This window comes from Eschscholzia californica, unplaced genomic scaffold, assembly GCF_041429995.1.
Source record: "Eschscholzia californica isolate CP2 unplaced genomic scaffold, dmEscCali1.0.p SCAF_6, whole genome shotgun sequence".
Taxonomy (NCBI): Eukaryota; Viridiplantae; Streptophyta; class Magnoliopsida; order Ranunculales; family Papaveraceae; genus Eschscholzia; species Eschscholzia californica.
The window spans coordinates 28,319,987-28,386,615 of record NW_028238483.1 but is presented as its reverse complement, the minus strand read 5'-3'; the positions used below and the strand labels follow the sequence as shown (position 1 = coordinate 28,386,615).

Sequence of the window (66,629 nt, the reverse complement as noted above, 5' to 3'; positions counted from 1 at the left end):
GGTATATTAAGAAATTTCTCACTACCCTATTTTAGTATATGTTGCAGTATTTTGGAAGGATCAGAGAGAGATAGAGAGAAGAAGACGACGTCAAGCTAAGAAAATCAGGAAGTGAATTCTAGGTTTATGATGTTTGGTTATCGTTTATTTCTGGTTTGAAATCTACTTCACAATTTGGGTTATTTTGCGAAAGGGTCGTACATAAGTACCAGGTTTTGTGAAAGGGGCATGACCATTTATTATTTTGCGAAAGGGTCGTGGACTATTATTGACCGTTAAATAAATGTTAGATTTAACTTCCGCATTGCATGAACAGTTAATTCATTAAGTAGATGTAACGACGTTAACCCAAGTGAATCTAAAAGTACCTATTCAGTTTTTGAACGAAGAAATATATTAAATTCATCTTCTTCCCTTTTTCTTTCTTCAACCTTCGATTTTCATCAGAGATTTTTAGGCGGATCATTTTGTTTGATCTAATAGTTTATAAGAAATTCAAAGTTACGTTAATAGAAGCAGCTAGCAAATTTTGAAAAATTAATATTTTCACGGTGAATGTTATAATTTTTCACTTTTGTGAATCTAGTGTAGTTATATTAATGGTGTTAAAACTTTTAAACAATATAGCTAGAATAAACGGTGTTAAAAACTTAACTGGTCAATACTAGTCCACGACCCCTTCGCAAAATAATAAACAGTCATGCCCCTTTCACAAAACCTGGTACTTATGTACGACCCTTTCGCAAAATAACCCTCACAATTTTTAGTTTAAAATCTATTTCTTCAACTGAGACTGTTTTTTGTTGATTTCATTAATGTCATTGACATGTTTGAGGATTCAAGGGGAGTTGTTTGTGAAGATGACCCCAATTGTTGGAGATGAAGGATTATATAATCACAATAACACGAGTAGTAAAACCAATACTCAAATCAACTCAATCTATTTCATTCAATAAGCTTCAATCAACACACATTCAAATAAATCAACAGAAACTTAGGGGGGGGTAGTGGTTGGGGATTTGGAGGGACATTGCCATGTCCCTCCAAATCCTATGTTATTGGTTGGGGACATTTTAAATGTCCCCAAATGTCTGTGTTATTGGTTGGGGACATTTAAAATGTCTCAAAATGTCTCTAAATGTCCGTGTTATTCGTTTGAGACATTTCAAATGTCCTGAAATGTCTGTGGTATTCGTTAGAGACACGAAATTACGGACATTTCAAGACAAATTGGTTTTGGAGACATGTGAGGACATTTTAGTGTAAATTTGGAGAGCTTTTGGAGAGAAAATGTCTTTCAAAATATGGAAGACACTTGCGGACATTTCATTAAGAAATATAAAAATAATAATTATTATCAAATTAGATTAAATAATTTATAATAAATAACATATAAAAATATTAATTATTATAATACTTTATTATAGTAATAATGATATTATTGCCATTACTATATTATACTATTATTATATTATTATAATATTATCTTATTATTATATTATTATACTATATTATTATTATCTTATTATATGTTACTATACTATTGTATTATTATTATATTATATTATTATTATATTATATTATTACTATATTATATTATTATTATTATTATATTATAGTAATAATGATATTATTATCATATTACTATATTATATTATTATTATCCTATTATTATTACATTATTTTCTTATATTACTATATTATTGTATTATTATTATTGTATTATTGTTATTATTATTATATTTTATAATATTATCTTATTATATTACTATGTTATATTATTATTATCTTATTATATGTTATTATATTATTATATTATTATATTATTATATTATATTATAGTAATAATGATATTATTATCATATTACTATATTATATTATTATTATATATATATATATATTAGTATACTATATAAAATAATACATATTTACCAATTGTCCATCAATGTTCACAGATATCTACGGATGGCTACCAAAGTCGAAAAATATATTTTCGAAATAATGGTACAATTATTTTTATTTCATATGATTAAACGATAATGATAAAATTAAATAAATAAATGTCCACTAATTGTCCATAAATGTCCTCAGATATCCACAGACGTCCACAAAACTCGAAAAATATATTTTTAAAATATGAGTACAAATATATTATTTTGTGGTTAGACAATAATGACAATACTAAAATAATAAATGCCTACCAATTGTCATCCATGATGAGATAATAATAATAATAATAATAATAATAATAATAATAATAATAATAATAATAATAATAATAATAATAATAATATCCACTACACATTTTGTCCATGGATTCAATATGTTGAAATGTCTCCAAAACATTTTGTCTATAAACCAAATGTCTTGAAATGTTCATAAAGACTTTTTGTCCATATATCAAATGTCTTAAAATGTCTATAAAGACCTTTTGTCTACAGACAAATGTCTCGAAATGTCTTAAAATGTCTCGAAATGTCTACGAGACATTTTGTCCACGAATGTCCTCCTAAATCCCTATCCACTACCCCCCCCTTAGTTCTTCAACAACAAACTATTTTAATATTGGTACTTACCTTGGATACAAGCATCTTCAAACCAATCTCTTCTCTATACCACAACACTTTAAACATTCACTTGTTTCTCCCACTAGAAACCCTTTTTTTTTCTTAAGAACCAAATGCCAAAAATCTAATAATACTCCTTGAACACTCTTTTTGTTTTCTACCTTCACTTGATTGAATAATGAGGCCAAACCCAATTTTGGTTTAAAGTCCAATTTGGGAATTTGGTTTAAAGTCCAATTTGGGAATTTGGTTTAAGCCCATTTTCAACATCTATCCTTAAACCAAATTTTCACAAATCTTCATATCTAAATATTCACTTCAACCCTTTAAAGATATTGTATTTCAAAAGTTTTTCATCAAATTTGTCTTCTTCGAGCACACCATTCAAAATTGTCGACTTGACATCAAATTGGTAACCTCTCCATGAATATTTACCTACTATATAGATCCATATTTTGATATGAACAAAATGAATAAATACCTTACTAAAAACAATGTCGACTCTTTTCTTGTAAATTTTATCTACAAGCCTTGCTTTGTACTTTTGGACTTCACCACTTGCATTCTTCTTTGCTTTGTATGTACAATTTACACCAATAGGCTTGTGTCTCTTTGTCAACTTTGTGAACTCATATGTATCATTATTTTCAATCGTATTAGTTTCTTCATCCATTGTTTTTTTCATTTTTCTCCTTGAATGACCTCTTCATGACTAATAGGATCACAATCCATGAGAAAGCAACATAAGTTCACTTCTTCTTCAATATCAATAACTTCATAAATCTCTCTCAAGCTTCTTGTTTTCATTGGTCTTTCACTAGAACTTCCTTTCGAGGATGAGGATGATGTAGATGAAGATGATGGTGATGATGATGCTCTACACATTGGTGTTTGTTGCTTTCTTTGAGGTGCCTCTTCTTCTTTTTCACCTTCAAGCTCAAGTTCAACTTGAATAGTTTCTTTTCCTTTCCACTCCCATGCTATTTCTTCTTCTTCAAATACAACATCTCTACTAAGGAGAACTTTATTGGTAGTTGGATTAAATAATTTGTAACACTTTGTCTGCCCACTATAAATAAGGAATATGCATTTTTCACCTTTGTCATCAAGTTTTGTTCTTCTTGTTTCCTGTATCTTTGCATAACCGATACACCCAAATACTTTTAGATGAGCTACACTGGGTTTGTAATAGTCCCATGCTTCTTCCGGTGTCTTCTTATAAACACTTTTAGTCGGGCATCTATTTAACAAATATAAAACACATGTCACGGCTTCTCCCAAAAATTCTCTAGGTAACATTTTTTTCTTTCAACATGCTTCGTGCCATATTTAATATGGTGCGATTTTTCTCTCGGCTACTCCATTTAGTTGTGGTGTGTATGATGGGGGTAAGTTCGTGATAAATTTCATGTTCTTTACAAAACATATCAAAGTCTCTTGAAGTAAATTCCCCACCTCTATCCGATCTTGGTTTCTTGATCACATACCCACTTTTCCTTTTTAACCATATTCTTGAATTCCTTAAACACTTCAAATACTTCGGATTTATTTTTCAAAAAGTATACCCATGTTTTTCTACTATAATCATCAATAAAAGTGAGAAAGTAATTGTTACCTCCATTTGTCATTGGTTTCAATGGACCACAAACATCGGTATGCACAAGCTCTAAAAGATTGTAAGCTCTCCATCTTCCTTCTTTAGTAAAAGTTGTTCTGTGATGCTTCCCAAAGGTACATCCTTCACACACTTTATTTGAGTGATCAATATATGGTAAACCCCTTACCATATTCTCGGTTGCCAAATCTTTCATTCCGTCAAAGTTTAAATGCCCAAGTATCAAATGGCACAACCAAGATTTACCTTTCACGATAGAGTTTAAGCATTTTGCATCAACATGTTGAATACTTAAAGAAAATAATATATTCTTCACCTTAACAATTAGAGTTCCACTTCTATCTCGTAATGTGAGATGAAGATCCTTCAATCTTATATCATAGTCTTTTTCTAAAAGTTATCTCAAACTCAAAATATTATTTTTCATTGCGGGAACGTAACAAACATCGGAAATATAGTTAGGTTTTTCCTTTTTTCGTTGAATGAGGATAGTACCTTTCCCTAGCACCGGTACCTTTGAGGAGTCACCGAACTTTACACACCCTTTCACACTTTCATTCACTTCAACAAACAATTCTTTTTTTTCCACAAATATGATTACTAGCATCGACATCGAGATGCCAAGTGTTTGTTTGTGATTCATCAAGACCATCACAAGAAAAAAGTAATGTAGGATCTACATTGATTTCTACATCATTCTCAACAAGATTTGCATCTTCACGTAACCTCATTTTTTTTGTTATACCAACATTCCTTACTACAATGTCTAAGTTTGTGACAATTAAGCATTCAATATCTCTTTTATCTCTACCTGTCTATTATAAGGTTTAGAAAAGTTTCGTCTTCCTCTTGGTTCATTTGTTCTTCCTCTATTAAAAAAATTCCTTCTTCTTTGGCTTCCAAAGCCACTTCTACTATTATCCTAACCTCGACCATAATCGTCATAATCTTTTTCTCTTCGGGGGTGGATATTGTTTTTCTTATAAAATGACTTTTGCTTGAAGTATTTGATCCATCGAATGATTTGAAGAGTTTGAAACATTTATATTCACCCGTTGTTCATGAATTTGCAATGTTCCCATCAATTCATTAACCGTCATAGATTCCAAGTCTTTTGACTCTCAACAACAATAACCACATTATCAAACTTAGGTGTCGAAGAGCGTAAAATCTTCTCCATCACCTAACATCATCACATTTTTCACCACACCTTTTCATTTCATTAACATTAGACAATACTCTTGAAACATAATCGGAGACAAGTTCTCCTTCATTCATACTCAACCTTTCAAATTCACCACGCAAAATTCGAAGACGAGCCTTCACCACTTTATCAACTCCTCTAAAAGAATTCTTGAGAATAGTCCAAGCCTCTTTCGATGATTTTGCTTCAGACACTTTTTCAAATGTTGAACTATCAATTGCTTGAAGAATACTAATAAAGAAACTCAGATTGGGCCATAGTGGAGAAACAAAAAACAGGAAGAGATAGAGAGTGATTTATTTAGAAAGTGAGAACAGATGTTGGAAATTGGAAGTTTATAATGACGTGGGTTAATGGTACGATAGTTTCATGCCCTACGTTTGACTGGCCCGTTTTCTTAAGCTTCATCGAACGTGCCTATAAATTTATGTAATGTTTGCGCTTTTGGTAGGTTTGGGGCCCAAATTTGGGTCTGGGCGCTCCTAAGTGTGTTTGTACAAAAAATATGATTTCTCGACACTATAAAAAAAATTTACCTTCTAAAAGTTTCTTGTTTCCCAAACCATCGGCCTAAATATATAGCGTTAAGGAAATCAACTACAATTTCATAAAAAAAAAAACTACAATTTCATATTGAATAAAAAGTCTATAACTAAAAAGGGTGACTATTTCACTAGTACAACAATATAAAAATCTACTAAAATTTTGAATTTTGACTAAATTATGAAATATTATTTTAGCACTTTAAGAAACAAATATATTTCGGCTGCAAACTTACCCAATCTAAATTATTTCCACTCAAAATTTCAAGGATAAAATTATTTGACAAGTAAGAATGTGCCAAGAAGAATGAGGTGCCAATCAATAATGCAGTAGAAATTTCATGACAGTTGACGGCTGTGATTAAATAGTAGTAGTATATATTTATTTCCCCAATAAAGAAACATAGTTATTTTTGCCTTGCTTGTCAAGAACAATTGAACAAATAAATCAAAGAGAGTGGGACAAATAACATGGCAGCAAATCAATAGTCAAACATCAACTTAGAGAGAGAAAGAAGAGAGAGAGAGAGCCACCCTGCCTCTTTTGATATTTATGGGTCTCACTGATTTGCCTTTCTCTTCTTGTTCTTTACAGGTAACTTTCTTATCATTTCCTTCTATTTGTCCCCATTATTGTAATAATCTGTTAAAATACTTTGTGGGAAGTTCTTCTTTTTTCTGCTTATTACCTGAATACCTTCTTCTTGTTCCTCACGTCTCTCTCTCTGTCTGTCTATATATACAGTTTGACCCTCTTTCTCTATCTATCTCTTTTGGATGGGGGTTTATAATCAATTCTCCAGCTTTTAGTTTATTCCCTTTTTTGTTCTTATTGTCATGCTGAATTCTATGGATTATTGTTTGAAGATTGTCTATGTAATCTTTGCTTTCTGCTCTGCTTTACTTCTTGGTGCTATCAAAGGTATGGTTACTCTCTTACATAAACCATTTTCTAGAGGAATTTGATTTGTGGGTACTTGAAATTTTTACTTAAATTACTGAGAAGAAAACAAAAACTCTAACGAAATTTTGTTGTAGGTGTGTTGGTTGGTCCAATTGCTAGTCTAATTCTGATACTTGGGAACATTGGGGTTATTCTTGGGCTCTTTCCTGCTCATGTTTATTGGACTATTTATACCCTTATTAGGTTCTTTTCCTACCCATCCTAAATTCACTTCAATTTCCAGCTATTATATATATAAGTGTATATGTAAATTGGGTTTCTAGTTAAAATTCATGAATTCGATTGTGCAGGACGAATCGATTAGATATACCACTGAAAGTCGGGTTCTTCTTTACGTTGCCGGGATTGTTTGGGATATGGTTGGGTCTTGGAATTGCTGGTAGTGTAATTGTAGGAGTGGGTTATGGATTTTTCACACCTTGGGTATCAACTTTTGAGGCATTTAGACAGGAAAGTGAATCAAGGAAGTTCATTCATTGCATTGTGGTATGCTAGTTTTGAAGTCCATCTAGTTTTTCGGTCATTATATTTCGTAACTTATTTATAACAAATGTGTTTGGAGCTCAGGATCAAACTTACTTTTTGCCGATAAATGACTAGGATGGAACTTGGGGTACCATAAGAGGAAGTTGCACTGTGGTCCGAGATTTTGCCGATCTTTGCTACCATTCGTACCCACTCTACTTAAAGGAATTGAGGGCAGGATCTGGTCCGAATGAACCTCAAACTATAAGGTCTGTTTGTCTAGTCATTTCTTAGTTGAAATTCAAGTTTACGATATGAGTAACTAGATTGGGGAAGATAGACCCTAAATTCCCTCTCCCATGATGTGGGTCTTTAAACAAGTTTTAAATGGAACTGACTTTTTCTATTGGACAGTCTGGATTCTGTCCTTTCTATCAGACAGTCTGGACAATATAGAAGAATCTTAATTTATCATTGTTTTATATAACTATATTTTTAAAGATGATATTTTATATGGTTAATTGTTTGATGAGGAATAAAAGTTAGGAGTTTTGTAAGATTCCGGGTAGTAAGAACATCCCTGTTGCTTTTAGTGTTTGATGGTCACTTGATGCGTGGAAAATTTAGCATATCCGTATGAGTGTTTGCACATTTACGGTTATTAATCCAAATCTTCCTGTCAAAATTGGTGGAGTTCTGAGTACTGGATAATTTAATATCAGCAAATATGGTGGAAAAGGATTACTCATATTACGATTTTTTGACTTTGGGGCAGGTCGGTGCACGTGCCTGCATGTATCATAGTCGCGTTGATGGGACTCATTGTAGAGATTCCTCTTTACACAATCATTGCAATAATTAAAAGTCCGTACCTGCTTTTCATGGGCTGGTACAGGTTACTACATGATCTAGTCAGCCGAGAAGGACCATTTCTTGAAACAGCTTGTATTCCTATTGCCGGTTTGGCAATCCTTCTATGGCCACTTGTCGTGGTTGGGAGCATTTTGTTGTCGGTTTTTTCAAGCATCTTCATCGGGATGTATGGAGCAGTCATCGTTTACCAGGTTCACTTCGGGTTCAATTCTCCTTTCTATGTTACTCTAGCTATTCGTAGTTATACTAACTTTTCAAACTCTGAATTTTTCAGGAAAGGTCTTTCCGGAGAGGTTTAGCTTATGTTGTGGCTATGGTTGCAGAGTTTGATGAGTACACAAATGATTTGCTGTACTTAAGAGAGGGATCTATATTTCCAAAGTAATTATTTCCAGATTAAACTTCTTTACCCATTCATGAAACTGGTTCAGTCTTAAATTCTCTTCGAGATTTCTAGTTGTAAGTTGTCCATTTTTAATGGTGGTCATAATTGATCAAACCAGGCCGAGGTATAAATCGAGAAGATCCGCACACTCGACAGAGTTTTCAGTTGGAGGTAGTCGTGCTAGCAAGTACAATGTTGGTTCCATGGAAGCACCTGCAATGCTTGTTCCAAATTTAGCCCCTTCAAGATCTGTTAGAGAGACAATCCATGAAGTGAAAATGGTGCAGGTATTCTTCAATCCACCAAACTTTTTACGGTTACCAAGCTAGACTAATACGCAATTTTAGGAAAATATTCAGTCTAAGTCCTTGTCCTAGATTTTGGGCTCACAACTTATAGTGTTGTAGGCTCATGGATTAGAGAGGACAGGGTAAATTTTCATGGACTTGGCCCATGGCTCCTCACACCTAGCCAGACCAGCCGCACCTTCAGTCAGGCATTCACGATAGTTGTAATGGGTATGAGTCTCAAGGAAAGGTCCGCTGACGATATCGAGTCAACTGATCCATGATATTTAGCTGTTGTATTGCAAACACTTAATGGTTATTATGCTTCAATTGTCGAGAGGGCCTCAGGGTGTGATGTTGGACATACCGATGCTCGCACTTCTTCGGCATGTTGGGCTTTAATCTAGTCCCTGTACGATGGTTGTGCATATTTAATCTCCATATTATATTGTGTATCATTCTCCAAATTCAGTTCTATACAACATGAATAAGCAACTCGAATCATAATTTCCTCTCGATTTTCCTTAAGTTAGGTCAATTAAAATTTAAAAGCATAATCCTGCACCCTACTTTTTTTTTTAAGAATTTAAAGGTTATGGTGTTTGCTTCCAAATAACAGATATGGGAACACATGATGAAGTCTTGTGTAATAAGAGGCAAAGAACTAGTAGACGCAAACGTCATAATACCAACCGATCTTTGCGATTGGTACAAAGCGAAGAACAACGAAGCAAACATTGTCAATATTGGCCTACCCACATATTCATTCTTACATACACTCATCGACTCTATAAGAGCTGGATCAGTAGGGTTAGTAATGCTTGATGGTGTTGAAGTGAACCATCTAAATCGCCCCCAAGACCGATTAATTGACTGGTTCTTTCAACCTGTTATGGTTTTAAAAGAGCAGATTAAAGCAATAAATCTGGCAGAAAGCGAATTAAGGTTCTTAGAAAAGGTTGTAATCTTTGGTATTGATACACTACGAATGGAAGCTTGGGACAATGGCTCTATTATTCCCCAAGATGCTCTAAGAAATGCTCAAATTCAAGGCATTAGCAGAAGGTATGTACTTTTCTCTTCGTCTTTGTCTGAGTGGATCACGAAAGTTAATTAGTATTTCTACACAAATAACTGAGAATGATGCACGCTCGTACAGGCTGATGGGAATGACAAGGAGTATATCGAAGTTTCCGACTTATAGAAGAAGATTCAGCCATGTTGTGAAGACTCTGATTGCATATTCTTCAGAGAAGAACAGCTCAATTGGATGCATTTCAAATAGATCAAATAATGCCATTGAACTTGTATAGGCTGATGACACACCAACTCATTTTTTGTATTATTTGTTCAAAATGAAAAAAAAAAAAGAGTAGATTTTTGTTCATATTTTGACCAATATTTGGTATTCTTTTGGGGTTTCCTATAAATATGATTGAAACTAGTGGAAGGATTTGGTCTTCCACTAGTAATTTGGTCTCTTTGATTTTTTATCGTTATTTTGTGACGAGGAAAATATTCTTTGAATTCATATTTTTGGTGTAAATTGTGGATAGGTTTTGATTATAAATATCTCGAAGATCATTTCCATACGCAGATATCATCTTTTGATACAACACAAGAAATAGTTCCATTAGAATATCTATCTACACGTTCCAATATTGTTGGCGCGAATATAAACACATAAAGTTCCATCACTATTTCTATTATTTTAAAGATTTGAAGGTACGTATCTCTACAAAATGTGGAGATTGAACGACAAATGATCTTATTTTCCTGAATAATGTCTTAACAAACATAATTATTAACCGAATCACTTCACTTCGAACGGCCGAGTGAAGCAATAACACAGTAGACCCAAGAAACACAAACCTAGTACCTCTAAATTATTTTCTGCAATTCCTAAACAAGAACAACAAAAAACATCAATTTCTCAAGACCTATCTTGATTGAAGAAAGAAACCAACTTTTCCATTAGACCCCCAACCTTTTCACCACTTTGGTTTCGAATATGAAATATATGGTCTTCTCCTTCTGTCTCAAAAATCTCTATAACTCCATTCCACCCACTCTTCCTCAATGTCTCACAATAAAACCTTCCTCTATCTCTAAATATGTCTTTCTCTGCAACACATACCAACACCTTGCTACAACCCAACTTCGAAAGACTCGGGTCAGTCGCCGGGTTAACAAGCGGATCATCGTTTCCTGTGGTTGTAGGACAAAGAATTGGCCAAATCTTATCTTCCATTTCCTTTTTTTCCATGTCATTTTCTTCTGAACCAATTGGTTTCACCCCCCAGAAGAAAGGATGGACTAAACCAATGCCCAAAAGCTTAAACCCAAATGATAATGGTTGCCCGGTCCCCGCCCTAATAGCCATATTATGAGCTATATTAGCACCTGCACTATCACCAGCCAAAAACACTTTATCGAAATCGCCATGGTCATTTAGCCATGTCTCGGTCCCTTGGCCGGTAGAATGAGAAGATACCCATTTTAAAGCGGCCCATGAATCTTCATATGCGACGGGGAGAAAATGTTCGGGTACTCGTCTATAATCCACCGAAACGGCAACAACATTGGCTTGGGAAACTAATGAGTTAAGATAGTTATGGTAAGTGGGTGAGAATGGAGTTTGAATACAAAATGCTCCACCATGATAGTAAACTAAAAGTGGGAATTTCTGATTTGGGTGAGTGATTTTGGGAAGATAAAGTCTTGCAGAAACACCACTTTGAGGATCTATTACTACATCTTTGGAGGAAACACCTGTGGTTGGATTAAGAGATGGAGGGATTTCTGGAGTGACAGTTATTCTCTCAACTCGACCATCTTTATAAACCCTTAAAAATGGTGGAAACTCAAAAACTACTTCATTGTTAAGGTTGGTGATAGTTGTTTCCATTAGAGAGATAAAATGAAGGAAGAAGAAAATGAGTACCTTCTCTGTGAAGGGTATTGTTGAATTTGGCAAGTAATGAATTTTTGTCATGAAAATAAATAGTAGAAGCTATACCATTAAAACCACAGGTATGGTGTTGGTGGAGGTCATTAACTTAAGGATGATGATGGTAGGTGTGGGTCTTAATGGATCATGGGGCCACATCTTTATAAAAATTGATCACTCCTATAAATTTTGTTAGCCCAAGTGCAGGAGTATGTATTTCATGTCTCACTCAAATAGACTCAAAATCAGCGCGAGTCAACCATTCAGACGAGTCAGACATTACGAATCATACAAACACATACATTATAGAATCTGATTCGAAGACTTACACAGTTATGACTGAGGAAGGTGAAAACCCTAATTCGAAGACTTGAACCGTTATGATGGATTATTTTGTTAGTTCTGGAAGATTGGAAAATGCACTTGGGGTGTTTGGTATATTGCCAAAATGTACTTAGAATTCTGCTTGAGGTATTATTAAAGGAAATGAAAGAGTGACGACGGAATTTTGCCCGGTCATGCTGTACGGGTTTTGTTTAATTGTAAACAAGAGGTTGTATATTTAGAGGAGAGATTTGTGAGAGACTTGTTGCCCGATGATGAGAGAGTTGTAAATTTAAGAGTTTCTGTTGACAGTAGCAACCATGAAGATGATCTTAAGAGCGAAAATGAAGGTGAAGTGATGGGCATAAAGTTAAGTTGAACTTGAAGCCATGGTTGACTCAAGTGCTTTGAGTCCCGATGAGGTTTCTGCACTTGAAGGTGCGAAATTCTTGGGGACTACTAGATTAGTTTGCGAAATGACAAATGATAGATAAACAATTAAAAGTCTGGAAATAGTGCCCGGATCTAAGTGGCAATCTTGAAAATGAGAATTGACGTTGTGGTGTTTAATGCTACTCCTTGTTTCCAAGACTGCCACATAAGATCTGGACACTATTTCCAGACTTTAATTGTAAATATAGCATTTCCCTTGAATTGTTAGATGAACTCGTTTCGAATGTTAAAAGAGGAAAAAAAATCAATTTTTATTTAGCCCTGTCAAATTGGCTATTGATTTCCATGGCCTATCGAACAAACCTGATGCTTCTTTGAAAGTATACAGGGAGGTTGAATCAATTACTGGCCCAATTTTGAAATCCAATATAATGTTGTTATATTCATTAGAGGCCTGATTTATTGAGCTCGAGTTGATCTTATCACGTCAAATCCAAATTGTTGGGGACCGTGAAAATCAAGACAACAAATAATCCATTCAATCCCTTAAAATTTACAAGATTGCCATACACTTTAAGTGCTTCCGGTCCACTGGAGAACTTCAAATTTAATCTATTGAAATGAACCATTCGAGACTCATCATTTACAAAATTGCCATGATTTTGATTGGTTAGTTGTGACTTGTGAGTGAGTATTTTCTCAATGGGAACTTTGGTTGTGTTTGATAGTAACACGGGAAAAAGAAAAAAAAAATAGAAAAATATTTACTCGGAGAAAAATTTTCTTCGAGAAACATTTAGTCTATAAACATTTTTTTCTTTTTTTCCACTGTTTTTTTCGCTAATGGAGAAAGAATTAGTTTTTCAAATATTATGTTTTCTATTATTTGGTATTTTAAGAAAACGAAATCGGGGGATAACGTGGGTTTCCTTCAAGTTATGTTCAACCTTTTACTCTATCTGACATCCTTGAGTGAAGTTATGTTCAACCTTCTCTTCAACAAAAAAAAAAAAAATTATGTTCAACCTGCTTTATGAGTTCCATCACCTGTTAAATTTTTGTCACATTTCAGCTTAGTTTTAATTGTAATCCAGTATCTTTGAACATCTTCATGATGTATCAATGCCTCGTAATGATGAACATATATCGTAGACGATTTCTTCGAGAAAAAAGAAAAAATGGAAGCTTGATTTTGATTGACCGTCTGCTTCACATCATTCACCCTGCTTGAAAGAAAGGTTACCCTCGTATTATCCTTCATATCGGCCTGCAGCCGCCAAACTGTGACTCGTTGGTTCCTTCACATTTGTAATGATTTCGGTCTGAACTTCCACGAACCAAGAAGTTCGAGTCCAAAATATGATTCTTTTGCATTGCCCGTAAAGATGGGGCGGAGCTGATGTTTGGTACATTTCTTTTTTTAGAAGTTCATTTGATTTGGAAGGGTTATATTTAATGGTCTAAATTGGACAACGTGCACGAGTTTATAAGTAAACAATCAAAATGATGACAATTTTGTAAATTAGGAGCCCTGAGCCATGTTAAATTTGAAGTTCTCCAATTTGGGCCCGAGCCACTTAAATCCATTGCAATCTTGTAAATTTAAAGGAGTTTGAATGGATTATTTATTGCATTGGTTTTCAGGGTCTCCAAAAGTTTTGGATTTAACGTGATGTTTCTAAGAGCAACGGCACAGTATGTGCTCGAGCTCAATAAATCAGCTCTCTATTCATTATTGTTTTGGACATTGATTAAGTGGAGAGGTTTGGATGTCATGGATTTACATTTTTTTTTGTTGAATGTCATGGATTTACTTGTCGGGATGATTTTATCTCGTATACTTCCACACACCCTGACTTATACATGCTTGATTCAGTATTTCGCTTTAAAACCAGATTTAAGAACGGTTTAAAAGTCGTGGGGATGGTAATGTAGAGTTACTTGGGAAATGATAGAGTTACTTAAAATTTGTTACTCAGAGGATGAAATGTTTTTCATTTGGAAACAAAAGCGGTCCCCACCGTATTCAAATTTTGAAAAAAATTTATCTTTTAGTCAACTCTACGTCATTATATCATCCTCTAAGTAATTGTAGCATCTACCGAGTTACTTAAAAACAAATTCTGGTATGTTTAGAACTCTTATCCATGCTCGTTGTAAGAGGGACAGAGAAGCTTTGGCATTGAGGGGTTTTGTGAGGATATAAGAAACTTGGATTTGACACTAGATGCTACCACTAAAGCATTGTTTATTATAAGCTCGTGGGAAATTTTACCCAAACCCCTCAGATTAATGATGCTTAACTAGGTATAAAATCGGTGTTTTGTCAAATACGGCCCACCCAAACTGCGTTAGTTTTAGGTTTATTTTTTAGATATTTGGCGAATTTTTCTAACAAATTTTAGGATATATTTTCAATTGAATTTCGAACTTTAGAAAAGCAAATTCATAAATATATCTAAACTAATCCTATAATCTTACGATTTCTTTATTCAACAATTTGTTCTATAAATCTACAACTTCTTACTAATAATTTCTAAAATCCTAAATGACTAATTTATTATTTACTTATTTGTATAGTTGTAATTTTCGGAGTGAATATAGTAATTTTTAGCGCCTCGTGCAAGTAACTTCTGGATACACCACTGAACGTGTAACCCATGTCTATCCTTTTTAGGTTCTAGTCCCATAATTTTTGTAACTACATAACAGAAAATGTGATACTATTCAATTAATAAGAGGCACGAATAGATAGAGAACATGTTATAGTTAACCGTATAACTAATACATTGGTGCCTCTCATTGTCAAATGCATAGAGAGAGAGGTAGAAAAGATGGGAATGAATTTGGATAACGTAGATGAACTCTTCTACTTAAGTTGGTGAAGGCACAATCATTCCAGCCTTTATTTTTCCCTTTTCGTCTTAATATTAAGAAATTGAATGACCTATAGGTGACGAATGAAATGGCCTAAAGCTTAGGAAAACTACTTTATTTATACCTAAGTCCAATATTCTTGGTTTTGCACTGGGATCGAACCTGAGACCTCTGCATTGCAAAGTAGATGCTAACCAACTAAACTACCACTGGCTATTTAACTTATATGTAGACACTAACACACAAGCACACACTAAATAGAGTGAAAGAGCCTTTAAAGATCTTAGATAAGTTTTCATCTTCTTTTTTAACATAAGTCATAGGCGACGCTTTTTAGTTTGGATTTGACTCGTTTGAATAGTTCAAAATGATCGACTCGGATTAATTTCAAATATTTTGTCTGATTCTTGATATTTGACTCGTCTATACAACTTATTTGGGTTTTAGTTCGAGTCACACATAAAACAAGTCCTATGTAAGAGTCTAGTTTCTTAAATAACTTAATCACTATTGTGCCCGGAGAGGCAGGTCAACTTCAGATGAGTCGAATTCAGGCACTAAAATGTAGACACCGCCTTAGTTTATGCATATCTCAATCGAGAATGGAGTAGAAAAGCTACTGGAACATGAAATTTGGGTGTTCTTTCCGAGCATTGACAATACTAGACTAGTTTCTTACGTTTACATGTTTGGCCAAAGAAATCATATTGACCACATAACTTTCTTCTTGTTCTTACTTACGTGCAAGAAAATTACCTCTTAACTCCGTCATTAGGAGGGATTTGAGCATAAAAAGTAAAATGAAATTACATTTAACGTAGTTATAACTAATACAAATTTGACATTTTTTTGTTGACAAATAAATGTAACACATATTTCTAACTTACACAACAATCAATTACATTATCAAAAGGCACAAAATATCTTATAGATAGGTTTGAGATAGCTTGAGAAAGAAACTTCTCATTTTCTTCTATGTTTCGGCCTACCGAAAAAATTACCAAACTACTTGAACTTGGGTATTTTAACATGTCTTAATTTTGTTATAAATAGAATTTATCTAGTTTTTCATAGTTGAATATAGCCCCACAAGTTTTAGTTGATTTTAAGGCCAAAGACATGGACAGAGGTTTATCTAGTACTATCCCCAAAAATATCCCTCTTATTCATGGGGAAAAAATTACTGTTCTAAGTATTGATGGAGGAGGAATCAGAGGCATCATTCCTGCAACTATTTTGGCTTTTCTTGAATCAAAGTTACAAGTACGTATATCTTGTCGCTTAATCGTTATAGTACTAGCTTATGCATAAGGAATTTCGATACCCAACTCTGGAGTTTTAATTTTTGGAACGGTACATTGGGAGATGGCCCATATCCTATTAAAAGTTACCCGTGAGTTAAAGGATCTAACTCACGGTTTTTCACTTCCAATGAAAACCGAGAGTGAGTGTCCAACCACTAGAATTGCTAAGGGTGCCCCCTTGTAGTGAAAATTCATAGGGAGTGTATGAGGAATGATGTCAAGTATAGCTAATGGTGCCCCCTTATATATAATATTCATATCTATGTTGCTAATATAGTTCTTCATTTGAACAGGAGTTAGATGGAGAGGGTGCAAGAATTGCAGACTATTTCGATGTGATCGCAGGAACTAGCACCGGAGGTCTGATTACAGCAATGCTCACGACACCCGACCAGCATAAGCGCCCTTTATTCATGGCAAAAGATATTACTCAATTCTACCTCAAGCATTGCCCGAAAGTATTCCCCCAATCAAAGTAAAACATTAAGTATATATACATACACATATATACATAGTCTTCATTTAAACATAAACACATATAATTGAAGATTGAGTTCCATAATGCATTAGGTTAACGTACTTATCTATATCTATTAATTATACGTTTACAATTGTAATATAGCGCGATAATTAGACCTATGGTAAAGATGAAGAAGGCTTTAATGGGTCCAAAATATGACGGGAGGTATCTCCGTAGACTACTTCGTAAGGTACTTGGACATCGAAAGCTTAATGAGACTCTAACTAATGTTATTATTCCGACTTTCGACATTAAACTACTTCAACCAACCATATTTTCATCCTTTGAGGTATATTGCTCCTCTCTCACGCCACATATTGTTGCTTATTTTGTACTCTCTATGTGCACCTTATCAATAATATGTTATCACTACCCTTGGCAGATTCAATTCAATGATTTAAAGAATGCATTGCTATCAGATATTTGTATAAGTTCTTCATCAGCTCCCATTTATCTTCCTGCTCATTATTTTAAAACGGAAGATTCAGAAGCTAATGTTAGAGAATTCAACCTAGTTGATGGAGGAGTTGCAGCTAATAACCCTGTAAGGATATCATCACTCTATACATATATATATTGATCAGTAAAAAGAGTTAAACTTTGACTTGTTAATTAAAAGTACGAAAAGTTTATAAATTAACATTGTCCAAGGGCATGGACCCACCTAATTAGAGTAGTTAAATTTTGTTGTGAAATTTCATGGTTTCACTCATCTTTTAGGTCTTTTTGGAATTAAATAGGTATTACTAGCAGTAAAACCAATGGGAGAAATGCCACCAGAGGAGCTGGACTTACCTCCTAGGGTTATGGACTACAGTAATTATTTTGTGCTCTCATTAGGAACTGGATGCTCAAAAACAGAAAATAAATACAACTCTAAAATGGCTGCAAAATGGGGACTATTTGGTTGGTTAAGTAGTGAAGGAGGTAGCCCTTTAGTTGATGCTATTATGACTGCTAGTGGAGACATGGTTGATCTTCATATGACTTATATTTATCGATCTAGTCGTTGTGAACGTAATTATCTCCGAATACAGGTATTCCAAATTTCTTCCTCAAAATGTTAAATTTTTATTTTAAAAAGAAATAGCCACTAGTTAAAATATCTTTAGAAGTTCGAATTCACGTAGAGTTGTTTATCTTATATTTGTCGTTAATTGAGCAGGATGATTCATTGAGTGGGGATGCATCTTCGACCGACAAAGCCACTAAGAAGAACTTGAATACACTAGTGAAAATAGGAGAGAGGTTGTTGAAGAAACCTGTATCTAGGGTAAACTTAGATACAGGACTCCTTGAACCTGTTAAAAGTGAAGGGACTAATGAACAAGCTCTCTCTAGGTACATCATCATACTGATAAGAATCTATCAATTGATTTTAGGGACATCAACTTCTAATCCATAATGAGTATAGAGACCTAATTTGGCCTTACCGGACGACAACCAACAAAATACACTTGTTTGGTTGTTTACAAGTGGGTCCAGATCTGATACCGTATAAATTTTGTGGATAGTAACAACTTCATGAATTTGATATGAGTTTTTTTTGTTGTTGTCCTTGTTGATTGACATGCAGGTTTGCCATATTACTATCGGAAGAAAGGAAAATGAGGAAGAAGAGACTACTGAAAGGTGTCATATCGTCTTGACAACTATTGTAAATTTGCTACGACCTGGCAAGTCCAGTGCCATATAACTATCAAAACTGTATGATTATTTTAGCTTGACTAAAATTGTAATAATTATTCCATATTTTCTCCATTGCCTTTCATTTTGTGTATTCTTTTGTGTCTCTTAATAAATGGTTTTATTACAAGTATCGATCCTGTTACTGGTTGAGAGTGGTACCTTCTATAATAGATTAGGTAATCATTTTCAGTGACAGCACTCTAAAGTAGTAAACATTTGAAGGCTAAAAACAAGCAATGAAAGAGTAGCCCTATAAGGCTAAGCTCGTAAGTCTCACATGTTAGTACTTAGTAATATTAGTCTCTGTTATAATGTGTATCAGTGCGGCACAAAAGGGTATGCAAGTGTCTCATCTGATCATATAGCAGAATATGTCTAACTCGTGGGGACAAACCGTTATAGCTCGTTAGCAGCAAATGATAGGTCGATCTTCCTCTAGCGACGAATCATTTTAGATGAGTTTTGAAAAAATAATGTTTAGAAAGGGAAGTTGTTTTTTTTAAGACGGACTACATGATCATTACAAAGGCATTGATACATCCACGAGATCAAACCTTAGACCTCCGCCTGCGGAGTAGGTTCACTGACCATAACCAACTGGGCTACCAGCTACCCGTTGTTGCCAGAGGGAAATTGTTTTAAAAGAGAGGGTAAAAGGATAAATAAAATCAAAAGTTAGAGTTAACATGTCAAAATTCAAATATTCATTAGGGGCCATTTTGAAAGTTGGCCATGGCTATTTTAGTAAGACTTGAAAGTTACCCCAAAAGCCCAAACCCAGACTAGAGGTGCCCACGGCTATCCGAATCCGGCCCGTTTCCCAACCCAACCGGTCGTAAACGTTCACGTCACCAACATTTCTATGGTCGGATACCTTAACCATCCAAACAAGGATCATCATTACTTTGATAGATTGGGTTAAACACCAATATCCAACCAAACACATTTTGGATTTCTTAAATTTCCTTTGTCTTAACCAATGATTACCATCCATACGATTTGAACTCGTTACCTCAATAATATCAAATCCAACGGACAAAATCCAACAATAATCATGAACTAAATTATACCATATGATGATGTCGGCCGAACCCCCAAAATTGTACTAGTACTAATCTAGAGAGAGAAAGTATTTTTACTCTCTATCTCTCTCTATCACTCGTCACTTTACTGTTTTGGTGATTGATCGATACGGGTTGTCTGTTTTCTTTTTCTCCTATCTCTTCCCCCATTATCCCTCAACTTTGAACCTCAATTTTATTTTGAATTTTCAATCAAAATTAGCGATTTGATCTAAGAAAAGGAAGAGTTTTAGAGAGAAGGGTGGATGAAATGATGATGGGATGAAGACGAAAACGAAGAAATCGAAGGGGAAATGGCGAAATTAGTTTTGGGATTTGGTGGGAGAGGGAAATTATTGTGTTGTTCTTATAAGAAAACTACCATTATTATTTGTTCTATTAATTTTGTTGCTGCTGTTTATATTCTTCATTCTCTTTATACATCTTTCTTCATCTTCTCCAACAATGCCCCTTCTGCTATTCATTGTAAGTCTCATCTCTCTCTCTCTCTCTCTCTCTCTCTCTGTCTCATCTACAAGATATGACATTTTTCATGTTTTTATGAGATGGGTTTTTCTTTGTTTTGTAGCTGGTAAATATACAGATGATCAGATTAGGAGAATGGAAGAATCAATTAGGATCAGGAAAGCAGCTGAACCTTTAGAACTAATCAAAATGGTAGGACCCTATTTCTGTTTTAACAAAAAAATCCATCTTTTTGTGATATTCTTGTAATTGTAGATCTAAACCATTTGAGTGTGTTCTTGTTCTTAAGTATATGGTTGATTTGATGATCCAAATTTTGTATTTGGTGAAGGTAAAGGAAATTAAGGAAGATGTTTCAGAAGGAAAAAGGGTAGTGAGATTATCAAGACCTTTGAAGCAAAATATAGCTGAACAAATTTTGGAGAGATTGAAAGGACTAAATTCAAGTGCCACTGTAAGTGAACAAAAAGGTGGGTTATCTTTGATTTCCTGCCACGAAACGGTTGAAAGTGTCGATATGTAACCTGAAGAGCGACTCGAGAAACCATTTAATAGGCAATGGTTGTCAATGTAAGGGGTGCATCATGTTTTTTTAGTTTTGAGAGAGAGTTCGTGGAGCCGGAGTTCTAGGGTTTTAGGGAGTTGCATATACTGAAATCCTTGAGAAATCTTTGTTTTTCTGTTTTACATTTATAGTGAAAATCATTGCGCCATTGTTCGGCGTGGGGTAGGTTCTACGACTAAACCACGTATATCCCTTCTTTTCCTTATGATTGTTTACTTTTCATTATTGTTTCCTGGTTCTCTAGATCTTCGTCGTAATGTAAATAGAGGTATCAAGCATTTAGTAGAAGGTCCAATTAGGTTACTCCATTTATTTCCCGTCACCATAGTTTTGTTGTTAAACTTGTACCTTATGTGAGCAGAAGCTTTGGAGAAGTGGCGAAACGAAAAACTAGAAGAAACCAAAAGTACGCTAATAGGAAATGAGACATCAAATTCGACGTCCTCAGCCCAAGATTCCAGTATTCTCTTCCACCCTTTAAATACTATTTTGCTTGGAAATATTTCTTGAACATGATTTCTTGAACGGTAGTAAGTTAAAGATGCTTGTCTTCAGATACGCTAAAAAAGGTGCTAGAGTCTGATTGGAACATACTCTTGGAGGAGCTTGGTGTTTGGTTTCCAGCAGAAATCTCAAATAAGGAACATAAGGACATAGCCGAGGGTGAAGAAGTGCCAGGTAACAAATAGTTTCTTCATATTGATCTTCTTTTTTCGTTGTTGTATTCTTGTGTTTCGTATTGTTTTTCGGTAGAAATGCTTGACTCCTTTTAATCGCCGCCCCAACCATAGTTTATCGACTATCGGTCCAAATTCGTTATTGAACTTTTACTTTAGTACAGGACTTCCCATTTCTGTATCATTCTACTCATGTTTATGTGTTTGGGTATATTACTGTTCAGACGATATAATAGCTGGACGTCCGCTTCCATCTGAATGTCATGCTGAGTTGCATACTGATTACGGTGGTGCTGCTGTGAGATGGGGACTAACCCATCATAAAGAAAGTGCTGCTGATTGTTGTCAGGCCTGTTTGGATCAGGCCAAAAATGCAAAGCCAGGTGAAATGAAATGCAATATATGGGTTTATTGCCCATCGGAAAAGGGTTGTCATTCACCGGATATTTATGCACATAAGCATCAGGAGTGCTGGCTGAAACAGGTGAGTTCCACTCTGATCAAGGACTCAATTTTTTACTTCAACTTAAATGCTGGAAAAATGCCTAAAAGTTATAATTAAGGATATACTATGACTTTCTTATTCGAAAATAGAAGTCTGAAGGAGAACATACCAAGAATTTGATATCCTTATCGAAATTGTAACCTTTAGATGGCGAACTTCATACACCCAGTTCGTATCAAGTTTGGGATTATTTCTGACCATATCATCGAAAAATTTGTTACTGCAACTAGTTGTGCCAGGAAATTTTCATGATTCATTGAAGTTAGTGTAGAAATAATTGAAAGAAGATTATCAGTCGGTAAAACTGAGAAGCTCAAAACCTAACTAGCTAGTAGCCAGAAGAATTGTGCTTCTAGTGGGTATATCTATAAATTTCTCTATGAAAGGTAGGATCACTTTATGATAAGAGCAGACTCTAGAGGCGTTTAAGATATGAGCTCGATGAGTGGTTTCCTTTCACGCGACAGATCACAGGAATAGCCTATCTTGTATCATCTATATGTATGTGGATGGCTGTGCTATAACCTTTCACTATTTCTACCGTTCTGCAGTTCTCCGACTCTGTTGAAAAATCATTATAACGTATTAACGTCGACCGTTACTCAACAGTTCTAACGTTATTTAAACATTTGTCACTGTGAGCATTAAAATGGGAGCTCGATAGTAGTAATTGTCATTCACTTCTGTTCAAAATTTAAAATGCTTTTACTCTAAATATAACCTTATATTAGTCATTGTACAAGTTAATAATTTTAAGTTTAACCAAACTTGACTTCATAATACGACTGGGCAATAATATATATTCTTGATTTGTCGAAATGCAGGCAGACGTTCCTCGAGTGACTTACAAATACAAGTACTCACAATCATATAGAAATTCTCACCCTTCAGCGCCCGTCTTTGTCCCATGGCTAGCCGGCGTTACCAGTCCATGAAACTGCAATCTTCAAACCAACAAGTTATGTAGGTTAACAAATTCTTCCACGAGCCTAAAGAAGTCTTGGGCTTTCGAGCATTTTGGAGAAATGATTTTTAAGCATGCAGAAGAATCGACAAAGTGTTTGTTTGTTAGTGTTTTCTGGTAACAATAGAGTGATTATGTCAATTCTTGTCAAGATTTTCGGTAAATGATTTACAGTTTGAAATGGATTCCAGATAACTATTTTTGGGGAATTTATTTCTTACTTAATCTTCAAGAGAATGACCAAAGAATTCAATTCTTGTTTGTAGTGATAGAATTTTCAAGATTACTTTGGAAATGTTTGAATTGAGGCAGTGACAGTTAGGTATTATGTCTTAATTTTAACTTAAAAGGCTTTAACTTGAAGTAAAAAAAAACTGAAATTTAAAGAAATAGTACCATTTTAAGTAGTGTGAAAAGAAACGGCCATAAATAAAAGAGAAGAAGCTTTCAAAGTAGTCTAATCTCAATTTAAATAAATGCTACCAAATACCATTATCTGAATTCATTCCATTTCTATCTACCGATCAACATGAGATGGTAGAAAGAGAGAGAGATAGAGATCTTCCACACCAGATTGATATGTATTATATGTATGTATTCTCATTTTTCACTCGAGTAATAGTCATCCTCTCTCTCTCGCTCTCTCTCTCTCTCACTCGTTCTCTCTCTCTCTCTCTCTCTTTCTCGCTCTCAAGATGAGTTTATTTGGTCATGAAGAAGAAGAGTCTAAACATCTTCCCAAACCGATTAGACTCTTTTATGCAGCTATGAAGAAAGCTTTTGGTCAGTGCTGCACTTTCAATCCAACTACGAACGTCGAAGAAGAGTTTTGGGTCAATGACACTCAATATAAAGAACAAGTAACCAATCTCTCAAGTCTCATCTAACAACCTCTCATTTAGCAATCTCTCATTTGGCAACCTTTTATAGTTTCCTTCTTTAACTAACTTTTTTCCTGTCTCTTAATTCAGATGATCATTCTTGCAATTAGAAATCGGGCCATGGAAGCAAAGATGCGAAGGGAAAAAGCGTTCTCTTTAACCAAACCAAACTTACGCTCCCCTTTTTCCCCCAACGGTGGTATGGGAGAACTAATTAAGGATGCTTCAAACAGAGAATTATCCAGAATCCTAGAAGAAGATGACCAAAACAGCTTTGATGATGAAAATGATGATAAAGAAACTTTCTACTCTGCTTGTAGCTGCTTTTCTCAATGTCGTTCCAACACCGAGAGTTCCATCTTGTCTTCTACGAATTGTTTTTGTGGTAGTACAAGGCGTTTGATATTAGAGGAATTTTGCCATTGTGAGGGTTGGCCTTTCGGGTTATGCAAGAAGGCTTTGTTGCTTCCGCCTCTACCGCCTTCTCCAACTCAATCTTGGTTGAGCCAGAGAGGCATTCTGAAGATGTAATAAAACCATGAAATATTTTGTTGCTCTTGATTAAAATGACTTAAATTCTATAAGAGACCGACTAATGGATTCGAGTTTGATCATCCACTTCTCTTGTTGCCTCTTTGATTGTTAACTTGATTTGCCGGACTGAATTCACAACCACCATCGGGAGAAATTAACGAGGAAAATAGATGATTTTCATTCTCGCAAACTGTAGGGACTGGCTTTTTCGGCTTGATGATTCTCATCTTCAGTACGCCTCTATGGACCACTAGGCCATGTTGAGACTTGAGAATTACTATTAATGAAATTGCTTCAACCAATTACACTATATGACACTCGGCTCGGGCGAGCGTCAAAAGACTTGAGTTATAAGTGCAAACTCAAGTTTACTAAGGTCTTTCGTATCGACTCAGTGGTGCCTTTTGCCAGAAACAAAACTCTGTACCCACCTAGCTCGCAAAAGTGGGATAATATCAGCATTTGTTGAGACAAAAGTACATCCGATAAGGACATCAAATAAAGTAACCGTAATTTTTTCTGTAAAAATTGTATTGCTACAAGTACATTTGATACCAGTGGCGGTGAGAAAAGTAAGACCTTACGTAATTAGAACGTAAATATCGAGCCAACTATCAATGTTTTTATTCTTTCAACCAAGGAAGTGTGTCTTATCTCATTTGTCGATGGCTATCACCCTGCCACAAAAATTTCAATAATTATAGTTTGAAACATTTGAAGTCCACTATCAAACATGAACTTTATCAATACAGGATTGATCACTAAAAGAATGGGTCTTCCCATTCACTCATTTCAGCAGAGAAAAAGTTTACCTGAAGCAACATTGGAGATAGTGGTGGTGGTTGTTGATTAGAATATTGGTGGAGAGCCTTAAAGAGCTTTTTTCACCTCAAAGAAATTTGGTCGTTCCTCATTTGCTGCAGAAACATCATCTGGAGATGCCACTGCAACCACGACTCCTTTGTCTTTGACTGCGTCAATTGCATCCGCGAATTCCTTGAAGTTATTCAAACTGCAAAACAAGGGTATTTACCACATTAATCTTCCAGACAAAACTCAGAAAGTTTATATTCCAACAAGGGTCGTCATAACTCATAACCAATATACACTCTACCTCGTTGAGAGGATCTCTTCACGTCTTTGCTGTCTTTCTTCCTCCGTGATTCCGAGTAAGTACCTTAGCAAACTGAAGCAATAAACAAGTATATCTTCAGTTACAAATGGAAGTTTGACATAGAATAACACTTATACAACTAAGAAATTTGAAGTACTAATCATTAGTTTTGATTCGTAATCGTTCTTACCTACTATAACCTTTAGCATCAGGCAGCTGGTACGAGTCAACATCTCCTATAGTCCCGATAATTGCTTTTGTAAGTGTGTCCTCGTCCATTTCCAACTCCCTCAAGAAATCCGCAGTTCCATCATATACATCAAGAGTTTTAAGCAAGTTTGGATCACGATATGAAAGGTAGGAGAATACTCCTGCAATAATATAAAATCAAACATCAAGATGCTTATTCTCAAAAAGCATTCTACTAGTGTAGATAATCAACCTAAATATAGCAACCTGGATATATACCTGAATGAGTATCGAAGTCGCAGAAACCTCCATATGCACCACCACTAACCCGTACACGATCCCACAACCATGTATTGCTAATGTGTTTAGAAATAACATATGCACTTCCGTTTAGCTTATAGCCAGTCTCATATACGTTAGCAGCTTTTCCGACATAGTTAACCTGCAAAAAGATAATTGTTATGAGTTTAAAGTGAAAGACAGAAAATAATTTGATATGAATTTCTTACCTGGGTAGGAATCACAATGGCTTCATTTCCAGGAGACAGTCGAGCATTCCAAGTAGTTTCAGCAGCTTGTGTGCTTGGAAGTAGATCAAGAAACTTGCTGACAAATTTCTCCGAGTCTTTCAGGTTTTTTCCCTCAGCAGTCATGTTCACCAAACAACCGTTCTTCGAAAGGAAAGATCTGCGAATCTCCTCTAGAGATGAAGATATTCCAGCCCAATCTTGGTCGACTTTTTCTTCAAGAGTCTTGAGGAACTCTAAGTAACTGTGGAGATAAAGAAGAAATATGAATTACCCAGCAATTGAGAAGTTAAATTTTAGGTTGAGAAGAAGTGGATTACTCCTCGTCTCATGAAGCATACGAAACAATCAGAATAACCAACCTAAGACCACCCATTTGTTCAGCCATCCATCCTGCAACATTTAACTTTGCATCCATCCTAGCAGCAGCAATTCCATGACCACTACCTCTTAAACGGCTCTGTATGTAGAACCAATTGTTAAAAACAATTAACTAGAAAGAGGAAGCTGACTAGATAGCCCTTTCATTTTGAGAAAAGGTTGGTACCTCCATTCTTGCTTTGCTTTGAGAGACAAATTGCTTGAATCGTTGTTGATCAGTGAACTGAACATCTTGAAGGATGCAGTTAACCTACAAAAAAGGAAACGACATTTTCTGAACGCCATACACAAACACAAGCTTGCTAACAACTTGAAAACAATAGACTACAATAAAATATTACAACAAGCTTTCACATTTTTCGTAATGTCACAGCCTAAAGTACAGTGAAGGCCTTTTAGTGAAAACTCGGCAGAACAAACACTAACCCATGTTATTCAATACTTCACAAATCACCAAAGCATTACAAATGCTAAGCTCGTTAATGCGTGACATGATTTAGAAAATGAAAATTTGTAAGCAGTAAATGGAGGAAAAAAGGGAAGAATACCAGGTGAAACAAGTCTTCGGCACGTCCCACCATGGATTTGCCTCGAACAATCATATGGCTGCAAGGATTTTCTTTGCCTCGCACAGATGATGTGAATGGATAAACTGATATTCCTCCAGTCTTCCTTCCAATTAACTGATTAAGTTGAACGAAATCCAAGTCTTTTGTACCCATCTCTTGCAACGATTGACTGTCAACAAACTCAATTGTCAATATCAGCTCTTAAATGTGTACCTTTTCGATTTTCTATGGCCTTTTGCACCCAGAACCCAAAACTTATTAGACCCGCTCACTTACAAATTGGTAAGAGTCTAGAGACAACTGACCTATGAAAATGAAAACAAAAAGATAATATGTAAACGCAAAGGAAAATCTCTCTCAAAGATTAAATGATCTCTTACCAAAACAGTGGTACCAAAGGTAGAAGCTCTTGCTTCAAAGAACTCATATTGAACACAATTTCAGTGTAAAGCACATCATTAGTGAAAAGGTCATGTTGCAATACTTTTACTCCATCAATCTCGCCAACCTACAAAAAGAAACTTCTCTTATAAAAAACTATTGACCTTAGAAACCACCAAAATATAAGCAGTAAATAAGCAAGTGGAAAGATTTCAATCACCTCCGTAGGTACATGCATAGGCTTTTTTGGAATATCATGCAGAGAGAGGCTAGGTACACTTCTCAGAGCTTCTGGAGGATCAGGAGTTTCTTGTTTCAATCGGAGCTCTTGTGTAGCACGTGCTAACTCTGCAAGATCTTCTTCTGTCATTTGAGCCTTGACTTTCTGCAAAACTGCCTTCTCAACTGCTTCATCTTGAGAAGCCTTCTCTGTATCAGGCTGACATGGAAACTCCTTGGTAAGAACTTACTCTAAAATATCACATTCTCGTCCAAAATTAAGAAAAAGTCACAGACAGCAATATTCACCTGCATTTCAACAGTAACGCGGTGGGAATTGTTCAAAATGAATTTTTCTATCAATGGAGAGAAAACAGCTTTTGATCCTTCTTTAGCTATCCTTTCTTTCAAAGATGTTAGTGGCTTCTCATATTTTAAGGGCTCGAAGGGATCCATATCATAAATCCATTTGCCCTACATATTAGAAAATTGAAGAATTTAAACACTAATCTTGGAAGCACTAATAGTAGTCGATAAGGAAAATATCAAATTTCTTACAATTGAACGAAGCATCAAAGATAAGCCCCGAGGAAATGACCCAGTGTTGTTTTCTCTAAGAGAAAATTCAATTGTATTCATGGAAGCCTCAACAGCTTCTGCATCAAAACCTTCCTCTGCTAACTTTTGAAGTGTATTCATAACCAACTCTTCCACCTTCTGAATGTCATCATCAGAAACACCTTTTAGTCCTATGCTAAACTGAGGCTGGAGTAGCTCATCTTCAACTCCTCCACCAACAATAGCTTCCCCTAACCCACTTTCTAGAAGGATTCTTCTCAAAGGCGATGCAGGAGTTCCCAACAAAAGATGATCCAAAAATCCTAGAGTAAGTTCGGTCTCCAAGTCCAAGGGCTTCTCCGATAACAGCCAATTAAGGCATACCATGTGTTTCTTTTTCAAGTCAGTACTTTCACCTGCTGGATATTTCTCAACAATTCTGATCGGCTTTGAGAATAACTTTTGTGGCTCCACTTTTGATTCATTAGATGCTGAATTTGCTTCAAACAAATCCAGATATTCTGAAAACCAACAATAAGAAATATAAAAGATATTATATAGTAAACTGAGATGTTTCAATAGCTTTAGTTATAAGAGTAAAGTTTACTCACATATAGAAAGTTAAAGAAAAAAAATTAGTTAATCTTGCCACATGGAAGTTCTACATCGAGTAAGCTCAATGAAATAGATTATCTTAATACGCTGATACATGTGCTATTTATCGCACTTGTCTAGAGGATTTTGTATCAGTTAAAGTCTATCTGGAACCAGCTCAATTAACTCGCCTCTTATCTAGTTCAGAAATGAACCAGATAACAATCAGCTAAGATATGATTACACGTAACTAAGAAATATAAAATAAATTATGCTTTTCTATCTACTCGCCAGCCCCAGCCGACTAGGAGTAGGGCTCATGTAGCCTCAAGGCTGTATCATTACTTAGAAAGAGAACTTCACTCACATAATCACAAAATGCAATACTTAGACAAATTTAATTTATACAAGCCCAACTGAAAAGTTAATTCGGCAGTTTACGATTCAGTCATATTAAGTATCAGTATGTATATATCATGTGGGTTTAACGGCATTTGGTAAAAAGTAAAACCAAAACTCGTAAAAGAAGAACCTCTCAACAGAGCTGAAAGACATAATTCACGAAATAATGTCAAGCGTTTTAAAATAAAAAGCAGCAGTACCAATTAAATAAGAAATTCACTTGTAAAGTCGTGACCTTAATTTGCTATAAACTTCAGCAAGGGAATCAAATAATACCATATCATTGGCAAATTATAAAGCAGTTTCACCACTCTTAAATAGATAAATTCATTATATTATTGGTCTGACCAAAGTTTAGACTAACTCTAATTCCCGATAATAAAATAGTAGAGAGAAATAAAATAATGAACATCACAAAAGGTTATATCATTTTTAATATAAAAATTTAGCAATCATGTTAGGAAGTTGGATAAAATACCACTTAGGATGCGTAGTCTGTCGGTTGGATCATCGTCCCCGTAAAACCAAATTCTGGCATTGCTCGGATGGTAATACTTACGGTGAAAATCCTGAAAGTAGATGGTCCACAGAAAGTTATACTCTAAGTCAAGATATAGTGAAAATGGATATCATATATTAACTATTTGCTCATGCATACGATGACAGCAACCAAGCAGCTCATGTGTAAGTACCCCTGAAACCCAAACATGCATTTATACATAATTACTTAGTATCCGTCCACGGAGATGCCAGACTTTTCCTTCCTTTCTTTTCTAAAGATGGACAACTAATATCGAACGTTGAATCTCAAAAATTCTCAAATTAAAATAGAATTAACCGTAAATGCTACATCAAAAAACCAAAAATGATTTTGCTTGATTTCAAGAAATATATAATTTCATACAGAGGTTAAATGCTATTATGCTACATTGCTACAACAGTGATCAGCAGAAGCCTACCCAAATTTATATTCTCTACTTTTTGTTGTCACCTTATGAATAAATATCTTTTCTTCAGACTTCAGAATATAAGATATCACATACCAAAAACAAATCGAAAAGAAGGGGAGGGCAAAATTTATTAACCTCGGGAGTTTCTAAAACAATTCTAAATCCGCTCTAAGTAGCCTACCAAATGGATGAATTCTAAATCCTCCCACGAAATCCCTCCCAAATCCAAATCTTCCCAACAAATTCATGTAGCCTAACTGAGTCTAAAGATTATATGTATAACTCTTCAGGTGGACAAACACAAACTGAAGCGAAATGTCACTACATCATGATTGAATGAATATACAATAAAAGACAGCTGCCCAGATGATCAAATCACTGACCAAATACAATTAAAGAAAAAAGTTACATAAATCGAAGTTAAGCAACAAGCAATGACAAACCTTAAATTCCTCATATGTAAGATTAGGAATAACTTGTGGGTCGCCACCACTATCAACACCATAAGTATTGTCAGGAAACATAGCCTGCAAGTAAACATGCGAAAACTAAGGGATAGGCACTGAATTACAAGAAATAATCTCACAAAACCAAATGACTGGAAAATATTTCATCTCGTATAAATGTCATTTTTTACTTGGAAATGTAATATATTTTCAAAGCTTGCAGAAGCATATGCATTCCAGTTGAACAAAAGTCGAATCAATTTTGGATATTGGATCATCAGTTCATCACAAGCATGTTCTAGATGTATCATTACAGAGAAGCAATGTAAAGAGGAAAATAAAGATTCTAAAAAGGTTTACCTGTTGAGCTGAACGACCTAAGATATTATCAGGTTGGGAATATACCCCCTTCATCTCATTGAACACAACACCTAGAAGGACATATGAAAGCGGTTAACTTCATGATCAAACTGCTTAAAGCTATAATCTATCAGACTTTGCTCAGAAAAAATGAATCACTCAACAACTGTGGCAATAAACTAAATAGCATTGTTATCCTTGCATAGAAAATTAGAACCTTTATAAGATATTTCCTCCGAAGGGTCATTGAGCTCATAATGCCAACCCTCTTGTTGGAACGTCTGGAAATCCTCGACACATTTAGGGAAGAAAACAGCATCAAGGTATACATCAACCAAATTGTAGAAATCCTGAAAAAAAAAACCCGAATATAACTATGTCTAACCAGAAAGAAAGTCTTAACCAATCATAATTCTAATATCTTATTAGTATTCACCTTAGAATTTGTTGAAGCAACTGGGTAGCAAGTTCTATCAGGATAGGTGAATGCATTCAAAAACGTATTCAAACTCCCTTTTAACAATTCAACAAATGGTTCCTTCAAAGGGTACTTTCTTGATCCACACAACACACTATGTTCAAGTATATGAGGTATCCCAGTTGAATCCTTACTGTATTTCATCAAAGAAGTACTCAATAACCAATAGAGGTAGAAACACTAGCAACTTATGAACAAATTCGAATAACTACTATATTCTTACTCAAATAAAAATTCAATCTTTTAATCATTAAATTCATTTTGAAAACTAATTAGCAACCAACTAAGAGGGTATTAGTGAGAAACAATGGCATATACTTACGGGGGAGTTCTAAAAACGATACCGAAAACTTTATTCTCATCATCATTAGATACAGACATGACTTCACAACCAGTTTTTTGATGCTTGTAAAGTACAGCTTTTGATTTACATTCATTGATGACTTGTTCTGAAACTTTCTCAAATCCAAGCTTCTTAGCTACTTCATCTTGAGAACCCACAATTTCTGTAAAACAAATAAAATAGATGAATCAAAGGTTAAAAGAAAAACTTAATTTTTCATGAGAATCTGAAGATAAGAAAGTATGGGTACCTGAAGAAGCAGTATTTTGGGGAAATGAGGAAACAGCTGAAGGAGAAAGAGAGGAGAAGTTTCTTTTGAGAGGAAAAGAAGTGGGTGATGTTGAAATCCATCTGAAAGATCGTTTTGAAGATGGGTTTGATAAGAATCGATTTGGTTTTACTTGATGGGGAAGGATTGAGCTATAAGAAGAAGAAGAAGAGGAAGAAGACTTTCTCCTGGTTAATAATCTGTGATTCTTAAAAGAACGAAAGAAGAGTCTCCTAGTGGCAACGACTGAAGAAGAACAAGATAGTGTTCTGAGCAAAACTGCTCTCTCCATTTCTTCCTGTACTACTTACTTCTCTCTATCGTAGTGAGAGAGAGAGAAAGAATGAGGGAAGAAAAGAGAGGAGAGGGTAGGAGGACTGCGTGGCTTACTTGCAACAAAAGATGAGAATTGTGATGGACAAGAAAGGAGGTCTAGGTTACTTCGACTTTGTTGTTGATAATGTTGGCAAATGATACACCACGTTAAAGTCCCCATGAATATGACAAATGCTATTTGGTCCTATTCCTCCGAGGGGCGTTAGGGCGAGCTCCGATGTGGACGGCCAGGACCGATCTCGGCCTAATGTCGACTCTCCATTGATCTTTCTCCCCATACGATCTCGCTCTAACATCGACTCTCCGTAGATCTTTTGCCCCAACAATTTTATCCACAGTGTTGCTTAGAGACGGAAAAAGCGAAAATTCTAAGAGAATGTCGTTTAGTCAGATTCTATAGGCATCATTTTTCTTTGTGGAAACACCCATTCTGTCTGTATCTCTATCTTTGTATTCTCACTTCACCACCAACACCAACCACACCACCACTATGGCCGGAGCTACATAGCTACAGTCAGGGTTAGATTTCAATTATCAAGTATAAAAGGTATGAATTTTCAATAAGATTTAAGCACCTTAGATGGTCCAACGTTGGGTTGTCCACCTAATAGGTCATGAGTTCTGGTCTCCCAACTCACAACCTCGAATTCAACAAAATCTACCATCTTCTCTTTTGTTTTTTTGCTTCAAATTCAACCTTCTCTTCCACTCCATCTTCAAAATCTACCATGGATTCAACAAAATCTTAAGTAACAACAACCTAGCCCTTGCTATGAAAAGCTTGACTCAGCTCGCACGAGAGAAAATGTTTCTCCTTTTACAGGCTAGTCGGACCTAGGTTTAGATCCTGGTTCCGCCCTTGACCACCACCGCCCTATCTCTCTTTCTCCCTTTCTCTATTTCTCTAGGATTTTCATCTGAACCCCTAAAACTTTTGAGGAAGGCTTCTCAAGGCACCTTCTTTGAGCATATCAAACCTAAGATCGATTCGCTGAAAACCTCCTCGAGAGTTTTAAGGTTTCAAACATAACTTTTTATTAGGAGAAAAAGAGTGAGAAAGTGGCGTACGATGATGGAAAGAAGATAAATAGGAGGGAGAAAAGAAAAAGGGACCAAAAACGGTATAATTTATTTTGTAGCCTTTAGAATGATGCCCTCTAACTTAGTAAGGTTCATTAGGACGAACTAGATAAGATAGTTCTTTCTACCAATGTGTTTCGTCGACCACATTTTGGAGATGTGGTTGGACACCCTCTCTTAAGTTCACGAAGTCTTATGATCAAATTTGGGTCGACATAGTTTGCCTCAAGATTTATGTAACGTAATTAAGACATTAAAGAAAAGTACGCCCCCTTATGATGGATTGAGGGTCTTTATATGACCTGTACAGACCAAGATATTTAAATGATCACGGTTATAGTGTTTGTTGAATTCATGATGTATCTTTGTAGCATGTATTTATAGTATAACCATGAAATGAATGTACCAATCTATGGGCTCCTATGTGAAAAGAAAGTGTAAAATTTGTCCAAAGTGAACAATCCCACATAGGTGGGGTTCTCAATAGCCAAACCCTTGCAAAATTTGGCTATATGGGCGCCCTTAGCAGTATTGGTGGCACTTGTAGAACTCACCCAGTTAAGTTCGGAGGAAAATTTTATAGGGTTATTTCCATATGGCCCGTAATTTGATATTGGATTCCTGCCTGGCCCCCTAAGTTTAGAAAAATATCCAAATGATCCCCTTTTGAAAGATTCCATCCACTAATTGTTTGTTAGCTGCTTTTTATTACTATGTTTCCTGATATACTCTTGTTTAACTTATTTTATCTCTCTCAATCTTTGTGTTCTCTTTCTTCATCAACAGTACCACCATCTTCATTTTCATAATTCATAGAAAGACTAAGGTAACCAAGCCAAATACTCATTCCTAGACAGACTACCTTAACCCCCCCCCCCCCCCCCCCCCCCCCCCCCCCCCGAAAAAAAAAAATTATGAGTGATTTGTGAAAATAAGAAAATTATCCGGAGTAACAAATTTTAAGTGGAAATAAAAGAAATTTGGAACATTTTGTTTCTTCTAAACACCTCACCCTTTTAGCTTCTTCTTTCTCAATTAAAAATTCCTACGACCGCCACCATACCCCGGCGACATCTACCATTAATGTCGACTATTTCCACCACCAAATTCGTCTCTTCTTCCTCTCTCTTTTCTCCCCTCTTCTTTTTCTCTTCTCACTCCGGATAATTTTCTTATTTTCACAAAGGGTTTCAGTGAAGGGGCTCACCCCCTCCCCTGAACTTAGAGAGAGAAGCAGGGAAAGAGAGGGAAAAAGAGAAAGAGGAGGGGGAGAGATAAAGAGGAGAGAGAGTTGTCGCGGGCTAAGAGTCGGTTGGCGACTCTTTGCTGGTAACACGAGAGGTTGTATTTGGCTAAATTTTTGCGCACAGATCCATTCAAGAAATAAATATTGGTGTGTTTGGATGACGAATTCATGAATCCGCGGATTAATGAATCCAAGTAATATTTTTTTATTTGTTTTTCAACCAATAAGAATCCTATGATTTATTATTATTTGAGTATTTTTAAACGCTTTTTTAAAAAATATTGAAGAAACCTTGTTCTCGAAACTCATATTTTCAAATATCGTTCCATTCGAGAACCCTCCGTTTTCTTCATTTTTTTTCGAGAATCGTTTTTTCAATTTTCTATGTACACATTTTTTATTCAAAAATAGTTTTTCCTCGAAAACCCCTTTTCTTGAAATTATTATTTTTTCGAAAATATTTTTTTCAACAACCGAGATTTCATGAAACCTTTTTTGTCACGAAAATCGTTTTTTCCTGGAAAAACAGTCTTCATGAAGCAAAAAAAATTTCAAAAAATTTCAGTCATCGAAAAAACGGTTTTCGAGAAAAAAGGAAACGATTTTTCGGTAAAAAAAATGGGTTTGGGAAAAAAATGTTTTCAAGGAAAAATATTTTTTCGAAAAAAAATCGAAATTCGGAAAAAAAGTTATTCGGGGAAGGAGTCGGTTTTCGGGAGAAAAAAAAACGGGTGTCAGAAAAATCGAGTTTTGGGAAAATCATTTTTTTGGAAAAAAATGATTTTTGAAAAATAAATATTTTTAACATAATTATTTTGAAGGGGGAAATCTTTTTTTTTATTTTATTTTAAATTTGAAATCTAGGTTTATTAATCTAAAATCCTAGCAAATCATAGAGTATATGGTAGGATTTTGGTCAAATACAAATTTTGGAATTAAGATTCAAGAGTCGTAGGATTCTTGGTAGCTATTTAGGCCAAGGATTCTTGATTACAAATCCTATGAGATATGGTGAGATTTTGGTTAAATACAAATTTTGGAATTAAGAATCTTTGGGATTCAAGAGTCCTAGAATTCTTGGTAGCCAAATAGACCAAGGATCCTTGATTACTACCAAATCTCACGTTTAATAAGAATCCTACTTAAGAATCTTGCAACCAAACGCACCAATATTAATTATACAAGAGCCTATTGACTTCAAGAGATCTAGCTGATTGTTCCACTGTTCTTATATATTTATCTACTTCTTTAGTTTCCTTCTCTCCTTCACTAATAGCACTTGAAATCATGGCATTGGTCAACAACGAAGAAATAGTCTATGAGTTTCCACCATTCATAAGGGTTTATAACGATGGCAAAGCGGAAAGATTGTTCATTAGCGAAGTAGTTCCTCCTTCTCTGGATTCAAATGCAACTGTTTTATCGAAAGACGTCTTAATCTTACCTGAGATTGATGTTTCTGCAAGACTCTATCTTCCAAAAATCACTCACCAAAATCAGAAATTACCCATTTTGGTTTATTATCATGGGGGAGCATTTTGCATTGAAACTCCTTTCTCTCCATTTTATCACAACTATCTTACCGCATTGGTTTCGGAGGCGAACGTAATTGCAGTATCAGTTGATTACAGACGAGTACCCGAACAATACCTCCCTGTTGCTTACGATGATTCATGGGCCGGTTTGAAATGGGTATCTTCTCATTGCACGGGCCAAGGATCCGAGACATGGTTAAATGACCATGGTGATTTTGATCGGGTTTTTTTGGCTGGCGATAGCGCTGGTGCTAACATTGTCCATAATATGGCCATTCGGGTTGCTGAAGTAGCTACGGAGCCACTCACTATGAACATATTGGGTATCATGTTAGTTCATTCTTACTTTTGGGGGTTGGATCCGATCGGTTCAGAAACGAATGATATGACTATAAAGGAAAAGATGGACAAGCTTTGGCCCATTATTTGTCCGTTGACAACCGGGTACGATGACCCGCTTATCAACCCAATGGGTGATCCAAATCTTTCCAAGATGGGTTGCAACAGGGTTTTGGTTTGTGTTGCAGGGAAAGACATATTTAGAGATAGAGGAAGGTTATACTATGAAACATTAAGGAATAGTGGGTGGAATGGGGTTGTGGAGATTTTTGAGTCGGAGGGAGAAAATCATGTGTTTCATTTGTTCAATCCAAGCTCGGATAAGGCCCATGTCTTGATGCAACGATTGGTTTCTTTTTTGAATTAAGAAATTGGTTCAAAACGTGGTTGTTTCATCTCTTCTGATTATGATCCCTAATATTTAGGCAACTTAATAAAATGTAGCAGAGAAGATAGTGAAATCAACTACTTGTATTTGGTAGAATATAAACCATAATGGATATTCTAACCCTTCTTGTTTACTAGTGCATAACAATATTGCATTTTTCTGCATTTATTGAGTACAAATAACGACATAAACTATGTCTAGTATCAAAGCCTTCTACGTTCCTTAATTCAAGTATTTCTTATGTCCTTGTGGTGCCTCTTTTCGGTTACTAGTTGTAGTAGACTAGTTGTTTACGGTCAGATCGACTAATTATTCTCTTGTTGAATTTGACAAATTTAATTTATAATTGAATTGTCATTTTCAGCCAAATTTATCGTATTTCATCGCTATTGGACATGTTCGTATGTTTGTATGTTTGGGAACCGAACACCTCATCAACCCACAACTTGCAAATTGTAGATTATTTAAGGCCCCCTATGAATCTGTTAGGCCCTCTTACCTTCATACTCTACAGGCACCCTACACACGCCCAAACAACCCCTCTCATCTGTTGAATGACACTCCTGTAGTGTCTGACCTAACCTCTCAACTACTCAATAACTAGTTCTCATCAAAAAAAAAAAACTAGTTGCCATTAATTGATTTTGATTTGTTGGTAATTCTTTCATCCTTTCTGCCATCTCATTTAGTTGTGGCTCATTTCTTTCTTTCTTTCTTTCTTTATGATGATTGATGAAGAGGGGAGAAGGAAGCAAGGGATGAAAATGGTGCTCTAGATTGAGGTCTCACCCTTAACCAACAATATCGGATAAATTTATATAAAAAAAAGGGGTTATTTCCCTAATGGCCCACAACTTTGTGACCAGTTTCCCGCTTGGCCCCCTACTTTACGAGAAATACCCATATGGCCCCCTTCCGTTATAACACCGTCACTCTCTCTCTTCCATTTCTTTTCTCTCTCCTTCAACATGTTTTCTCTCTCTGCCACGTCGTTAAAACCAGCCACATCATCGTCTTCACCGGCAGGGTCGCCGGCCGGCGACCTTCAAACTTTTTTTTTTTCTCTCTCTCTCTAAAAAAAAAAAAATTTCAATTCTCTCACCTCTCTCTCTCTAAACTCCGGCGAAGGGAAACCTTCGCGGAGCTAGGTCTGTTCATCACGAACATACCACAATCTGGTCTGTTCGTGATGAACAGACCTATGTTCCTCACGAACAGACCAGATCTGGTCTAGTCTGTTCATCACGAACAGACCCTGATCTGGTCTGTTCGTGATGAACATACCTAGCTCCGGTGAAGGTTTCCCTTCGCCGGAGTTTAGAGAAAGAGAGGGGAGAGAATTTTTTTTAATTTTTTTTTTTTAGAGAGAGAGAGAAAAAAAAAATTGAAGGTCGGCCGGAAATTTGGCCGGCCGGCGACCTTGCCGGTGAAGACGATGATGTGGCTGGTTTTCACGACGTGGCAGAGAGAGAAAACTTGTTGGAGGAAAGAGAAAAGAAATGAAAGAGAGAGAGTAACGGTGTTATAACGGAAGGGGACCATATGGGTATTTCTCGTAAAGTAGGGGGCCAAGTAGGAAGCTGGTCACAAAGTTGGGGGCCATTAAAGAAATAACCCAAAAAAAATTTGCCAACTGCATACCCTAATAATGAACCGGGAGCGGCTATAGGCGCCTCCCAAAAATGCTGTAGGGGCCTCCCAAGAGAGTTTGACTAAGATCAAATTCCGACAACTGTAGGCGCCCCCCTTTCGGACTGATAAGTCCGAAGCCCAAATCATGTCTTCGGACTGGGCCAGTCCGAGAGGAGACGAGTCGTCCAACCCGAAACGTTTCGGACTAGCCCAGTTCAAAAAGTTGAAAATCATCATAAAATGGCTATTTTCTTCAAGCTATGGTTTCATGGATTTCAACTATGATTTTTCATCTTTTTTTCATGGATTCAAAAGCTGAAAAACATCTGAAATGGTTAGGGTTCTTCCTTTCAAGCTATGATTTTCATATTCTTCCATAGTTCAAAATTTGAAAAACAAAAAATAGTTAGGGTTCTTCATTTCAAACTATTGTTTTCATGGATTCAAGCTTCGATTTTCATCTTTTCTTATGAAAATGATCCAAAATGTTTAGGATTCTTCGTTTCAAGCTATGGTTTTGATGGATTCAAGCTATGAGTTTCATATCTTCCATGGATTCAAAATTGAAAAACTAGAAATAGATAGGGTTCTTCATTTCAAGCTATGATTTTCATGGTTTCAAGCTATGGTTCTTTTCTTTTCTTATGGATTCAAAAGATAAAAAATCAGAATTAGTTAGGCTTACTGTAATCAGTCAATGGCTATACAAATCTCAGGTTTTAGAGAAAATAGAGAAAGAAATAAGAAAAAGAAGAATGAACGAAGAAGATGAAAAGGAAAGTAGGGGTGCTCGAGAGGCGCCTCCCGGGCCGTACGAGGTCCGCCTACAGACTAGAGGCCCATATAGCAGTTTTGGGAGGCGCCTATAGAGGCACCCTAATGAACCCGGTTGGCATTTCTTAAGTTTACAACCTTCTAGAATTAAGAAAGTACAAACTCAACATAAAAATGGTACTTATTCAACTTTTACTAAAAATACTATACTATTACACTAATTACAACTCGCACTAAAATACCATTGTACTATTTAGACATTTCTAAATGAAATACTACCACTCCAGTGACTCCATAAGAGAAGTTCATGATTCCATCAGACTTAACTTTATATCTTTTAGAGCAGTATTTTAGTAACTTGTTATCTTTTCTATAAATTTGTAGAAAAATAATAATTGTATCACGTTTACCAAGGTAGGTATTAAGGAACCGGGCCGGTAATTATAAGGCCCAAAATGGGGAAGTTAAAGAGAATCAGGCCCAATACTAAATAATAATGAGGAAAAAACCCAGTAGGTAAAAATACAATTTTACCCTCCAAAATGAAATTTTCCGTCCAAATCAACGTCAAAAACAATTTTGAACATTTCTGAACACTTCTTGGTTTGCTCTTGAAAATTTTTTAAATTTCTGAACAAATCTTAGTTTGTCTCAACAATTTGTAAATTTTTGAACAAATTCGTTTTTGCTTAGACATTGCTTTGCCAAAATGTTTCGCATTTTTTTCTTTTGCATTTTACATAGACAAACTAACACAAACATTTTGGCTACAACATTTTTCGATTTGTCTTGTGAAAAAATAAATGATTTCAGCATTTTTTGTTTTGCTTTCGACATAAATATAAAGACTAAAGCATTTTTTTATTTGTCCTTTACAAAAATTAAAATGTTATACATATTATCCTTTGTATTTAACAAATCCGTTAACGAACAAATAATAGTTTGACTAATACATTATATATGTTGTTAAGAACATAATTATACATGACACCAACATTTTATAATAAGTCGGGACATTATTATAGATATTGTCAACATTTTATAACAACATAATGATATATGTTGTCAACATATAAGGGTAAAAATGGAATTATGAAAAAAATATGTTGTCTTGTTAACAACATAATTACATATGTTGTGAAAATTTTGAAAAGTGTTCAAAAAATGGGTCTTTTTGACATTATTATTTTTTAGTGGGTTTTTTTCCTATTAGGGTCTAGATTTTTTGGTTTTTCACTCATTTTTTCTTAAGGAACCCATCACCCATGGTTGAGCAACAAAAATATTAGAGTTGACCCACTTAGATCAATCAAATAGACATAAAGGAAGGAAAGATAAGATACTGTGAGCCCATGTGATACACATTATGTGTTTAATGAAGTTTTGTACTAGAAATTACAAAACAACTCCTAGTCAACCCTAAACATAAAGTAAGTTCAACATTTGAGTTACATAATTATCTTTTCAAAAGGAAATGTTAGCTACCTTAGAAAATCATTGACTAAGGTAATCCAAGCCAAATACTGATTAGTAGAAAAACTACGTGGTGGGTGATTTGAGAAAATACAGAAATTATGTGGAGTACAAAATGTCTGGTGGAAACAAAAAAAATTAGAACATTTTGTTATTTTCAAATACTTCAACCTTTCAGCTTTTTCTACCTCTTCTACCTGAACTAAAAATTTCGGCACCCCACCATACTCCGGCACATCCACCATTAACGCTAGCGATTTCCACCATCAAATATGTCTCCTCTTTCGCTCTCTCTTTCTTTTTTTTTCTTCCCTCTTCTCTCTTTCTCTCTCTCATTCATTCCAAAAGTTTTGGCAAAAGGGCAACTCCCCTTCACCAGAAACTCGTCTGGATATGGACGAACCACATCCAGACGAAGGGTTCCGCGAACTTAGAGAGAGAGGAGGGAGAGGGATGGAGAGAGAGAAAAAAAGGGGAGAGAGAGTTGCCGCTGGCCAAGAGCCGAGCGACGACTCTCTGCTGGTAACACGGGAGGCTGTGTTTGGCCAAAAAATTTTATTTTACATCCGGATTCTTTCCTTATTTCCCCAAATTATATCCACCTGTCAAATCCATTCAAGAATTCTTCAAGAAAAGAAAAGATCCATTCAAGAAATAAATATATGAAATTCCCAATAAAAAATAGGATAATGGTACGTTCCTAAGTAAATGTATTAATGGCCTAAATTTAGTCAAAAATTCAAAACCCATTCCCATGTCAATTTCGTCATTTTGTTTGGGGAACGTAGCATTTGGGTTAAAAAAAAAAAGGACTGACGTGAGAGGTGACGATAGCTACATAAATTCAGTATACTTCTATTGACTTTAAGAGATCTTGAAACTGATTGTTCCACTATTCTTATATATATATATCTACTTCTTTTTCTTCTCTTCTTCATTAAAAGCACTTGAAATCATGGCATTGATCAACAATGAAGAAATAGTATATGAGTTTCCACCATTCATAAGGGTTTATAAGGATGGTAAAGCGGAAAGATTGTTCATTAGCGAAGTAGTTCCTCCGTCTCTGGATTCAAATGCAATTGTTTTATCGAAAGACGTTCTAATCTTACCTGAGATTGATGTTTCTGCAAGACTCTATCTTCCTAAAATTACTCACAAAAATCAGAAATTACCCATCTTGGTTTACTATCATGGAGGAGGATTTTGCATTGAAACTCCTTTCTCTCCATTTTACCACAACTATCTTACTTCATTGGTTTCGGAGGCGAACGTAATTGCAGTGTCAGTTGATTACAGACGAGCACCCGACCATTATCTTCCTGTTGCTTATGATGATTCCTGGGCTGCTTTAAAATGGGTATCTTCTCATTGTACAGGCCAAGGGCCCGAGACATGGTTAAATGACCATGGCGATTTCGATCGAGTTTTTTTGGCTGGTGATAGTGCTGGTGCCAACATATCCCATAATATGGCCATTCGGGCTGCTGAAGTAGCTACCGAGCCACTTTCTATGAACATATTGGGGATCATGTTAGTTCATTCATACTTTTGGGGGTTGGACCCACTCGATTCGGAAACGAGAGACATGACTATAAAGGAAAAGATGGACAAGCTCTGGCCCATTATTTGTCCGTTGACAACCGGGTTAGATGACCCACTTATGAACCCATTGGATGATCCAAATCTTTCGAAGTTGGGTTGCAGCAGGGTTTTGGTTTGTGTTGCAGAGACAGATATATTTAGAGATAGAGGAAGGTTATACTATGAAACATTAAGGAATAGTGGGTGGAATGGGGTTGTGGAGATTTTTGAGTCGGAGGGAGAAAATCATGTGTTTCATTTGTTCAATCCAAGCTCGGATAAGGCCCATGTCTTGAAGCAACGATTGGTTTCTTTTTTGAATTAAGAATTTGATTCAGAGATGGTTGTTTCATCTCATCTGATTATGATTCCTAATATTTATGCAACTTAATAAAATGTAGTAGAGAAGAACGTAAAATCAACTACTTGTATTAGATAGAATATCAACCATAATGGATATTTTGAACGCTCTGCGTTTACCTGTGCATAACAATATTGTGATTTTATGCATTTATTGGGTACAAATAATGACATAAACTATGTCGGTTAACAAAGCCTTCTAGCTTCCTTAATTCAAGTATTTGACAAATACTAGTTGTAGTAGATTATGGTCAGATCGACCAATACTCTCTTATTCAATTTGACAAATTTAATTTATAATTGAGTAGTCATTTTCAACCAAATTTGAAGAAAATTTGCTGGTTATTCTATCACTTGTGTCGACATCTAGAATTAGTCATGGACCTACTGAACCTTTACCATTCAAATTCACAATAAGAAAAGGTGATTAGATATTTCAATTTAATAAACTCGAGTTGTCGCAAAGAATACCTCTGCGGTGCACTCCAACTTGGATTCAATTTTTGACCACCTAGAAACTTTAGCCTTCGTATTTGTCCAACGTTCTATTTTCGCTTCCAATACCATAATTACTTTAAACAATTTTAGCAGTTGACTTTTATTTCTCTTTTATCCTTCTTCACAAAAATTCCTTCTCTACCGTTTCCCCCCTTTCCTCTTCATCTAATTGTATGTGCAGGGTCGTCCAAGCGACAATCTCCCAACGATTTTCATTAAAAAGAATCTTTCATATCTCTTCTTCAGGTCTCTATCACCACCACCACCATTATCTCCTTCACCACACCACCATTTCCTCCCCCCAAAACTACCTCTTCATCTCTCCCTCTAGTGTTCTCTCTCTCCTTTATGAAGCTACCAGACAGGAACTACGTTTATGGCACAAATGATGTCGCAAAGCACTTATGCATCGCAAAATCGTGGATGACGAAAATAACTTGCGATTTCGTTAAGTTATCTAGGTTATGTCAGGTATTGTTATTCGAAGGAGTCTCCTAACTACATATTACCACTTACCAGCCTTTTGTCATGCCAAAAGATAGCCTCCACATTGACCTGCATTTGGGTGGTTAGATATTTTTTTTTGATGAAGTAGGCTTTAGCCTTATTTATTGATTTGAAATCTCAAGTACATTTATGTTCTCCAATTCTAACAATGTCCTAATGCATTCAGGAGGTTCTTGTTCCTCCCATTGCTTACATAGTTTAAGAATTAAGGGTTCTTTTGCTAAAGTATCAGCAATCTCATTGAGTTCTCGAGAGATGTGATAAAATTCCACCTTTTCGAATCGTTGTGCTTCATTGTGAATATCCATGATTATGTTTCGAACTTGCCAAGGAGCATCACCATTCTTCGTTTGACAGACTTGTATAATCGTGCTCGAGTCTCCTTCTATCACCACCCTTTTATGTGAAAGCTTCCTAGCCAATTTCAATCCCATTAGAACAGATTTTGCTTCAGTTTCGATTGCATTACCTGCAGTATAAAATTCAGTTTCTGCTGCCATGAATGCGTTGTTATAACTTCTTATCACCACAGATGAAGCTCCATCTCCATTTTTGAACGATCCATCAACATTAATCCTCACTTCACCAACCATCAAAGTGACCCTCCTTGCTTTGTTTTCCTGAGTTTGGATGTTTGCATCATTCATGTCTTCTTCTTTACTCAAATGTTTTTCATAGAACATAAACAGGTCTACTGCTTCTTTGATAGTTTTTATGACATCGGGTTTTTCTTTTTCAAATATCTTTTTATTCCTTGCCTTCCAGATTGCCCAAACTAAGTAAGCACTCATCTTTACTCCTTCGTCTTCTCCTTTGTCTTCTATCCATTCTTTAAGTTTGCTTTGGGTGGTTAGATATTGAACCACCTAAATTATTGTTGCCAAATAAAAGGACGTTCTCATTTTTTAGTAAAAAAAAGCTTCTTTCATAAAAAAAAAAAAACAAAAAGTAAAAAAAATCGTAAAACAAAAGATTCAACAAATTCATCCAACCATATTTACATCACCTACGCCACAATGTAATTTGACTTATTTCTTAACTGCGTCCATTAGCTCAAATATTATCCTCAATTTTCTTAAGAATATTATTTATCTCTACATTAATATATTCAAGAGGCCATTTTCAAAACTGATCATTTTGTTTAAAACAAAATTTAAGACAGATAATTTTCAAATCTAAAAGAATATAATGATTTTTAGGCTATCCACCCCAATTATAATCACTGAATTTGAGACTATTATTGGGGATTTCAGTTTTTTTTTTTTTTTTTTGTTGAAAATTGGGGATTTCAGTTGATCATCTACAAACTCTTTCTCTACTCTCTAATGGAGCCTAACAACAATGAAATAGATTATCAATTCCTTCAATATTTTAGGGTTTATAAAGACGGTCGAGTTGAGAAACTACAAGGCACAGTAATCGTCCCTCCACCTATCGATCCAACCACAGGTATTTCATCCAAAGGCATTATAATCGAATCTGAATATGGAATCTCAGCAAGACTTTATCTTCCCAAAATCAAACACCTAAATCAGAAATTTCCCCTTTTGATTCATTACCATGGTGGTGGGTTTTGTATTGGATCTCCTTTTCATCCATTCTACACAAATTTTCTCAAATTGGTAGCTGCAGAAGTTAATATTGTTATAGTTTCAGTAGATTATAGGTTAGTACCAGATCACTATCTTCCCATAGCTTATGAAGATTCATGGGTAGCCCTAAAATGGGTATTTTCTCATTCTAAAGGTCAAGGATCTGAGATCTGGTTAAATGATCATGTCAATTTCGATTCTGTTTTTTTAGCTGGTGAAAGTGCTGGAGCTAATATAGCTCATAACATGGCAATTCGAGCTGGAACTAATGAAGAATTCTTATCTTCTGGGTTTAAAATTACAGGGATTGCTTTAATTCATCCTTATTTTACAGGAATTGAACCGATTGGGTCAGAAATGAATTATACAAATGAAAATGGAATTGGAAAAGCAAAAGCAGAGAAGATTTGGTTAAAAGTTTGTCCATTGACAACCGGGTGTGATGATCCGCTTATAAACCCGGAAAAGGACCCGAATTTATTGAAATTGGGATGTAATAGGGTTTTGGTTTTTGTTGCAGGGACAGATGGGTTGAGAGACAGAGGATTGTATTATTATGAAACATTGAAGGAGAGTGGGTGGGGTGGAGTTATGGAGATAATGGAAACAGAGGGAGAAGGTCATGTCTTTCATCTATTAGATCAAAATTCTGAGAACTCGGTCAACTTGAGGAAACGATTGGTTTCATTTCTGATTCAAGAAGATGGGTTTCCATGAATCTTTCTTTATATTTAATGTTTGAATCTATAAAGTGTTTCACAAATAATAATCATGGTTTGTTTTACCATTTTTCTTTGTCACTTGTGTTTTTCTCTCTTGCAAAAATTCAAATTTGTGTTTTGGAATGTTATGATGAGAGATGCTAGAATCACAAAAGATATTGACAAAAAAAGGTTCCCAGCTGATGTGGCGGTTGTGATTTTCATTTTCAACGGCCTAGATTTGGTCAAAGTTTGAAACCACACCCGCCACATCAGCTGGGAACTTTTTTTTTGTCAAATCTTTTGTAACTTTATCATTTCCTTGTTATGATTCACTGAGCTTTTTTTTTTTGTTGAAGGATTCTGATGTAGAAACGCAGCGGAATTAAAGATGAATTTTTGAGCTTATAGTCCAAAAAACGGGTCCTAATGGTAGATATAATCCTCTCTAATTCTATAAAGGGTTTTAAAACCAAAAAAATAATATAAATGGATATCTAGTCCATTTGGTCTCATCTAGAGAGAAAACACAAATCTCTAGAATAAATATTATTTCATAATCCCTAATCTAACCTTTCCATATTTTATAACTGATTTATCTTCGAAATCTATGCATATCTTTTTCCATATTTATCTCTCATATTTCTTTCCAATCATGTTTCTATTCAAAGTAAGGATATCTTCATTATTATCTTCCATATTTCTCTCCAATCATGTTTCTATTCAAAGTAAGGATATCTTCATTATTTTCAGTAACAGAAACTCTTTATTTGATCTCTCTAAAACCGATTTAATTGACAAACCTCCATTAAACTCAGAAAATCTTCTTCTTCTACATTATATTGCTGTCCAAATTCATCATTTATCAGGTTTAATACTTTCGAAATCTTTATAAACACCATTGTTAATATCTAATATTTCTTCTTATAACTAAAACCCTAATTATTTCGCTCTATTGTAAAACGTATCAGATTTATGATACATATCTATAAGATCTGTTTACTAATTCATTAACTTCGAATGTATGATGTTTATTTTCTCTCTCTAAAATTTTCATAACTGTTTAAGATCTTTATGTTTATTCCTTATTCAATGATTCCTTCAAAGTTAGTATGTTATGTTTGCATCCAGTGATAATATCATATTTTTTAGATCTATGTTTAATCTTCTGTTGTTTCTTATATTTCGTGAGATCAGATTATCAATCATATATCAAATGTTTGATGTTTATTTTCTTTCTCTCTCTTAAAATTTCATTTATGTTTTTAATCTTGATGTTTAATCCTTCAACTTGAGTTTGACATTATTGCAATCAATCATCATAGCAGATATCTTTAGATTTGTAGTTTAAGCATAATGATATTCTCATTTTTTTTCTTCAGATCTGGTTTTCAATCCGTACGGATTTATGAAACATTTGTTCTTTCGTACGGTTACTTATAACAGAATTTACAGTACATGTACTTTATCGTAAATTACCACAATTTATAGTAAATTATGGGTAATTTATAGAACATTACCCGTGCTTTAACACCAAAACAGTACTCATTTGATTAGTAGAAATGCTTCGCTTTACTATCAAATCTCGTGTACTTTGCAATAGAGTATATATAATTTACGTATATCTTCATGTTCTTACCATTATGTATATAATTTACGTATAAGTGCACATAAATTGTGTATTATGTATTTACCATTACGTGTACTTTTCACCCAAAACAGTAGCCTTGATAAGTTTACCAAACTACTCAAAACCTTCAAATGTTGTCAAAATTTGACAAACATTATATATAATTTACGAAACTGTACATGTAGTTTATAATACAATATATGATTTTTTTTTCTTTAATGTATGTGTATTTATGTGTGTAGATTTGATATACCAGATGAAATTTCAAAGAGAATCGTCAAATCAAAGTGAGTCAACGAAACTAATGGAGAGTACATGGATGGGCACCATTTTTGAACCAAAGAAGATTTTGTACTTTTTTTTGTAACAGAATGTAAAGGATGTGTAATGTAAAAGAAATTATGTGTAATTTATTGAACAAGACCCACATACATTTGATAAATTATGTTGTATTCTTGACAAATGATGGTTTCCTCGTCATAAATAATACATAATTTACGTATTGGTTTCCTAATTTGTATTTTATGTGTATTTATGTATGAGTAAAAACGAAAACACATGTTGCTTTAATGTTCCTAGAAAAATATACTATTTCCAAAACTGAAAGTTAAGTGAGAGAAAGTGATATATATGTTTTGTATATTAACCCCCAAATCACGCTAAATTGATCCTTGAAAATATACTATTTCCAAATCTGAAAGTTAAGTGAGAGAAAATTGATTTGAATCGAAAAAAAAATTACATAGTGAGAGAGAGAAAATTGATTTGGTTTCCAAATCTGTAAAGAGAGAAAATTGATTTGGTTACGATTTTTGTTTTGAATTGATTTGGAAATAGATTTGCTTTCCAAAACGGTTAGAAGATAGAGAAAAATCAATTTCGGATTTATACGTTAGTTGCTTTAAATCCCCTAAATCACGCCCACATTAGAAACATTCCAAATTCACCCTGGAAAATTAAAAATCCCGTGATTTTTGTAGGAGGGACATGGACGGTAGTTCTCTCATAAGAATGGGTTATTATGTCCATAATGTAAAAGGACTAAATATCCATGTTTTGAGAAGATTGGATCATAAACCTTTTTTGAATATTATTTGGGTCTATATACCCACGGACTCATTAAAGATATGAAATAACTAAATAAGAACAATGAAATTAAAGATCAAATAACTCTAAATAATAAACTTTATTAAAACTTCAATGGGGTTTTTCTCTCAAATCTGAAAATAATAGACAAACTAGATATCCCTTTTATAGGGTTTTGGACTTTCCTAGATAGACTTGAATTAGAATTCCTAAATAATTAAATACTGCAACTTGCCTAAATAACTAGACTAACTCTGGACCTTTCCAATTATTGGAAATATTAAAATAACATAATTCCTAAACCAAAATTAATTAATAAACAAACTAAAATAAGAACTTTCTAAGTCTTCTCTCCTTGGCCGGTTGGACCATGACCGGGTCCGGTCATGGAATTAGTCTCCATGCCGGGTGCCCCTGCATCAGCATCCTCTTCCCTCAAGAGGTTCGTCCCGAACCGTTTGTGAAGAGAATGTAATTCCTCCGATCCATCTTCAATTGGTAATAATGTCACAATCTTCTTCTTCCATGGAAATTCATAAACATTCGAACGACCACGGTAAGTGGCATCAACATCAGATTGCCATGGCCGTCCTAATATGATGTGGCATAAATCCATATCTGTAACATCACAATTAACTGTAGACACATAAGAAGAACCAATAGAAAGATTAATAGTACACATATGATCAACTCTTGTAGTAGTACCGGACTGAATCCAAGCTGTTTTATATGGTGTTGATTTAATCACTGTAGGAATACCCAAGAAATTGACTAGTTTAGTAGAAATCAAATTCTCTACACAACCATTGTCAATCACAATAGTACAAACTTTATTCAGTACTGTGCCCCGTGTAACGAACAAATTCTTTCGTTGAGATAAATTCCTCTTGAAAGGTGTGAAAAGAACTCGTCGAGTGAGTAACATAACCCTATCACCATTGTCGGGAATAGTGTTAATTCGTTCAAATTGATCCTCATCTGTATCCGAATCAGCTTTCTTTTCTACCAAATTAGCTTTACCGCGAGAGGGGCAAGCATTAGAATAGTGGCTTGTTTCAAAACAACGATAACACTTAACTGGTGGAGGCTTTTTATAAAGATTTTCTGATAGTGATTTAGTACCGTCTTCCGCCTGCTTTGATTGATCTAATTCATCTGGTAGAGTTCTGACTGTTTGATTTCTCGTACTATGTCCTCGAAAAATTGAACGTGAATCAGATTCAAAAGACCGAGCTACACTAATACATTCAGAAACCGAATTAAAAGCTCTCAAATTAACCAAATCTTTAATATCATTACGAAGTCCGTCCTTGAATTTTTCTACTTTCATTGACTCTGAATCTGGGAGATTAAGTCTAGTAATAAGTCTTTGGAATTCCGAAGCATATTCCTCAACGGAACGTCTTCCTTGGCGGCAACGTAAATAATCAACACATAGTTGGTTCTCATAATCCGGAGGGAGAAATCGGGAGAACATTAATGGTTTCAATTCTAACCATGAAGAAATAGGTGGAAGGTTTAATAAACGACGATTCTCAGATTCCTGTTTCCACCAAGTAAGAGCAGTTTTAGATAAATAACCAGTTACACAACGTACCTGTTCAGGGCCTTCAACTTGCATAACATCAAAAAATATCTCAAGTCTAGAGACGTAATCCAAGAAATCTTCAATATTAATCGAACCATCATATGAAGGTACCTCCATTCGAATACGGTATGATGAACTAGGATTTGGAGATTCGATGTCGGTGGGTGGAATGTAGTGATCACGTTCGGTTTGGTTGCTTTGTACTCCCACAGTTTGTCGTTGTTGTATGTTGGTTGGACGGGTGAGAGTGGTAGTAAGGTCACGGTGTAGAGAATTGGTGAAGAGGTGGTCTCGGTTTCGGTTGACCGGGTGGTTTTGATGACGTTGGTTGGTAGTGTTGTCGGGTTGGAAAGGGAGGTTGTGGTGTGGTTCGGTTTCAAGGGGGCGACGGTGTTGTGAAGGTGGTGTGACCGGATCAAAAGGTGTGGTGGTTGATCGTGTTTCGGTATGAGGGTTGTATTGGTAGTGATGTTGATGGTACGGTGGGTTGGTTTCGATTGGGTTTGTTGGGAATGATGGGTATCGGTTATACGGGTAAAGGGTACGTGGGTCTTGTTGGGTCGTAACGGTTCCTAAAGGGCCAATTGGTTGGGTTAGGTTGGTGATGTTTCGGTTGTTGGTTTGTGGAGTGGTGAGGGTATTGTGATCGGCCGAGAGGTGGCTCTCGGGTGGTGGTCGGTGTGGTGTTGTCGTCGGCTCGGGGAAGGAGAATGATGGTGGTGTTGAAGAGTGGGTATAGGGGGGGTAGCTAGGTGTAGGAAAAAATGTGTTTGGTGAATAGGAGGTGGTGAAGGGTGGTGTTATAATCGGTGGAGGGTGGCTAATGGTGTGGCCGAAGAGTGGTGTCGTCGGTTCGGAGGAGAAACCTAGAGGGGGAAACCGAGTGGTTATGGTGGTGGTGGTGCCCGTTAGTGGTGAGGGTTGATGTGTGATAGTGGTAGGAGGTGGAGTTTGGTTTTTACACATACCTTCAAGTTGTTTGGAGATGATGGTGATTGAGTCATTGAGTTGATCGAATCTTTTATCGATTTTGTCGAATTTTTCTGTTGTTTCCTTCTTGTACTCATTGAACCCTTCTTCCAATTTTCTTCCTGCAGATAGCCCTTCTTTAATGTTGTCCCATTCAGAAGAGAAAGTTGGTGATTTCTCCTTAGTTGGTGTAGTAGTAGTAGTATTAACCATGATGATAAAAGTGATGAAGAAAAAAAAATTATTGCTCTGATACCACTTGATGTAGAAACGCAGCGGAATTAAAGATATGAAATAACTAAATAAGAACAATGAAATTAAAGATCAAATAACTCTAAATAATAAACTTTATTAAAACTTCAATGGGGTTTTTCTCTCAAATCTGAAAATAATAGAGAAACTAGATATCCCTCTTATAGGGTTTTGGACTTTCCTAGATAGACTTGAATTAGAATTCCTAAATAATTAAATACTGCAACTTGCCTAAATAACTGGACTAACTCTGGACCTTTCCAATTATTGGAAATATTAAAATAGCATAATTCCTAAACCAAAATTAATTAATAAACATACTAAAATAAGAACTTTCTAAGTCTTCTCTCCTTGGCCGGTTGGACCATGACCGGGTCCGGTCATGGAATTAGTCTCCATGCCGGGTGCCCCTGCATCAGATTCACTAAGTTTGAGTTCACTAGATATAGTTTCTACCTCTAGTTAATAACACAAGGGTGCTTCTATAAGCACCGGGCCAAACAGCTGTTAGCAAGCGGTTCTATTAGCAACATGCCCGACAACTCTTTTCTCTATTAGCACCGTCCAAATCTGTTAGCACCGGTCCAAATGAGTTAACTCTAACGCCTCCTACTGTTTCTCACAAAACCAGACGAAATTCTCAAACCGAGATTTTCTCTCTCCAAGCCTTGGAAAGAACCGAATCTCTCCTTGCCAAATTGCTCATAATCTCACGAATCTCTCTCAAATTTTACTATCAATCAGTCTTTTTACTCTCTAAGTGTTAGAATCAACAATAATTTGGTGAAGACGGATAGTGATCAAAGATGAAATTTTTTTAAGTTATCCTAAAAAACCATTTCATGTCTCAAACTAATCACTCAGTAATTATGTTTGCCCCAGACGCAAAATAACTCAAACAAATTCTACTAGATTTATCAAGATGACACTCCAAAAAGAAATCTACAACAATTAGCGTTAAAATAGGTAAAACCTTGTTAAGTTAGTTTAAACTGAGTCAAGTTAATTTTTAGGGCGCCTCTATAGGCGCCTCCCCGAATTGCTATAGGGGCCTCCCATAGCTGTTTGACCAGCAGTCAGCACCCGACACCTATAGGCGCCCCCATTCGGGCAGACCAGTCCGAGGCCCACAACTTTGTCTCGGACTGGCCCAGTCCGAAACAAATCGGAGTGGAGAGTCCGACAGCCGTCAACTTCCAAAAACTTGTTTCTAATATCAAAATGCATTTTGATTCATCACCAATCAGTTTAGGTTAAGATCAATCAAAATCCACATTTTTTTTTTTACTCTTTCAAATATAGAGATTTGGTTATTTCTTATTGTTGGTTTGATCTTTTTTTATAGATTAATGGATCTTTTTTTGCTTAATTTTTGTTTTAAATCTTCACATTTTTTAAATTGGACAACATATCTCGAGTGTTTTTCACCAAATAGAGAGAGAAAGAAGCCAAGGGACATTGAAAATGGATAAACAATTTGCAGGGTACTTATCCAATTTCTTAGTGTTGGTTAATCTTTTGTGTTTAATCTTTTGTGTTAAATCTGATTGTTGGTTAATCTTCTTCCTCTCTCTATCTTTTGTGTTTAATCTTATTGTTGGTTAATCAGGGTACTTATCCATTTCCTCAACAAAAATGCGAAGATTTAAGTAGAGATAGAAAGAAGCCAAAGGAGATAGAAAATGGATTATCGTTTTGTGTTTAATCTTTTGTGTTAAATCTTTTTGAAGATGAATGAGTTTTAGTTGGTTGATTTTCAAATTTGGGATTAATTTTCAGATTGAAAATAGAGAGAGATGAAGAGAAAAACGAAGAAGAGGAAGAGAAGAGGGAGGTGCTCGGGAGGCCCCTATAGTCGGTTAGGGAGGCGCCTACAGAGGGGAGGCCCCTACAGTAGTTTTGGGAGGCGCCTATAGACGCACCCTAATTTTTAGCGACGTCAAAAATAACGTGGTCAAGTTAAGATCTCCGTTCCTTCAACAAAAAAAAAAAAAAAAAGTTAAGATCTCCGTTACTTTATGTACCAAACTACAAAAAGTAATAAAGTATGTCATTAACATCATATGAACATATCTACTACCCAGCCTGGGAGTACCAATAAATGATTTACCATTTAATGCCGTTTAAACAGCTCCACCAACTATGGCTGTCTCAACTATGACACATAGAGATTTACATAATTGCACTAACTTCCCTTCTTTACTATTTATGCTATCAAACTTCTTAGAGAATAACAGAAGCCATTAGTATTCTTCTCTTTCTACTTCTTTTCTGCTAATGGAGTCTTCAGATAATCCAATTTCTACTGAAGTTGCTTATGAATTCCAAGATTATTTTAGAATATACAAAGATGGTCGACTAGAAAGATTAATACCCACCCAAACAATTCCACCATCTCTAAATCCAAGCACAAGTGTTTCCTCCAAAGACATCTTAATCTTACCTGAAATTGGTGTTTCTGCAAGATTATTTCTCCCCAAAACCACCAACCCAAATCAGAAATTCCCACTTTTGATTCACTATCATGGAGGAGCTTTTGTCATTGGAACCCCATTTTCTCCTACTTACCATAATTATCTCACTTCAGTAGCTGCCCAAGCCAATGTTGTTATCATCTCTGTTGATTACAGAAAAGCACCAGAATACCCACTTCCAATAGCTTATGAAGATTCATGGGTAGCCTTAAAATGGGTATTTTCTCACTCTAATAGGAAAGGAATTGAGAAATGGTTGAATGATCATGTCAATTTCGATTCAGTATTTTTGGGTGGTGAAAGTGCTGGTGCTAATATTTCCCATAATATGGCAATTCGTGCTGGAATTGATGAAGAATTCTCTTCTAGTGGGTTTAAAATTTCTGGGATTGTTTTGATTCATCCTTTCTTTTGGGGGATTGAAAGGATTGGATTGGAAGGAGATGATAAGATTAGTAATGAAAAATTGGAGAAACTTTGGTTTATTGTTTGTCCATTAACAACTGGGTGTGATGACCCGCTTATAAACCCGGTAAGTGACCCGAATTTTTCGAGGTTGGGTTGTAACCGGGTTTTTGTGTTTGTTGCAGAGAAGGATGTAGTGAAAGAAAGAGGGTGGTTTTATTATGAAAGTTTGAGGAAGAGTGGGTGGGATGGAGTTGTGGAAATTATGGAGTCAAAAGGAGAGGGTCATGTCTTTCATCTTTATAATCCAAGGTGCGAGAGAGCTAAAGAGATGATGCAACTTCTGGTTTCCTTTTTAAATCAAGATAAGGTCCCATGAATCAGGATATATATATGTGTGTCCGTGTGTGTGTCTGTGCGGGCGTGTATATTTTTAAAATAATCAAAAATTGGCAATGGTGTAAAAAAACAATCCCTCAATAGGAAATACAAGATAAGCAATAAGTTGGAGATCTTTTTTTCGTCCTTAGAGCATCTCCGATGCTGAACTCAAATTATTCTAGTATGTGTATTTTTAAAGTGTCTTTGGTAATTTATTTTTTAGTTTCCCACTTTTTCCCCCATAAATTTATTTAGTTTCTCCCAAATACTGACCAAAATAAAAGAGAAGAAAAAAGTAATAAATGAGGGAAAGAAGATGATGGAAAAGTATAATACTAAGATGAAAGGGAGAATTGAAGAATCAAGATAGAAAAAAGAATTTGATAGTAGAAGGTATGGACGGAAAACGAACCAGGCGAGGTGTCTACAATCACTTATTCTTGTGCGAACAGCTTGACAAATTTGTGCGGACACTTGATAAAGTTTGGTGGTTGCCCTTCCGGACCCGTCTAAAATGTGAGGCAATCTGCATATGTGGCCGTAAAATCAATCAAATAAGAAAGTTTACCAATTGATGTGGCTTTTGAGCTAAAGCATATGTGAAATCACAATCAGAGAGATAACAAAAATTATGGAAGGAGGAAATGACGTAAGAACATACCTCATTGCACCCCTTGTGAAACAAATAGTCGTGACAAATTACTGGCATTTACTGACAAACAAACAACAAGAGGGAAACCACACATTTATGATTTATCGTCGGTGCATGTACACAATGAAGATGAAGCTCTCCTTTTCCCAACCAAGGTCGTGTTTGTTTCTATATTTGCCATTTAAATACAACTTTCTCTCAATGTAAATCATTTGGTGAGAAGAAGCTCAAAATTAATTAAAAAGAGGTTGCCTCTAACGACACTTAGACACCTATGTTTTTGCTCTTAGTTCACCCCTCTTAAACACGTCTGTGGGAGGGTTCTCGAATTGGACCTAATTTGTGTTATTCAAGACCAATACAGATCAGGTCCAGTACGAGTGTCTTCGGACTGCCCCAAATGAGGCGCGAAAATAAAAGCAGGTCCAAAAACAAAATGAAGGGACACCTATAGACGCATGAATCAACAATTTAGACGAATATGCGAACAAGACTTAATGAAATCTTAGTCAAGTTAATTACAACCTCAAGACTCAAGTGAAATCAAATCTTACTCTGAGTCAAAGTGATGTTTGTTCGTTTTCATTATTTGATTTTAACTAGTGTGAATTTTAATTATTGACACAAATGAATCCAAATTCAATCCAAATCTAAATGGTTGAAGTGGGAAATGATAGAGTGACTTAGAAATTGGTACTTAGAGGGTGACATATTTCCTCATTTAGAAATAAAAGCGGTCCCCACCGTAGTCAAACTTTGAAAAAACCTTGTCTTTTAGTGATTCCACATCAGCTGGGCACTAAAATGCCCAAAAAATTTGGACTCTCTAGCATCTCCCGGTGGTTGAAGTTGAGGTTGAGGTTTTAGGTTAAAGTTGTGACTTGTGAACAATATGGTGGACCTCCATTTATAAAAAAAACAAAAAGGTCCTCTTACACACGTCAGATCTGTATTAGTTAGTCAAAAACGGAAGACTAGAAGAAACAAACACTACTCAAGAGTCAAGACTAGCCACACAATATGAAACGGCTCCACCATCATCAAGCTCTCTATTTAAACATTTCCACACCATACAGATGAGGTATCATCATCATCATCATCATCATCCTCATCTCTATTGAAGAATCCCTTCTTATTGTTCTTCTGTTTTAATGGAAGGTGGCAATAATAATGAAGTTGTTTTTGAGCTCATGCCATTCCTAAGGGTTTACAAAGACAATCGAGTTGAGAGATTATTAGGTACCCAAAAAGTTCCTCCATCTATTGATCCAAAATCTGAAGTTTCTTCCAAAGATGTAGTAATAGATCCTGAAACTGGTGTTTCTGCTAGACTTTATCTCCCCAAAATCACTCACCCAAATCAGAAATTCCCAATTTTAGTTTACTATCATGGAGGAGGATTCTGTATTGAAAGTGCATCTTCTCCTACTTACCATAATTATCTCAATTTGGTTGCTGCCCAAGCTAATGTTCTTATTGTTTCAGTTGATTATAGGTTAGCACCAGAATACCCTGTTCCAATAGCTTATGAAGATTCATGGGTAGCCCTAAAATGGGTAGTTTCTCATTCTAAAGGTCAAGGTCCTGAACCTTGGTTAATTACCCATGCTAATTTTGATCGATTTTTTCTAGCTGGTGATAGTGCTGGTGCTAATCTCTCACATAATATGGCAATTCGAGTTGGAATTGATGAACAATTATCTTCTTCTGGGTTTAAAATTTGTGGGATTGCTTTAATTCATCCTTACTTTTGTAAATCAGAACCTATCAAGGGAAAAGGAGAAGAACTCTGGAGTTTTGTTTGTCCATTGAGTGTTGGAACTGAAGATCCTCTGATTAATCCGACGATTGATCCGAATCTTTCGAAGTTGGGATGTGATAAAGTTTTGATTTTTGTTGCAGAGAAAGATATGTTGAATAAGATTGGGAAGTTATATCATGAAACATTGGGGAAGAGTGAGTGGAAACGAGAATTGGAGATTGTGGAATCAAAAGGGGAAGATCATGTTTTTCATCTGTTTAATCCAACTTCAGAAGAAGCTTTGATCATGATGAAATGTTTGGTTTCTTTTCTCAATCAAGACTAGACTAGGTTTGTCAAGCCATGAGGTGAAACATGACTATTTTACAGATCAGAATTGGAATAGTATTGTTGGAAAATTCAAGTTTGGTTTCATATTTAATGAAGTATGACGTTTGGTCTTTGTTTTTAATGATTATATAATATAATTAGATGTTAATGGACTTTCTTGTAAACAATGCGATTTCATGGCATAGATTATCTCGAATGCAAAAGTCGTGTGCAAAACTAAAAATTCGATTTGGTCTCCTGTGTCATGAATCAATTGAGATTTTCTCTTTTTTCTTTGGCATTATTGAGATTGTGTATTCAAAGAACAATGTTACATATATTTAAAATTTGTTAACTTAAACTAGTGTATTTATCTCTCAACAAAAAATAAAATAAAATAAACTAGTGTATTTAGCATTTGGGCCAGCCCAGAACCGACCCAATTAAGGCGGCCCAGCCTGTACGAGCCAAAAATTTATTCTCGTGCCCGGGTTGGGCCTTGATTTGAGTCCAGCAGGCCAGTTTATCTCGGCCCACAGTGAGTCAGGGTTGCCAAAGTCCGACCCGACCCGGTTCATTTCTCAAAAAAAATTTCAATTCGTATTAAGAATTAAATAATATAATTTACATGGTATATACATTATATCCCATAAGATATACTCCTGTATGCTGTATATACCATATAAATTTATTAGGTAAGTTTCTAATTTATAACCAATAATTTTTTAGGTAAATTTGTAATTTAAATCTCGTGATATTTTTTTCATCGCAACTTAGCTTCTAATTTGTAACCAATAAATTTGTAGTAATTTATATTTCATGATGTTTTTTACGTCGCAACTTAACTTCTGTTATGCAAAGTATCTAATACAAGCCAATACTACTTACGCTTCAGAATATATTCTTTTTGCATACTCAAAATCATTTAACTCGTACAACCCATTTGTTTGATAAACACTTGAAGAATTTAAACTAATGTATCTCAACATTATCTTCGTACATCTAAGTTCACATCAAGGGTCTGAGAGATCCAAATTACATGCTATAAATGTAAGAAAGGACCAGCTGGTAGAAGAAGTTCGACATAACTAAAAAAAAAGAATTGGGGTATTTCCGTAATGACTAATGAGACCATTAGATTTCCGTAGTTCAATATAATTTCTCATATGTGAACCTTCGTAGAAGCTTATGCTCTGCCTACAAGTTTATATCAAAATGGTATAATCAGATATCATGACCAAAAATATTCGAAGCTAAAGTTTGATAGGTGAAGCTCTTAAAGCCAGATCCATAAGAATTAAGGAAAATTTATAGGCAGTGGAGGACTTTGAGGAGGAGAACTAAAGAAGGGGAAAACAATGTTTGAAACAATGAAGAAGTTGAAGAGTAGTGAAACCAAATTGTCATTCAGCAACACCATTAGCCCAACCAGCCTCCCATTGCTAGACTATAGATGAGCCGCCATTGTTTCTCATTCAAACTGTAAACACTGTTTGAAGAGAGTTGTCGCTCCCCTTCATTAACAACCATCTTCTTAGACATTCTATGTTCTTCGTGACATAAGTACTCCAGTGATCCTATCTGCTTCTAGTCGCTCCTTTTGAAGCGTTAATGTTCATAAATTTCTAATATTCTCAAATTCCTCAATCACATCAAGGCAATGTTATATCAGTTGCACTTATTTGATGAGAGAATGACGTAATCGTGATTCTGAAAACTTTAAGTGACCACGAGGCCCATATATGCCTTAAATATTATCGACCTCCTATTTTACTCAACTCTTACTGTCCCTGAGTAAGAACCCTATCTCTTGCTACTCAACTAAAATCATGAGATGCAATTTATGCATGCTGACTGCACCTTAAGTTAATTAGAGTTGTTCGAGATTTCACACGAGCTAGCCTCAACTTTCTAGGCATTTGACTCGTCGGTCTCATCCCGATCTTCTAAAACATCTAGTCTAGAGCATAAAATTTCATTATCAATGTTTTAGCTTTAAAGTGTTAAAACAAGGGAACAAACAATGAAGAGCTTGGAGGAAGTTCAGGAAAGAAATTTAGCGTATGATTATACTGTATTTAATAGATTAACACTAAAGTTGTATAATCGAAATGTAAAGGTAGAGAGTGTGGAGACGGATAAAACACCTGAAGCATATGCCATGGATATCCATGCCATAGCCCATTATCTGCACCGATAGATGAAACTTTCCCCTGGTACCAAGTTGAACTTGAGTCCTCCTTTTCCACCAACATCTTAATAATCAACCCAGGAGTCCAGACCCTCTTGAATGATTCAATCAGCATCTCAACATCCACCAAAAAATCCGTCGATCCAAACTTAGGATACCAAGATATCTCAAACTCACGATTTTGTTCAGCTAATTCAACAACTTTCAATACTGATTCTGCAGATTCCCTTTCTCTAGCATTCCTCTTAAAACCTAATGCTACTTGTTCATTTCTAAACTCTTTTTGTGGAATTCCACCTCCCGACATCAACATTTTCAACAGGTGAAACTCTCCTTTTAATCTCAACAGAGAGTTCACCATCACTACGTTTTATAAAAACAACAGTATCTCCATCCAGTTGTTAAGTAATGTTTCGAAGGATTTCCTCTGTAAACATGGTTGATCTTCCAATCCACTCCATGAACATCACGTAATGTGATTTCTTCTTCGCGATTGTTAGAGTTTAATCTTGAAAAATATTATCAGCACAAGGCTTAGGAACATGAAATGGAAAAAAAAGATAAAACATCAATATTATCATCATTAATAGATAAATAGAACTTCCATGATGAGATAATCCTAAAGTTCCGTCACTAGATGATTGATAATAATCAATAGGCTGGTTGAAGACGAATCTTAGAAAAAACTTCATCAGTTTCCTTATCAACAAGTAATTGAACAGAAACAACTACTTGTTGATAAGTGTGGAATTTCTAGAATACTACGAAATAGTGTGGAATTTCCTGGAATGTGATTCATGAAGTGGGAGTGGACTAATTTTACCGAATTCTTTGAAGTATTTTCTGGAACACTATATTTCATTGTACTCTTATGTTTACATAACATTTTATAAATAGGCAAATGTTTTTCCTTTCTAGATACTGTAACTACAACAATTTAGGTTTATCTTACCATTTTTGTTTTTTGTTATAGTTACAAGGTGTAAGGTGTTGGAGAAAACTGATTAAAAGGTTTATAACTTAAATATCTTATATGCTTGGACTCAATAATAAACCAGTGAATTCACAGGTGAAACTTTCTTCTAGTCTCAATAGAGAGTTCACCATCACTACGTTTTATAAAAACAACAGTATCTCCATCCAGTTGTTAAGTAATGTTTTGGAGGATTTCCTGTGTAAACACGGTTGATCTTCCAATCCACTCCATGAACATTGCGTAATGCAATTTCCTCTTCGCGATCGTTAGAGTTCAATCTTGAAAAAATATTATCAGCACACGGCTTGGGAACAAGAAATGGACTCCTAGTGTTTGCAGCAATTTTTGATAAAATTCTCGTAAGAAGATAACGCATTATTATTATCATCATTAATCGAACTTCCATGAGATAATCCTAAAGTTCCATCACCAGATGATTGATAATAATCAATAGGTTGAAGACAAATCTTAGCAAAAACTTCATCAGTTTCCTTATCAACAAGTAATTGAACAGAAATAATTACTTGCTGATATGAGTGGAATTTCTAGAATGCTAGGAAATAGTGTGGAATTTCCTGGAGTGTGATTCATGAAGTGGGAATGGACTAGAATTTTCTGGAACACTATATTTCATTGTTTTCTTATGTTTACGTAGAATTTTCTGGAACACTATATTTCATTGTTCTCTTATGTTTACATAACATTGTTTTATATTTCATTGTACTCTAACGGTAGTAATTTAGGTTTGTTATCTTACCATTTTTGCTTTTTTGTTAATAGTTACAAGGTATAAGGTGTTGGAGAAAACTGATTAAAAGGTTTATAACTTAAATATCTTATATTGTTGAACAAGAATCTTAGCAAAAACTTCATCAGTTTCCTTATTAACAAGTAATTGCAGAAAAACAATTCGACATAGAAAGAAAGAAAGTGAGATTATATAACACAATTAAAACTGGTGGCCAATACGCGGACAACCGTTTTTCTTATATGGACAACTATTTTCGGGCCCGATGCGAGCCAACTATGCTTGACTTAGTTGACTTTGATTTAATAATGGGACAACTCCATAAAGTCTTAAATACTAATAGTTAGTAACTTGTGGATGACTAACAAAAATAATAGTTAAAGATTGAAAACCTAAATTGTCTTCTTCTTCATCTTCTCCTTCTTCCTTCTTCTTAGTCTTATTCTTCTTTCTTCACTTCTACTAAAAGTAAACTGTAGTTTCTACCACTTTTTTTTATCAAACCCTAAACGGATGAAGAAGACAAAACCCCTCAATCTCCACCCGAAGAAGTTTTTTCGGGCGTTTCTATAATAGCCATTAATGACATTGATGAGGTAAAACAGAACATAACTTGCGACGAAAATTTGGCAAGTTTTCTGATTATTCCAGATTTTCGTCGCAAGTGATGTTCTTTTATGCGACGAAAATATTGCATAACAGAAGCTAAGTTGCGACGAAAATCTTTTTCATTAAAATCTATGGGATTAAGGAACGTAATTTATTAGGTAAGTTTCTAATTTATAACCAATAATTTTTTGGGTTAATTCCCTAATAGCCCCCTTTTTCAGATTCCGTTATAACACCGTTAACTACTCATCACCTCTCACTCATACAAATTAATCGCCTCTCTCTGCCACCTCATCTTCTCGCCACCTCATCATCTTCTCGTCAATTGATTGCTTTTAATCATGTTAGAAAATTAATCATGTTTATAGAAAAAGGGACTCGGAAAACATATTTCAGTTCAGTTGAATCTAATGCTGCAAATTACCAACCCATAATGCTACTTAATGCTCCAGGAAAATGACAATGCTCAAGCCCAAGCCCAAGAAAGCAAATTTTTGTGTGTAAACACGCCAATGATGTCTGTTCCGAACAGATCTTAAAGGTTTGTTCGGGCAGACCTTCAAGGTCTGTTCGATCTCCGACGAAAGGGAAACCCTTTCGCCGGAGTTTTAGAGAGAGAGAGGAAATTATTTTTTTTTTTAGAGAGAGAGAGAAAAAATAATAATTTTTTATTTATGAAGGTCGCCGGTCGGAAAATTGACCAGTCGGCTACTTTGCCGGAGGAGATGATGAGGTGGCAGAGAGAAGAGATAAGATGGAGGAGAGAGATAATATGACTAGTTAACGGTGTTATAATGGAATCTAAAAAAGAGAGACATCTGGGTATTTTTGATAAAGTAAGGGGCTAGGCAGGAAGCTGGTCATAAAGTTGGGGGTCATTTGGGAAATAACCCAAGACTTTGTTTTGCCATTTTAGAAAAAGTAACGCAATTGAAACAAATCGCCATTTCGAAGTCGGAAGTGGGTTTTCCTGTTACTTTTTGTTATAGGATGGTGCGGACCAGCCTTCTGGGCTGCTAGTGATACTGTCCTCTTTGACACACCTGAGCCTCATGGTTTTAAAAGGCTCGCTAGGAAAGAGTGCTTAACCTCTTAAGAGGAGCACCACACTCCGTCTCACCACCAATGAGGGATTGTTGCCACAACACATCCTCCCAAAACCACATCATATTAGAGCGAATCGTGTTGATAACGTGTTATAGGATGGTGCGGACCAGCCTTCTTGGCTGCTTGTGATATTGTCCGCTTTGGCACACCTGAGCCTCACGGTTTTTAAAGTCCTCACTAGGGAAGGGTGTTTGACCTCTTAAGAGGAGCAGCAGACTCCGTCTCACCACCAATGTGTGATTGTTGCCATAACAAACTCTCCTCTCAAAACCACATCATAATAGAGCGAATCGTGCTGATAACGTGTTATAGGATGGTGCGGACCAGCCTTCCGGACTGCTAGTGATATTGCCCGCTTTGGCACACATAGGTCTCACGATTTTTAAAAGCCTCACTAGGGAATGGTGCTTAACCTCGTAAGAGGAGCACCACACTCCGTCTCACCACCAATGTGGGACTGTTGCCAAAATAATGTTGCAACAACCAAATAGTTGTCAACTTATTTCTTCCTACAAGAAAGTAATATACAAAAGAGTATTTAAAAACATACACTATAAGGAGGGGTGATAAGATATTAATGATCTTTTTAACAAAAACTAAAACTACCCCTCAATTCAAAGAAATGAATGAAAGAAAAAAAAGAAAACTATAAGAAAAAAAATAAGAAGACAGTGAAAGAAAGGAAGTAGAAGGCGGTGAGAGACAAAAACTAGAAGAAAAGAGATAGAGGACAGAGAATAGAAGAATGAGTCCATGGGTATATAGACCAAAATCATTTTCATAATAGGTATATAGACCAATCTTCCCAAAATATGGACATTTAGTCCTTTTACAATAAGGGCATAAATAACTCATACTTTATTGATAAATACCCTCCATGTCCCTCGTCTAAAAAATTCGGGGTTGTTAAATTTCAGAATGAATCCGGAAAGTTTCCCAAACCAGGGGGCGTGATTTGGGGGAGATATTTAGGTTACAAACTGAAAAAGATTTAATAGGAAGTAACGGATCAAGGATATTTTCCAAAACAGATTTTTCAAAACAGATTTGGAAAACGGATATTTTCCAAAACAGATTTTCTCTCTCATCCTTTCAGATTTGGAAACCAAATCTATATATCACTTTCTCTCACTTAATTTTCAGATTTGGAAATAGTATATTTTTTGAGATCAATTAGCGTGATTTGGGGGTTAATATTCAAAACATATATATCAACTTTCTCTCACTTAACTTTCATTTTTTACTCATACATAAACACACATCGAATACAAATTATGAAACAAGTTCGTAAATTATGTGTTATTTATGACGAGGAAACCATCATTTGTCATGTATACAACGTAATTTATCATATGCGTGTGTGTCATCCATTATGTACCATTGAATACTTAGATTATTTTCTGACATAAATTACTTGTTTTTTATGTCATGTTAGGAAATGTACCATTGAATCCATTATGTACCATTGAATCCATTATGTACCATTGAATACTTAGATTATCCATTATGTACCATAAATTATAGTAACTTGTTAGGAAATGTAAATCTGAAATCATGTTTTTTGTTATAAAGTATGTGATTTATCATAAATTATGTATACTGTATAGTAAATAACACAACCTTTGTACGACTGAAAGGAAATTTTATTGAACAGTAATCTGTGTTTTATTGTAAATGAAAAGAACATAGTAGACTAGGTAACTTAAAAACAAACTCCGTCAAAATGTTGCCCGAGCTCTCGATCCTTACTGTCTTTGGTCTTCCAGGTTTACGGCGAATCAAACATGGTAGTGTTTTTGACTCTTCATTAAATGTACATGGTTCATCGAAGTTAGGGGCAGGGTTTATATGTTCCTTGTAAGTCTTCACGTAAGACTCCGTTGTCCAAACAGGATCATAGAAACAATCTTCTTCATCGTAATTTATACTTCTATAGTTTATGTGATGATTCTGTAAGAAATTCCATCAGTGCTGGTTTACTACAAGAAAAAAAAACATATGTATTAGTTAAAAAAAATTATAATCAAATTTACATACATTAATAAAGAAACATTTAATAAAAAACAAATGAGATGGATCATAAATAACAGGTACAGATCAATAAATTATGTATAATGTATGGAAAAGTACAATTGTTTATTAGGTTAAGAGAAGTTTTATATGCTTGTCATGGCCACTGTTCTGGTAAAAAAAGGACGTGTAATGTTGGATAAATTTTTCATACTTTACGAACCTTTGATCATTAATACTATCATCTTACGTGAAATGTATTACGTGAAATGTATGCAGATTGTATCAGAAAGTATGGTAATTTATCGTAACGTAACTGTAATTTTTATTCTGTTACAAGAATCAGAAAGGATAAACATCAAGATATTATTAGCAAATTTTATCAGAAAACATGGAAAGTTATCGTAAAGTACCTGTACTTTATATTCTGTTATAGGAATAAGTGTGGATAATCACAAAGATCAAGAACTGTACGGACAAATGATTCTGATCTGCAAAAAAAACAAAAAAAGAAGAGGATTTAACGTAGATCTGAAGAAATATACAATGAACATTGGAAGGAAAAATAACATACTAACATTGAACAAATCATTAAATAAGAAATAAACATCAAAGATCTTAAAGAGTTATGAAAGTTTTAGAGAGAGAAAATATAAATCTTCCATTCGAAGGTAGTTAAGATTACAGCAAAACAGATTCAAAGTTATTGAAATGGAAAACAAGAAAAGAAAGACCTAAATCAATATTTGATGTTTTCAACGATTCTATATGAATCTTTAACCTATAAAGCAATAAAGATAAGATTTTAAACCTGAATAACAATGGCTAGAATAAAGAGATAAACAGTATAAAACCTAAATAACAATGGAGGTTTTGATGAAAGCTTTTGATTGAATATTAAACAATGGAATTTTTAACAGCTGGTGGTGAGTTTAATTTATGTTTAATGAAGATTTCGTTTTTAGAGAGAGAGATGGAAAGTTACCGGATTTCAGTTACGGAATATTATCAACATAGTAGGTAG

General features: G+C 35.3%; 8 protein-coding genes and 3 pseudogenes across 13 annotated transcripts; 8 read left to right on the top strand and 3 right to left on the bottom strand.

Annotated features, from left to right (window-relative positions):
* The first annotated feature begins 6,070 nt into the window (after positions 1–6,070).
* Positions 6,071–10,383, top strand: LOC147533185 (putative membrane protein At3g27390). 2 transcript variants are annotated; one of them, XM_086645782.1, is made up of 10 exons: positions 6,071–6,523; positions 6,796–6,850; positions 6,967–7,075; positions 7,183–7,378; positions 7,493–7,626; positions 8,133–8,421; positions 8,505–8,611; positions 8,734–8,902; positions 9,522–9,967; positions 10,062–10,383. In XM_086645782.1, the coding sequence occupies exons 1-10, from the start codon at positions 6,482–6,484 to the stop codon at positions 10,213–10,215; spliced, it is 1,701 nt and encodes a 566-aa protein (XP_086501908.1). In that variant the 5' UTR covers positions 6,071–6,481; the 3' UTR covers positions 10,216–10,383. The 2 variants fall into 2 exon arrangements, with proteins under 2 accessions (XP_086501908.1, XP_086501909.1); XM_086645783.1 differs by lacking the exon at positions 6,071–6,523 and having other exon boundaries at positions 6,585–6,850.
* Positions 10,384–10,578: 195 nt separating this feature from the next.
* On the bottom strand, positions 10,579–11,978 carry LOC147533184 (putative carboxylesterase 2 pseudogene; annotated as a pseudogene). The gene has a single exon (XR_015227273.1). The product of XR_015227273.1 is annotated as a putative carboxylesterase 2 pseudogene (transcript).
* Positions 11,979–16,385: 4,407 nt separating this feature from the next.
* On the top strand, positions 16,386–19,089 carry LOC147533183 (patatin-like protein 2). The gene is made up of 7 exons (XM_086650485.1): positions 16,386–16,709; positions 17,044–17,225; positions 17,373–17,559; positions 17,653–17,814; positions 18,011–18,307; positions 18,436–18,611; positions 18,847–19,089. Exons 1-7 carry the CDS (start codon positions 16,566–16,568, stop codon positions 18,917–18,919), a joined length of 1,221 nt encoding a protein of 406 aa, XP_086506611.1. The 5' UTR covers positions 16,386–16,565; the 3' UTR covers positions 18,920–19,089.
* Positions 19,090–19,866: 777 nt separating this feature from the next.
* Positions 19,867–23,449, top strand: LOC147533182 (dimethylallyl, adenosine tRNA methylthiotransferase). The gene is made up of 7 exons (XM_086645781.1): positions 19,867–20,506; positions 20,610–20,698; positions 20,838–20,976; positions 21,433–21,531; positions 21,627–21,749; positions 21,973–22,232; positions 23,078–23,449. The coding sequence occupies exons 1-7, from the start codon at positions 20,335–20,337 to the stop codon at positions 23,186–23,188; spliced, it is 993 nt and encodes a 330-aa protein (XP_086501907.1). The 5' UTR covers positions 19,867–20,334; the 3' UTR covers positions 23,189–23,449.
* A 1,682-nt stretch (positions 23,450–25,131) lies between these two features.
* Positions 25,132–32,735, bottom strand: PREP2 (presequence protease 2). The gene is made up of 20 exons (XM_086645780.1): positions 32,394–32,735; positions 32,123–32,306; positions 31,759–31,933; positions 31,540–31,672; positions 31,323–31,393; positions 30,960–31,043; positions 30,045–30,135; positions 28,571–29,091; positions 28,322–28,486; positions 28,014–28,232; positions 27,793–27,920; positions 27,392–27,581; positions 27,010–27,093; positions 26,825–26,922; positions 26,445–26,706; positions 26,215–26,377; positions 25,937–26,117; positions 25,747–25,818; positions 25,445–25,644; positions 25,132–25,309 (listed from the first exon to the last, which is right to left on the bottom strand). Exons 1-19 carry the CDS (start codon positions 32,701–32,703, stop codon positions 25,503–25,505), a joined length of 3,273 nt encoding a protein of 1,090 aa, XP_086501906.1. The 5' UTR covers positions 32,704–32,735; the 3' UTR covers positions 25,132–25,309; positions 25,445–25,502.
* A 3,625-nt stretch (positions 32,736–36,360) lies between these two features.
* Positions 36,361–37,314, top strand: LOC147533180 (putative carboxylesterase 4, mitochondrial). Its single transcript, XM_086649533.1, has one exon. It carries the CDS (start codon positions 36,361–36,363, stop codon positions 37,312–37,314), a length of 954 nt encoding a protein of 317 aa, XP_086505659.1.
* A 4,782-nt stretch (positions 37,315–42,096) lies between these two features.
* LOC147533179 (putative carboxylesterase 7) lies at positions 42,097–43,288 on the top strand. The gene has a single exon (XM_086648381.1). It carries the CDS (start codon positions 42,170–42,172, stop codon positions 43,121–43,123), a length of 954 nt encoding a protein of 317 aa, XP_086504507.1. The 5' UTR covers positions 42,097–42,169; the 3' UTR covers positions 43,124–43,288.
* Positions 43,289–44,264: 976 nt separating this feature from the next.
* LOC147533178 (uncharacterized) lies at positions 44,265–44,954 on the bottom strand. The gene has a single exon (XM_086650023.1). It carries the CDS (start codon positions 44,952–44,954, stop codon positions 44,265–44,267), a length of 690 nt encoding a protein of 229 aa, XP_086506149.1.
* Positions 44,955–45,193: 239 nt separating this feature from the next.
* On the top strand, positions 45,194–46,542 carry LOC147533177 (2-hydroxyisoflavanone dehydratase pseudogene; annotated as a pseudogene). The gene is made up of 2 exons (XR_015228330.1): positions 45,194–45,302; positions 45,363–46,542. The product of XR_015228330.1 is annotated as a 2-hydroxyisoflavanone dehydratase pseudogene (transcript).
* Positions 46,543–53,410: 6,868 nt separating this feature from the next.
* On the top strand, positions 53,411–58,208 carry LOC147533175 (putative carboxylesterase 2). 2 transcript variants are annotated; one of them, XM_086648426.1, is made up of 3 exons: positions 53,411–53,465; positions 56,317–56,556; positions 56,743–58,208. In XM_086648426.1, the coding sequence occupies exon 3, from the start codon at positions 57,045–57,047 to the stop codon at positions 57,978–57,980; it is 936 nt and encodes a 311-aa protein (XP_086504552.1). In that variant the 5' UTR covers positions 53,411–53,465; positions 56,317–56,556; positions 56,743–57,044; the 3' UTR covers positions 57,981–58,208. The 2 variants fall into 2 exon arrangements, with proteins under 2 accessions (XP_086504552.1, XP_086504553.1); XM_086648427.1 differs by lacking the exon at positions 53,411–53,465 and having other exon boundaries at positions 54,013–56,571; positions 56,850–58,208.
* On the top strand, positions 54,259–55,471 carry LOC147533176 (putative carboxylesterase 2 pseudogene; annotated as a pseudogene). Its single transcript, XR_015227745.1, has one exon. The product of XR_015227745.1 is annotated as a putative carboxylesterase 2 pseudogene (transcript).
* Positions 58,209–66,629: the final 8,421 nt, after the last annotated feature.

Excerpts from the sequence above, each read along its gene's own strand:
- LOC147533185 (XM_086645782.1), top strand. The coding sequence starts at position 6,482 with ATGGGTCTCACTGATTTGCCTTTCTCTTCTTGTTCTTTACAG. Across the intron at positions 7,076-7,182 it reads ACTATTTATACCCTTATTAG|GACGAATCGATTAGATATAC; the intron begins GTTCTTTTCCTA and ends TCGATTGTGCAG. Across the intron at positions 7,379-7,492 it reads AGTTCATTCATTGCATTGTG|GATGGAACTTGGGGTACCAT; the intron begins GTATGCTAGTTT and ends ATAAATGACTAG.
- LOC147533183 (XM_086650485.1), top strand. The coding sequence starts at position 16,566 with ATGGACAGAGGTTTATCTAGTACTATCCCCAAAAATATCCCTCTTATT. Across the intron at positions 16,710-17,043 it reads TTCTTGAATCAAAGTTACAA|GAGTTAGATGGAGAGGGTGC; the intron begins GTACGTATATCT and ends TCATTTGAACAG. Across the intron at positions 17,560-17,652 it reads CCATATTTTCATCCTTTGAG|ATTCAATTCAATGATTTAAA; the intron begins GTATATTGCTCC and ends TACCCTTGGCAG.
- LOC147533182 (XM_086645781.1), top strand. The coding sequence starts at position 20,335 with ATGGCGAAATTAGTTTTGGGATTTGGTGGGAGAGGGAAATTATTGTGT. Across the intron at positions 20,507-20,609 it reads TGCCCCTTCTGCTATTCATT|CTGGTAAATATACAGATGAT; the intron begins GTAAGTCTCATC and ends TTTGTTTTGTAG. Across the intron at positions 22,233-23,077 it reads AGGAGTGCTGGCTGAAACAG|GCAGACGTTCCTCGAGTGAC; the intron begins GTGAGTTCCACT and ends GTCGAAATGCAG.
- PREP2 (XM_086645780.1), bottom strand. The coding sequence starts at position 32,703 with ATGGAGAGAGCAGTTTTGCTCAGAACACTATCTTGTTCTTCTTCAGTC. Across the intron at positions 27,094-27,391 it reads CCGAAGACTTGTTTCACCTG|GTTAACTGCATCCTTCAAGA; the intron begins GTATTCTTCCCT and ends CCTTTTTTGTAG. Across the intron at positions 25,645-25,746 it reads GAAGAGATCCTCTCAACGAG|TTTGAATAACTTCAAGGAAT; the intron begins GTAGAGTGTATA and ends CTTGTTTTGCAG.
- LOC147533180 (XM_086649533.1), top strand. The coding sequence starts at position 36,361 with ATGGCATTGGTCAACAACGAAGAAATAGTCTATGAGTTTCCACCATTC.
- LOC147533179 (XM_086648381.1), top strand. The coding sequence starts at position 42,170 with ATGGCATTGATCAACAATGAAGAAATAGTATATGAGTTTCCACCATTC.
- LOC147533178 (XM_086650023.1), bottom strand. The coding sequence starts at position 44,954 with ATGAGTGCTTACTTAGTTTGGGCAATCTGGAAGGCAAGGAATAAAAAG.
- LOC147533175 (XM_086648426.1), top strand. The coding sequence starts at position 57,045 with ATGGAAGGTGGCAATAATAATGAAGTTGTTTTTGAGCTCATGCCATTC.